The sequence below is a fragment of the Sinohyriopsis cumingii genome, chromosome 5, assembly GCF_028554795.1.
Source record: "Sinohyriopsis cumingii isolate HCF-2022 chromosome 5, ASM2855479v2, whole genome shotgun sequence".
NCBI lineage: Eukaryota > Metazoa > Mollusca > Bivalvia > Unionida > Unionidae > Sinohyriopsis > Sinohyriopsis cumingii.
In genome coordinates this window covers 72,245,067-72,317,155 of record NC_142965.1, presented here as the reverse complement: position 1 = coordinate 72,317,155, position 72,089 = coordinate 72,245,067, and the positions used below count along the sequence as shown (strand labels likewise).

The window sequence follows — 72,089 nt, the reverse complement described above, 5'->3', positions numbered from 1 at the left end:
TATCAGGAACAGGACGCTGTCGAACAGAAAACAAAGTGGATGGAGTATTACAGCGTGGTCGAAAAATATATTAAATCACGTAAGAAGGGAGAAAATGTTGAGTAAAGTATAGACACAAAACAAAACAAGTGGCTACTTCTATATGCGACAGAGGATTATATTGAGCAAACTTATCCTGTAGGCAATCACAAATATCACAATAGAAAGCGAATAATAACAACGTCATAATCGCTACTAGGATGACTATTTCCAATTTATTGCGCACATTGCTTCAATTATTTAGAACATCATCCGCACGTACGTCATGAAATCTGGGCTGTGTAATATGGCATAAAAAACAGAATAAAAAATCAAAGAAATCTATATTGACATTATATTTATTTATCTGGCAAGAGCGATAATGAAAATGATGAATGAACAAGTAAATTATATAGAAGTTAAAACATATTTTGACCTTGTTGTTAAATAATAATAATTAGGTTTGATATTTGGGGTAATGCCATATTTACACATGATAGACCATACATGCCGGCCATTGCATTTGACTGAGGAAAACGTCTGGAGGACATTGTTAAGAACTACCGCAACAAGGGAAACTGCTGGCAAGTTATTTTTCAAATATCAGCATTAATCGGTCCAGCACGCGAGTGATCAGTGAAGCCGAGTGCCTTAGACCACTCGCACGCCACGGGTCCCTATTTAATGTGACTATGAAACAATACTGCCATACAAATGAGATAACTTTTCACTCGCACTTTATAAAGTTTAGAACCTGTCTCCCTGGGATTAACACATCAATCAAACTACCAGAGCACATCCAACACATGTACTCTGTCTGCCTTTGCATGCATCACCTACAAATACGCTTGCATAGGAATTTGTGTTTATCATTATACGCTATGAACCCACAATACAAACGTATCACAGCTTGGAAGGCGGCATGGGATGGTCGACGTGACCTCTATACTGGTAGATATTCTTGGACGACATAGACAGTCATTCCCCACTAAAGTCCAATTAGTTGTGTGCCCATTATTTTTTCTTTTCTTGTCAAATAAATTTAATTTTTTAAAAATCTTATTTCAATTTAAAATTATTTTTTAACCAAAGACCAGTCTTTCATCAATTTTAAAATGAATTCAAGAAAATACCAATTCGAAGATAAGGTGTCGAGCTTGGTGTCATTTATAATTAGTTAGTACTAGTGGAATTAGGAAGATGAATTATATTTACTTGCATATATCATGTAGACACATATGATAAATACTATAAGCATGTGATACGAAGAAATACAATGACACTTGTGTGTTCTGAAAAACTCAACGGACGTAAATGTACCTAATAAAAACCCTATAATTTCGCAAGAATTTCAGGTTCAATATTTCAGCTTAACCAAATATTTAAATAATTATGCTTTCTCCGGTTGCTTTCGAATGGATAATTCTTTCTAACCCTAAGGAAATATTCCGTGCTAAAGACATATATGTCTTTTTCGTTTCTCATGTTTTCGTAAGAGTACTGTATGCGAGATGAAAAACTTGTCTAGATTCATACATACATAAATACATACATACATACCTTCGTGCGTGCGAGCTTGCGTGCGTGCGTACGTACGTACGTATGTATATATATATATGTATATATGTATGTATGCATGTATGTATGTAGTCATTTACAAATCTTTTAAGCGTTAATTTCATGGTAAAAAGTTCTCAGATCTTGACAATAATGCAACAATTCTTTATCAGATAATTCATCTCACAGTAATCCACATATGTTAACAAGTGTGCTGTCATACATGTCGCAATATTTATATTGCCAAAAGACCGGATAATTTATTTACAGTTGTTGAAAGGGCTTAGTATTTTTTCATTGTATAGCTAGACCCCTTTTGCTTGCTATTAATGATGCATTTAAACACGTGCATAACTTATCGTACACAGTTGTAATGTTACAAATGTAATACATACCTATATAATGACTGATTATCTTTTCTCTTTATAAATGTAATATTTGATACTCACGTCAATCCGTATTATTTTCCATTTGATAAAAAAGAGCACAGTGCTTTACATTTCTTAGTAGAAAACAATGCATTACACAGCTCCCTTCAAACACAGTAGCATTCACTAATCAATGATTTTTTAATTAAACGAAAGGGATCATTGATGTCTACATCACTATTACACATCTCCTGACACTTCCCATTATGAGAAACATGCACTTAATAATAGGTGACTAAATAAAGTTCAGGTAAAATATCAACTCACAGTTAAACAATATTTTGCCATACGTGTTCCTGTTTCGGACTTGGGACGAGTGCAAGTGGTTTTTTATTGTATTTTTGTTTCCAACATAAGGACGACTTAAAATGTTCGTAAAAACAGATGCATTACGCCAACGTATTACAACATATATGTTCATTTATCAAAAAGAATTTGAAAAATGGAATAACAAAAACGATATCAGTAGAGTTCGCCCTTAGCATTAAAAGGTAAAGGATTTTGGTCCATTTTATAACGAGTAATGATATATAAAAAAAAAGCTTTTGGTTCTCAAATACAATTTGGAAACAAACACCTACCAACATACGAACTTTTCAATATGCGCTCATGACATCATTAACAAGTCAATATATCCAACAGTAAACAATCTGCACAACTGACTACCTTGCCATCAATTCATAGACCAACGTATCCTCCACAACCTTCTAACTTGTTATCATTAACATATTAATCCATCCAACCTATATTAATGCACATATTTTATCAATCCATTTATACACGTTTCTATCAAACTGACAAAAGATTTCAATACATCTTACTGAATGTATATGTATGTTTACGCATATACATACCTATTAACATAACTAATTGCATCCATATACCTGCCCACCTTCATGCCTGCATCGATCACACATTTGCCTGCAAAGATGTTTGAGTCAGTTCGAAATTTAGTTTAGGGTAAACATTTCATATCGAATTTAAATCTTCCTGGTAAGCAAAATTTGGAAGTAATGTCTTCCCAAATTTGCTTATATCTTGAGTTGAGGGATCGAGCTCTAATCTACATGTTTGCTGTAATTAACGTCATTTTCAATATTGGTAAGATTTGGATCCGCCCTAGAATGTCTTGTAATTCTACTTTGGTATTGATTCTAAGTCTCTAAAAATTATTTTGCGAATGAATTTAATTTATTTTTGTTACGTATATAATATTTAAAGCTCAATTCCCAATCAGTCAATGTTGTAGATTTATGGGTTTGATAACACGTTTGCTTTAATATCTGTGTCTTTTTCTGACAAAAATTAAATTGCACAAAGTGGTATAGTTGTCTCTTAAAAATACATATACACTTAATACATATACACTTAAAAATACATATACAACATAGAGTTCATGTTGTACCAATGCTGTTGAAACAAAATAGAATGTTCGAGTATCGGTAGCGCATAATTATTCACGGTAAAGGAAGCGAACAAAACAATTGTATTTGCAACGGCAACATATTGTAACATTACAATCACCTGACCGCTATAATGTGGTATCACAAAGAAGTAAACATAAACGGGTCTTTAGGAGGGATGGGTGTCTATTTCAATCGCAAGGAGTTTGAATATGTAATGTGTTGCCTTTATGTTTAAATTGTTACATCAGTCACGACTAAACCATATTACGATTTAATGTCTTTGATTGACTTAAATCTAATCCAAAACATGCTATTGAATTTAAATTACCGTATTTTCGCTTTGACGCACTGTATATACTGGCATTGAAAAAATAGTAATTTAACACGCATATTGTGTGGGGATGCATTAACTTGTATTAAAGTCATTAGAGCCATACACACAGGCTATTTTGATCTTTTTTTAATGTAAATAACTCGATTTTGATAGCTTGATATATCATACTCTTGCATTGTTTAACATGTTTTAACTTGCATGCAGATTAGCCATAGATAATGATTTAGAAGATAGTCGTTTAATAAAACAAAATTGTATTTCTATTCTTAGTACTTATGCTTATCTTATTTGTGGAAATACCTTGAACTTGCCGATGATCTGTGACGAGTATTTACCTTTCTTTTATCAACTGTTCTGGATAGAAGAGGAAGTTTAAAAATGCTCCCAAGTTTAATATTTTTCACAGAAATGTCTACCAATCGGAGAATTGTATTAGTGTTTTAAATAGACTATCACTATGAGAGGCCACAGGTTGAATTCGTCTTCAGAAATGAAGAAGAACTACACCATTGTTTTACTAATTCCAACTAAAATGATACAAGTACGTTTATCATCATCATTATCGGCAACCGTAGCCGTTACATAATTTCAACATAGTCAAGATATTTATTTTCCCATCTATTTCAACTAAAGATTATAAATCGAAAATCTTGTCCTTTCTTTATTTCAATATTTAATTAATCCATTTGCTCTTGAAGATAGAGCAACATACCGCTGACATATTTCTGAAAATACTTATATCCATAATAATATAATTTTGTATCGCAGAAAGAAACTACCGTATACTCTTGCTTCTTTTAAGGAATGGCATTTTGTACTCTTTACGACAACGAGAATCATATGTATGTTGAATCCTCGTCGGATGCTCACTATTTTCGTAACTCTAAAGTACATACATTTTTATGAAAATCCACATGATCATTGTTCCTGGTTTTCTTTTACGATGTGCAGAGAAATGAAAACATGTAAAACAAAATACTACATTATGAAGACAGACGACAAAAGTAAGAAAATATCCAGGTTATTTGACAGACAAACATAGTTGTAAAGAAAACAATCTTCAGAGAAAGATTTTTCGTTATCCTTTAGTTATTTTTAATCGTTTAAAGCAAAGAGGACAATACTAAGTTGAAGGCCAACATAAGGTACCATGCTAATGATTCATAGTTTCCGATTTTGATCATTAATAAATAATTTGAGGCTACTGCTGACCCGTATCAAAGATACAACGTATCCTAACATATGATAATTATGTTGTAGAGCATTATATTTGCTTTGCATTTTGAATTTTTCCTGATTATGTGGTGCAAGTTCAGTTTCCTATTTCAGTGCTTCAGACTAAATTAGCCAAACAGTTTAGAAACATATAGTCACAAGATTAACATATTACATACTTATGTGTCAAGTATAGAGACTTAGTGGGGAAAACATTTTGTATATTTTTCTTTCCTACATTTCCCATCAGGCCATGTGACGCTTGATTTTGTGAAGGAACAAAAGATGTTCCCGCAGCAGATAAAAAGAGGACTTTGTGAGCTAAAACAAATGAAAAGAAACTGCCGTATCATTCAGGAAATAAATCTTTGATAAAGAAATTTGACCTGACCCGTTCTCTTATATCTGATGTTATTTACCCATACTTCCTTGATAACAAAGACAAATCGCTGAGATGCGTTAATGCATCGGACTCGCATTGTTTTTAGATATGTTCAAATAAATTAACAAATGACAAAATTGTAATTTAATGTTACATATTAGGTTGGCCAAAATTATACCGCTTTCTTAGGTTGCGTGTATATGATCATCTTACGAAAAGTGAGGTGATTTACGAAATATAATGGTGGTGTGCGGCGTGTGCCAAAGGGTGAGTTAAATTTTCTGACTTCGATTCTGGAGGAAGTTTAGAATACGTTACAAAGAAAATATTCTTTCCCTACGTTAAAACCGGATATATTTTATCGTTTAGTACCCAAAAGGAAATATTTCAAATCGTGGTCTCGCCACTCGCTAGAATATCACATAGTTCGTACCTTACGATGAAATATAACCGGTATTAAAGTAGGAAAAGAAATTATCCTCTATGTAGTGCATAGTTATTAAAAATACATCATGCATGAATGGATGTTTTATGACCAAAATTTTTTTCCAAAAGCGATTAAAATTCAATTCTCTCTGAATAGCATGCTGATAAATGTTTAGCCTCACGTTTGTTAACTTGAATCCTAGCCTCTCTGACACACGATGAATAGATATAGTTTTATAGGCAATTTCGCAGCTAGAACCACATCTACACACTAAAGTGCATAGCACTACGAGTAGTCATTAACACCCCGAAAAAAGAAAACTCTTATTCTGAGAGTACCGTATTGCCTGTTATGTATTTAGAAGACCAGCACTCTTATCCAGACAGGAATTTCAACCGACATCTGAGCGAAATTGACTCTTTGGTCGTGGAATTTCCCATCAAGGTTTCAAATATTGGATAGTTTGAGAGCCAAAAGGAACTATTGCATGGTTGTGCTACTGGTGTCTAAGCTAAAGATCGACCAGAGTGAGGTTGAAACTCCACACATTGCCCTTCGAACGATGGACTTAGCCTTGCTCCGCCTAACTCATAAGCACTGCTTGACCAGCAGTTGCACAATAGTGCTTAACTCACAGCCGCGGTCACCCTGGAGACGGTTATGCCATTTTGGCGGGCCCTGCTTATGGGCACTTTCGGCGACTTGAAAATCTTCCTTGTTGCGGAAGATTAGGCCTCCTTTTAAATACTGGCGCAATCAAAAGCATTCGGGCATTCTTGTACATGTAACGTCAACCAATATATTGCTGCAGAAGCAAAATAAGGTGGTTGGAATATCAAACTGATCGCTTCGAGTTAGCATGATTCCGATAGTACATTTCCACTGAAAAACCATGGTTAGATCGTAAGAAAGCCGTCCTTACTTCCCCGTCCCTTACTTTCCTTGAGGAGGAATGTTAATAACACATAATTAGGAGGACGTACCCCTTACACTCTAAAGATTAATAAACGGAGCGCATAGTTAGATGGTTACGACGCATGGCAGACAAGTTTAGACGACAATTCTAAAAACTCTAATTGTCACATTTTTAGTGAAGGGCAAGGAATACTATATTTTAAATGCTTAGTATGTGCAGTATTTAGTGGTGTTTGCATATTTTAGAATTACACAGTGCACTTCGAGTGTCTCTCATTTGTAACTCACAGAAGCTACCCATAACACTGCTAACTAGTGCAAGCACCGGGGTGCTTGTCCTTGGATAAATTAATTTTGGCTAAATACTTAAGAAAAGTTTGTTTCTTGAAATTTGAATTCCCCATGCTCTTGAAAAAAACCCATTAAATCACAGGTATTATTTTACAATTTTGAAATTTTAAGGGCCACAGGAGCTTCTCAGACATTTTTCTTGTCAGGTATTTTGCCATTTTCTGGGAAGTCTTTTTCTAATGATAATGTTCATGTACAGGGAGCAAAGTGCGGCTTTGTTAATGTTTCTCTCGATTGTGTAAATTTGGCATTAGACTTAGTCTCAGGACACGTGACAGTTTTAACAGTGTTTGCTTAGCCGTTGAGGGCATTCATTTATTACTAGGCACAACACAGCTTGAGACAAGGTTGTGGTTAATCGACTTGAAACTGACAAGCCTTGTTCGGTTCACAAAGTCGATCCAATGGAAAAAGAATTCCATGGTTTATACCCAGCTTGTGCAGTTACCAGAGCCATGGCAAAGAAAGCTCTTGAGAATGATGTTGATAAGGAATGTATTCCCTTAGCTGGTACACGTATTTATCAGGCTTTTGATGAGGTCACTTTTACTCCTTATTTGGATCAGTCAAGAGGTATTGATCACAATGATCCTCTTTTAACTACTCATTATCTTTATTCTAATCAGGTTGACAAACGAAAATCATTTGTCGTTGAGTAGGAAAAAGATCCTGTGATCTCCTGTTTGTTTCAAAGGGCCATTAGTGAAGCTGAAGCTACCATAATTAAGGTAGATTATGTTGGTCCCTTACCTAAGACGAAGTCAGCTAACCAATACTTGTTGACCATTATGTGGTCGTCAACAAGGCTTCCATAGGCCATTCATTTGAGGAATGTTGAATCCAAAACAATAGTAAAAGCTTTGATATAGTATTTTACTCAATTTGGCCTTTACAAATCTATCCAATCTGATAAACGGTCAAATTTCATGTCTGGAATCACCCTGAGAGCCAAAGGGCATTTGAAACATTCGTCAGACTTTTGAAAATGTGATTTGATCATATTGTTTTGATACCGGTAAAGACTGGGATGAAGGCATTCATTTACTATTGTTTTCCATTAAGGAATCAGTTTAAGAATAGTTAGGCTTCGGTCCTATTTAACTGGTTTAAGGACACACTGTGCGTGGACCATTGAACTTGTTAAAAGAGAACCTTTTTTGTAATGAAGATGCTGAAATTAATCTTGTCGATTATGTTTCCAATTTTAATTATAAGTTGTCTAATGCTTGTGAGGTTGCTAGAGCGAATATGCACTCTATTCAGTCAAAAATTAAATTAAGATATGATCAAAACTCAAAGGAAATGAGGTTTTAGCCCTATGATAGAGTTCTTGATCTCTATCCACAAAATCCCATTTAGGCCAAGTGGTATTGTCCTTACACAGTCGACAGGAAAGTAAATGATTTATATTACATCACAAATACTCCTGGGAGGCGTAATCAATAACAACTTTGGCACATAATCATGTTAAAGGAGTAACTGAAAGAGATAGCCAGGTTAAACATGCAGTTAATTTAGTTGTGCCTGTCACGCTATGTGAAGATTTTAGCGAAGGAACAACATCGGATTCTACTGAGATACGAGTGAAAAATCTTCGGAATTGAGAAATTGTGAAATATCTCCACCAGCATCTTTCATTTTTGCAACAACAAAAAAGAAATGGACTTAAACAGTTATTAGTTGAATGTGAGCACCTATTTCCAGATGTTTCTATAACAACAATATTTTTGCCATGACTTTGAAATTGCAAATTCGTAACCTATGAAACAACACCCGTATAGGATGAACCCAATCACACAGGAGTACTTGATAAAAGAAATGCACTATTTGTTGAAGAATGATTTTATAGAGCCCCTTAAAAGTGATTGGAGTTAACCATGTATACCTTTTCCGAAATTAGATAAAACTTTCCGTATGTGCACTGATTATAGAATGGTGAACAGTGTGACAAAAACAAATGTATTTCCATTACCATAAATTTGTATAATTCATAAGAGTTCTTTTTGTGTTTTTATGAACCTCAGGTAAAATTAATCTATGCTAAGAATAAAGCTTTTATATATACGTTCTGCTTTTTCTACATGAGGGACGTGTTATGTATATTTGATTTAATTTATATTTGATTTAATTTAAATGTTTATTTGTTGGCTTTAATATTTTTATATTCCATAACATGTTATAGTAATGTATTTTTGTTTTCTCGCATTAGAAATTTTCCAAATATATGTTTGACCTGATTGTTTTTTCACAAACACCTAATATTAGAACTTTATATCTTAAAACTTCATTCTTAGTGTGTGATTTATAGAGTGTAATCGAGGCCGTATTGGGATTACGTGATGTAAAGCTTGTATCCGGCTCTAGAAAGTGATCACGTGACCTCGAATCATTTTTGCGTCCTAAATTAGTGTGTAACCTTTTCATAGAGAATTAAGTCAATCGGGCTTTTAAACACTTGGAAGTAAGGTTGTTTTTTGTTGTGACTAGTTTGAGTTGAAATTCTGTTTTATGGAATTATCAATTCTTTTCCCAGGGAATATTTAAGTGTTCATACATAATTATTGGACAAAGACATTTATTGAAACTATTTTGAATTCAAACACCGGAATATTTTATCCGTGGTCCAACAAGGAACTGTAGATACATCAGTAAGATACTGGCTATTAGCATAGGTCATTGCCCTCCATTTCGAATTTTCGTCGGCACTCGAACTGAAATTCATTAGAACATTTTATTACTAGGACTTCTAATTTGTAATTCTTGGATTATTCTTTGATTAATTTTGGATTTGATTCTTAAAAGCGTAACTTTTTCTCTTTTACCTTGCTTTTCTAGGGAAATAAATTATTTGTTAAACTATACAAAGCTTCTTGTCACTTTTTTATTGTTACTGTTTATGAGAGCCTAAACATGTAATAAATGTATCTCTCGTATTTGATTTCTGATGGGATATGCACATGTTCATTACTGGAGCAAAATCAACAATCGTGCTTTTACGTAAGAAACGCCGACGATCACGCCGTGTATTGCTGTTAGATACCTTTAGCTACACCGTCGGTCGTGGTGGGTAACAACTTGTTATACTTCATGCACATGGACATTATCAGCCAATCCTTATATGTCATGACCAAAGACTTCCAGATTATCGCTGGTCTTTCTAGTATGTGTGCGCCTAGCACATAGTCTATGCTTTGCAAGGTGTGACGAGGTTAGATAACCAACATTACAATGTGACGGTATTATACAAGCTCGGGTATTTCTTTCATGAATCTGCGATTATATTGCCAAAAGAAGCTTTTAAAGTAAATAACCCTATGCCATAAGATCACCAAAATGACTCGAGCTACATCCAAATCGTTGTTATCTTAGGGTGAGACTTTAACCATCAGCTAAAACAAAATGACTTGACTGGCCTTTATGTTGATGTATGTTTTCATGGACTTGATCATACATGTATTTTCTGGACGGGTTATCCTCTGAAAACGAAAAGCTACTTATTTTGACGGTACTGCTGAATGTACAACGACTCCTGTAAGAAGCATTATCATCGATCACGGAACGATAGATAAAGAACCTACATAAGCGCAATACCGACCAACAAAGACTGTTATCTCGCTCCAAACGACTGCTTAACGAAGTAGCTAACAACTAAAAACCATCTGCGAATTCCCTCGGCGTCTCTACTAATGAAAGCGTCCTAATGATAGCGACGCTCATCCAGATCAAGATCACAAAGACAACCGTGAGGCAAAGTACGGCATTTGACTCGAACTGTGGACACAAACATTAAAAACGATGCACAAATGCGGACGTATGATGCCGTTGTTCGCTGTTTGTACTCCGGTTTTTGTAACATCCGGTAAGGCAACAGTTCTCGTCGTGGTTGAAACAAGCAGTTTTCTTGCCAGGAAATGAGTCGTTAACACCGCTACCATAAGTAACACTGACGGCGATGTGGCTAAAACGTTTGGGTTTATTCATATAGGAGTACTGGTAAATGCTTTCTTCAATCTTGACCAACAGCATATTTGAACTGCCTGTCGTTTCGACGACACTTCTCTGGCGTCTACATGCGTGATGAATGATATATTCATCCTCGATCGATCATAATGGGTGTAGTTAAAGACAACGCAATAACACCTCATCTAAATCATATATGCGCTCCCGCATGACCTATATTTTATACCTTCGCAGACGACGAAATGGCTCCCATCAGACACTATGGGTGAATTACGTAACGATTCCTTACGATAAACGACAGATGACTCCACTGGTGGCCACTTGTTCTTCGCGTGTGAAAGCGTTTTATCCAATGCCAAATACATTGTATGATTAAACGTTAGTCTCCTTTTAGCGAACATAATTAGTGAATTAAGGAGTCTCTCATTTTGGAATGCTTTGTTGCTAACACTCGTCTCGACGCATGTCTTTCTCCACCCCGTCAACTATTCAGCTGAAATCGAACATGCGTTTGTTTTTCCTGTGCAATCCAAGCAGATCCTTAATGACTGGTTGTTTTTTCCTGGAAATCTCGAACGTAGATGCTCCTCACGAAACCCGGCAATGTCTTTAATATCGAATTCTCTCTGCACAGTGATACTGGTCACTTGATCAGTCTCAGGCTATTGAGATAACCCAATTTTCGGCCGTAATGCCTCCAATCCACCCATTCACAAAATGCCGCCGTGACTGAATTAGCAGCTTTAATAGTTGTGATAGTAATAATGTTTTTGTTAAAACGGTGGGAACTTATTTGTTTAAAGTTAAACAAGTTAAATAATTAATAGCAGAAGTAGTAGGATTATCAGCTATGGCAGCAATAATTGTAGTAATAGATGTAGGTCTATAGAGAACATATTATGTTTGTAGTTTATTTAATATTTTTTTTACGTTGGCGATGTTATCACATTCGATTATCATAGTATCACAAAAAGCAAGTGGATGTGAATTTGCAAAGCAAAATGTTCTCAACTGTTTTGTTTTCAGACTGGACATCGACGATCATAGAATGTATTATTTATTTTCCAGAAATTACAACTGAAAGTAGCATGAACCGTGAACTGCTCATATTTGTGTGGCTCATTCTTGACGTGACTAAAGGTATGATATGTAGGTGTGACCAGAGATTAGTATGCTGTTATTCCAATGTAAAAGACACAGTCGACATGTATTTTGTAACAAGAGAAAAGAGAACAAACAAATAGTGAATTAAATGTTTTTATAAACTTCATTGTATCGCAGTTCAATGAATAGAAAATAATTGAGAACTCCATTGTGAATACAATAAAGAGAACGTCAATTCATGCACACAATGAGATTATTTGGAGCTTCGCAGGGCAAACTGTTTCATTGTTCAAACAAATAGTTTATCAAAAGACACTTTAAGATCACTATTGACACAGTGTACTGCATCTTGCTCATTGATTTCGAGAAATTGAAAAATATAAATAAGCTTCTAAATAAATATGTTATCGAAGTAATCAAAACAATATCTGGTTTGTTTGTTTCTTTATATTTGTACATTATCGTGCTTTATTTTACTTGAACATTAGCTCTTTACTTGTATACTTAGTCTGCATCGCTACATAAGGCGTGCCATTCTGGTACTACTCTTAAGAGTAACAACTATTACAAATAAATACATAACTCGGCAAAACATTGAACTCACTTTGTAAGCATGAAACTCTTATTCATAAAAATATGTAAATCTACATATGACAAAATATTTCGATGGAAACACAATCATGACAAACGCTCCACTAAATGTTTGCTCTTAATATTCTGAAATTTTACTCTATTGTATATTAAACACTTTGATGATACGCAAATTTTAATCCTTATAATCCAGCAAAAGTTTAATTGAAAGTAGACATCAATAACGCATTTTTACGTGTGTACATTTAAATAATTAACTAATACACACAGGGGAAAATTGCGATGGAAGTCACATGACCCTGCACGATATAGAACAAAGAGTCTCAAATAATACCGATCAGTGCCAATATTCAGGAGCAAACTGTATAACAGATGCGTATCTCGCTATTGGCTGGTATGACGTTGGAAGCAGAAACATGCCAACTGACCCAAGTGGCTTGCGTACTTATAGTTCATGTGGTACTCATTGGCCAATATGGTTAAATGGTGAGTATATTAAAATTATTGCTTTAACCTACGAAAGTACAAGTTTGGTTGAAATGCTCATATAATTGATATTTCCTTCATCAGATATTTGATGAAGCCTTGCGTTCAAGTACTAATATTCGTTAGACTGGCATTGTCACTAAGTATGTTTTTATTTTGCCTATCAAACACGGTGGTGAATATGTATTCATACTCGGGCATATGACACAAAATATCAATAGAATGTAGAGCGTTTTACAAATGGCTGTCCTACGGATTTACATTATTAGAGCTCCGCTCAATTGGGCGAACTGGGCCTGATAATGATAAAGCTGACAGACAGATTCACCATCGATGTATCAGTCAACAATATGGTTTATAGTGGATATGTAGATTTACTGGGAATAAATGAAATTTAACTAAATTTGATACGCAGATACTTCCGAGAAAAGCTTTGTTCCTGGACACGGTTTGTAGTTTGCTTGCTACATACTTTTATATGCACCTATTTGGTTCCATACAATGTATATAGTTACGGCTATTTGTGATTTATTCATTGCAAATTACGTATATTATGAAGCTGAATCTTATTTTCTTCTTTCTTTCTTTTATATGTAATTTTAATTAATGTGTGTTGTTCTTGTTGTTCTAGGGTTTAACGCCATTTTTCAGCACAAGATAGGCTATACATGGCGGCCAGTATTAATGGTGGAGGAAGAACCCTGGAAAACCCAGGGAAGAACCACCGACCAACGAGAAGCTACTGGCAGGCTTTCCCAAGTACCCACGCTAATGTGTGCATGTTAAACGAAGCTTGAAAGAAGCAGAAATACACTAGACTTATTCAAACATATTTTAGATTTTCAGAGTATTCATAATTTGCATATGCAATGTGTGTAGTTTACAATTAATATAATGGATCTGCAATATTTAATAGCACGTGGCTCTATGTGTACATATGGATTATACGACTGAGAATAATTTTGAAACAAGTAACATGCATATTTTCAGCTTCTAATAATATACCAAGGTTCTCGCATTCTGTTTCCAGAAAATGGTTCTTTCGGAAGGTGATAAATTTGATAAAATGTGTTGATGAAAATTCTAGACAATTTTTACCACTTAGTAACGATACGTTGGAAAGAAAAGGCCAGTGTATACATGAAAATAGTTCTCCTTGAAATCTTTAAATTATGTCATGCATTTGTAAAACGTCTTGAAACTTAAAAAAGTGTGTACCATTATTTAACATTAAATTTTGGCTAAAAAATAATTGCTGTCCAACCCAATATGGCAAAGTATTTATATTTAGACGAATAATTCTCGTTACATATATATTTGTATACGCTGAATTCTTAATGATATTATCTTATATTCGATATGTATGTTGCAATCGCCCTCTTTTTAAGAATTCAAACACGTCCTTCTGCTTGAGGCAACAAACTAGAAATTTATGAAATCAAACGTGAACATATTTCTGCTTAACACAAACTATTTTATTCCTTAAAAGGTCGGGATGATTCCATTGAGTTTATTAAATATTTCCCATCAGAATATTAATCAGTGCAACATAGTCAAGCCCATTCGATGATATTTTCTTGGATTACATTTAAGATTATCGATTCGATTTTATAACTTTACTGTGTCGATATACTTTTAATTTACTTAATTATTAAGTCAAAAAGTAGATCGTATTTGTTCCACATAATCACGCATGATACATAATAAATACAAACTTTTAATTATTTGATGACCTTCGACTCGTTCCGATTTATCAGTATGTGTAATATAGGTATATATAATACGTACAATGATGCAAATACTATTTATGGTATTTTTCATCTTAATTTGATAAGGAAATTGATCTATATTTTTTCACACATGCTTGGATTTCACGGATCTTTGCACAACAGTGTAATACAACAAAACTTTTGTGAATCACTTAAAATATTTTTCATCTATATTCAGTTGTATAACTTGGTGAGTATCTCTCCAACAACATGAATACTATCTTTGTAGAATTATTTAAGTCCGTCTGGTCCTGGAGACATGAAACATAAGAACATTATACTCTTCATAGGGTAATTGAGGTAAATCTTTCAATAAATGTGAATTGCCGTGAATATGTTTATTAATGTATATCTGGGGATACAACTGTTTGAAGCCTCAAAATTTCAAATTTGTATACCACGTTAGTAACTTTTATTTTCATTATACATTTTTGTGTTTGTTGTCCATTTGAAACAATAATGGATTTTGCATTGTTATCTAGCAAACAAAATGTGTATTATCAATGATAACTGAAAAGGAAATTCAGTGTTCCATGATACTTCTCATTTTAAATTTCTTTAATTCAAATTGATAATTTGTACAGTTTTCTAAGGCATCGATTTATTTGTGTCATGTTTATATATGACAAATATATTCTTTTATCACAAAGTTTAAGTCTGAGTATGTATTTTAGACATTTCTCTTGAACATCTAATGCTCTCATTTCGAATATCAACATTTAACTATTCCATAAATTAGGCAGAATAGGAATCAAGATAACGACATTCTCCCATACACAAAATAATGGTGATGGTTTGTTGTACAGTACTCTTATAAAGTAAATTATTACATGTCCAATATCCTTATCGGAAATATATAGAGGAAGTAAAATGTAAAGATATAAATACCTCGTAATGATCTGAGTGAGAAAACTTGCTTATTTGCGTATCCAATGTAAAATATGTACAATGCTGTTCTCTTCCTGCAATAGTCGTATACAGTGTGTATATTTGTGGAAGGATTTGATTTAAGAAAGTGTTGAATGAGATTAGAATCTTAAATGTCAGGTTACAAACTTCTATCCGCCCATTGGTTGTATAGATGTAGACATATTCTGCCTAATTTTTAAAGAAGAACGCATTTGATATTTCCAGCTCGAATAATATTGAATGTTGATGTATATACCATCCTTTTCAAATCGTTTTGCTTCAGTCTGAATTAGTAGAAACGATACTACTACGACTATATAAAATGTTGCATAATACAAAATCGCAACAAATTAATCTACTGAAAACACTGAGCAGCTGCCATATATTTCGGGTGAAAAACATTGCATTGAGGACACTTATAAATCCCTAATCACCTCTCTCTAGTATATATTATCAGACATTCACATATATACTGCACAGTATATAGATTAAAGCTTTTGATAAAGCACACGAGAGTCATAATGCAAACTAACCTACAGATCGAGCCACAGCAGGAAGGTGAATATTAAAAATTTACAAGGGTTTTGAAGAATACCCAAGTTCCGTAGGCGCGCACAAGGTTTCCTACAGGCAAATTAAAAAACACCTTTTAGGAACAAAACCCGATGTCAAATTTATTTAGAATACTAGAGAGTCTTGATCTGAAAAATTTAGGTTTATGAGATGCTCGAATTGTACTGTAAATTTAGCCTAGAGCAACGTTGTGCATTTTCCAAATCACATAAATCATTTTAAATTATTGATATACTTATACCGTCTTATTCTTAAAATGCTGACATCTGTAAATGAAGAGCGTGATTCTTTATCTTTCTAACGCTTTGCAAGACATATTTGTGATTAAAGAAATCGACAAATTAAAATTCTAATTCTCTTGAATATTACTTTTTTGACACAAGTGGTTTTGTCAATCCTTTTGTCTCATCCAAATAGTTGGCACAAATACATATTATCTCGTAAAGTCAAAATTGTTCAGGTTTTGAATTTCATAAAATATTTATTTGATAGTCGGTTGTCTGAAACACTGGTAAAGTGGCCTGCCCATCTCAGCTGTGAATATGTCAGCGACGTGGGATGCTTGGAATGTCTGCAAACGTGACAACCTCAGTGCCTGGGACGCTGTCCTGCCATCTTTGCGTTATCAGTTTCCTTGAGCAGAACATTTAAAATGGCTCAGCTTCTTGGCATATTAGGCTCACAGCACCATCAGAAATGCAATGACTTTTCATAACTTCAATCCTATATAACATATCGATTACACTTCACTCCCACATAGTTGCACTTGGCTTGCAAACGACAACAACTGCTTTGGATATTCGGGCGTTGATGTCCTCATTGCTGTGGACTGTACGTGACAATTTCCAGTCGAGGTAGGTGAACTTCTCCACTGCAGGAGGGTTTGGCCATTCACTATGGTGGCATGTTGCAAGTACAAATTGTTGCATCACCTATATTTTCCACCTAATGGCTGTCACATCGAAACTATCACAAGCTGTGGTGAAATAGAACACGCATATTCATATTAGGCATTCGGAGAGGAGTCGTCAGAGAATATGATTATGAAAAGAGAAATTTCTGCATTTTGTTCCGATGGAAAGCTTGGGTTAGTTATGTAAAGAGTTTATTAGCATGGCAGAGCATCATGTTGAAGAGCAGGGGAACCAAAATGAAGTCTTTCGGTACACCATTGGTAATCGAATTCGCTCAGGTGGCTCATATGTGTCCTTTCCGTTAGCCACAATGACCCCCTGCTCGCTGTGATGACCCAGTCGTTTTGGTAGCAATGTGACGAAGGTTTTATCAGTTACTGAGTGCAAGGAGATGCTCCAATGGATTCTGTAGTATGGAATGTTGCTTTCTGCATGAACAAGTAGCCCATGATTTTCTTTGAGTCCACATTGCCTGGAAGAGTTCTGTCCGTTTATATGCCCTGTTCAGGCTTTTTAGACATCCGATGGTATACAATCTCTTTGAGACGCTTTGCAATGGACAGTACGTACATTTCTTTTCTAACTAGTTGTGGCAGAGGACGCTAAGCGAAATGTGCTGATTTCCACTCGAAGCACAAGTTTACCTGCGCCTTCACTGAATGTTGGTGAAGTGCTCTGTTCTTCTTTAGTGTAACGTTTTGCTTTTTGCTCAGTGGTCAGTGTAATATTATCAGCACACTATTTGAGATGTATTAGCTAGGTATGATGTCATCGAAGCATCATACTTCTTCATGTCATTGAATATTGTCTTGTTGCTCGCCCATGAGTTTTGCAATTCTCTGAATTTGAATTGGACAGCCATATTAATGTTGTTGAAAACCACTTTCGTAGATTATACAGTTTTCTTAGATTATAAAGTTATGTCCCCCTGCCCGAAAGATCTTTATGTTTACTTACAAACAGATATAACGTTTGTTTGGGTGCAGCCATGTACACAAAGTTTCTGAAGCATACCGTAGTTTTCATCAATTCTTTATAGTTGCCTGCTCAGTGTTTGATAAAAAAAAGTTTTAACAAGAATTTTTACTTTGAAAACATTGATATTTTGTTCCTTCGTTTGCCTTGTTAGTCGTCCGCTTTGTCTGAGTCCGGATATCGTGCTTGGAAACCATGCGCCTCTGGTTAGTTCAGCATTAAGTATTTCATATAGTTCTTTACATAAACTTGCTGCTTACCACTTTATGTATTGTATGGTAGACAGACTTGGTGATTAGGAGATCGTCTTCAGTGCATTTCCTCAGTAGGATTGATCCGATGTTGTTTCGTTTTGGAAGCCATACTTGCCTATAACGCATGGATACGTCTTTTGATTTGTGGAAACTTTAGCACTGTCATTGCCAAATGAAACGGCTTAATCTGCCTTCGGCATTTCTGCGATAAGGCAATCCAGAACTTCATATCATTATTCCTCATCTGGATTGGTCATAAGCACTAATTAGAGTTGCATGGTTCGTTTCAAAACCACACCAGTCTCACCGTTATTAGTTTGTCATTCTCGTTTTGGTAGAAAACACCGGTTTCTTGTCGACGTTTCTTTTCTTGTGCCACATCATAGTAAGCCAGAACCTGCTCCTTCTCCTGTGAGTTGCCATTCCTAAGATAGATTCCCACATGACATATATATGGATATTGAGTTTCGCAGGTTTTCTGCTTGCCGCGTACTGTCCATTAGTGTTAGCGCAATCCTGATGCAGATATTGGGTTGCATCTCCTTTATTCACCTATCGGTTATTCAGCTGGCGATGTTTGATCCATATCAATTCGTGTATGATTGCCACGTTTCCAGCCAATCAGTCAATGTATAGGATACCTTTTCTAGCATCTTTGTTGTAATAAAATGGACAGCACTGTGATCCCGAAAAGGAATGCTCAGTCACACAGGGAGCTGTCATGTTCCATTGCAGTTTTGTTCCAGAGAAAAACGACCTCATGCTCTGAAACACTTGTTTGTCAGTCTGCAGCTGCATTTCACGGTGCATCCACAGCTGTTGATTTTCTAAAATCTCATCGTCACAGGATATAAAAGTATATGGTGATCTGAGGGGATACTTTCATAAATAGCGTTTTGAGTTTAATTTAAATGAATTTGGATTTAAATACAGGATTGTTACAGTTACAATCATTCAGTTATCTCTTCCCGACCGAACCCAGTTTTACGAAAATGTCCAGACGTCTGGAGATAAATCTGGATCAGGCGGCTGGCAATCAGGTCCTACTGCACCTGAACTGGTGACCTGGACTATCGACAGCTATTAGCCATCTGCCTACATAGCGGAGTGGTCTAAAGCGCTCTGCGTTACGGATCACTGCCATCTCACCTCTGTCTGCGTGGATTCGAGTCTAGGATTCGGCCAGTGTGGGTATGTGTAAAAGCTTGCCAGCAGCTTCTCGTGCGTCGGTGGTTCTTCCCAGGGTTTTCCAGAGTTCTTCCTCCACCATTAATACTGGCCGCCAGGCATAGCATATCGTGTGGTGAAAAATGGCGTTAAACCCCACAACAACAACATAGAGGAGAGGATTCGTATATCTGATCGACCGTCTGATATACAGGATAAGTCTTTCCAGATGGAGCCAGATGTAGCTGCTCATTCTGGGTAAATGGATTGTTTCTTAACAGATCAGTCTTAGTCTGCATTGACAACATCCCTAAATGGGTAAACTTATTCACAATACCGTTTTCTAACTGTAATTGTACTACAACAAATACATTTTAAAACATTGTGTTTGTTGTGCTAACACTACTTCGAGTGAGAAAAAACCCTACAAATTAAACTTTACAAATGTTCAAGCTAATCTTTCAAATTTTGGGCCCATTGATTCCCTCGACTCATTCATAAAGGTATAAAAGTAATATCCGAGTTGTTTTTATCTTTTATTTTATTTTATTTTGTGAAATCAATAATCTTGACTGTCAACTCCATAACTGCACAAGGAATGTTTTTATTTCGATATACGTTTTCATGCCTGAAAGTGTGTTTTTGTGCGACAATAGTTATTGTGCTTAATCACAACATGTGTGAAAATAGGTACCATATTGAAAGATGGACAGTGAATTTATCATTTTATCATTAATTTTACTTTAGTTTCTTATTTATTTAAACTGCAAGGAAAGCAAATGAATAAAGTCCCAAAGCGAAACAACAGCAACAAAAAAGGAACAGCACTAATTAAACACCTAATATATCATGTGGCGGTAATTTTCATAAATATAAATAATGTCCGAATGTCTTGGCAAAGTATTCTAGATTCTCCCGAATATTCATGGTACATAATTTGATAGTTAATACGTGGCATTATGTAAATTTCCTACATAAAATAAGTTTTATCCTGACAGAGTTAAGTTCGTAAAACCGAATCTTCTCTGTTTTGGTACGCGTATATATAAACATTCAATTACCCGACAAAGCTATTAATCATCTAAACATAAAAAGTTTATTTGTTACTAAATTGTGTAAGGAAACCAAATGTATGGCATTTTGAAACTATGCATGTATCAGGAATATTACATTCGTGCAAACAGTTGAAGCCTTTTGCCATTTGAAACATTTTGCCATATACTCTTTACATTGATGATTTTGTTATTAAGGCACCATACCCAAGGTCAGTGACGGAAGAGTGAAACGAAAGGCTTGCTTGAAAACTCCATCGACTATATGCGATCATTTGTATTCATTTGACGATGAAATTGAAGTTATAAATTGTGGAACGCACATGCTCTACAAACTCTCTCCTGCGCCCTTTTCTTGGATTGCCTTTTGCTTTGGTGAGTAGGATAGCAAATCGAGAAGGAACATAGAAAAAACATCTGTCTTTCTTTATATATATATATATATATATATATATATATATATATATATATATATATATATATATATATATATATATATATATATATATATATATATATATATATATATATATATATATATATATATATATATATATATATATATATATATATATATATATATACATATATATATATATATATATATATATATATATATTCATTAAAACACTACTATCATACGGGTTAAAGAATTTTTAATTCGTACTCTAAGAAGATTTGAACACAGGACCGTTGTTAAATGGCATCCATCGCCTTGCCCCTACACTCACGAGCCCATACTCCCTCACGACTAAGCACGCATCACCAAAAATAATGTTACTCAATCGGTGTTATATGCACTCATGTGTACCAGACACACTCGTATGACAAACTAATAATTAATTATCATGTGTCCACACAGTCATTCCGGATTCCAATGAAAGAAAATTAATTATAGAGAAGTATAAATATACACCAGGCAGAACGGAACTTAATCTCCCTGGATTCCTATTGAAGAATGCTTGATAATAGCAGGCATAAGTAATATTTTAATACAAATATTACTATCATACAGGTTAGAGCAGATTTCATTTGTGCTCTATGGAGATTCGAACCCAGGTGCGCAGGAAAACGGCATCCATCGCATTGCCTGCACACACAAGCACATATTCCCTCATGACCAAGCACACATAACAAAATGATGTTACTCTATCGGTGTTATATGATAGTATTATTTGTATTAAACTATTAACTCTGCCTACTATTATCAAGCATTATTCTATAGGAATCCAGGAACAATAGTTTCCGTTCTGTGTGGTGTATATTTATAATTCTCTCTCTCTCTCTCTCTCTCTCTCTCTCTCTCTCTCTCTTGAATTTATTTGTCATGACAAAGGTTTTCAGAAGAATATATAATATTTCTGACTGTAATATATTATACATGTGCTAGTATTTGTAGAAACATAAGAGATACGTTTTCATCACTGAGTTCATGAATATGAAGAAATCCCCATAACAGTCTAGACTTGTCTCGATTTTCTGTCTTCACATAAAAAAGAACTATCTTTTGTTTATACAGACAAAGAAAGGCCAGGATGACTGCACTATCTTCAAATTTTCAAATATTTCGATCATCATTGTTGTTTTACGTTTCAATGACACCAGAAATTTATATAGTGCCGTCGCATTTAGAGTTAAGTGTCTTTTCCTAGCACACATCACAGTAACTGACAAGGTTTGATCTGAAGAGAGCATTCAAAATCGCACCATTTAGGAAATGAATCTCCGAGTATGACCACTGAGTCACCCTGGCTACCGTCTCCTTCACTTCCATATTATGACCCGTGGCTGCATTGAACCTAATCAACTTCCCTTTACCAAGCTTGGGGATCATTATATAGAAATCAAGCAAACTCAAAACACATATCGTTTCTTCAAACCAAACCCATGTTTTGTCATCTATGTTTAGAAGATTGTCACTGTCGGTAAATTGATGTTCTCTATACTAATTATCAAATGGGTGAAAGGTCACAATGGGATGGGACCATTATATCTCTTCTTTCGTTATAACTTATGGGCGTTTTCACATTAGTTAAACTACTGTGCTCCAAACCTGATTTCCTATTTTTAGATTGTTCCAGGTAGTTTTCGTTTTCTGCAGTTCAGTATTCCTGGCATTGAGCAATTGACCCGTAGATCACATAAAGTGTATATCCTGTTCACGCTTTTCGCCTTAAGTGTGTGTATATATATATATATATATATATATATATATATATATATATATATATATATATATATATATATATATATATATATATATATATATATATATATATATATATATATATATACATACATACATACATACATACATACATACATACATATTTCATAATTGATAATGTGCTAAATTTTGTCGTTGCACGAAAGTGGTCGGTAAGGTGCACATTTATGGCATGGGTCCACGCCATTTTTTTCTTTACCAGTTATTTTAATAAATCGTCAAAGGTGTGATGCAGTTCATTTTGGTAACAAGTAAGTTATCTAGCAGTGTGTTAATGATTGGTATTTGATGTGCACACTTGTTTAGTTCAACATTAATTAAAATTTTGGAGAAAAGGTAATAAAAAAGAACGAGAACTGGCTGATATAAGAAAATGAGTTGGACACTTTTTCATTTTGATTTTATTTTATGATCTTATTTCACTATTTGAGTAAACTCTCTCTGTACAATATTATCAATTCAATAAGCTATGTTAGAAATCAAGTATCCGTATCGTTCTAGATCCGACGGAGCCCTCAACCTACCGTGCTACAGTTGAGCCGGGGCTATCCTTCAGAGATCAGAAAGACGTAGCTGGGCGAACCTTCAAAAAACCACAATTGTATTTGCGTTGTCAGTTTAATGGAAACGAGACTGATGAATTGTTCTACTATGTGTCTTGGTAAACATTAAATTATCATGACATTAGTTTGTAGGTATTAATACGTATGCGTAATACAACCATCTTTTTGTCTGTAGAACTCTTTGCTGATGATTCTTTTGAAGACATGTACAATGTCAGCTTTAACGCATGTGCCCCAATCTATATTTATCATTACCCGCATAATTGATATTGAAGTTCGGTATGGATGGAACATAAACTATAAATATATGTATATATGACGGGTGTCAATTTTGTTTCGGTTCAGTTTGCATGAATTATAAAACCCTTGGACAAAAGGACAAAAACGTAAGTATGATCCGCTGTGATGCAGCTTGCATCGAAAACTTAGTTGTTTTCCTAGGGAATTGGAAGTGCACCGATTGGCTGAGTGGTCTAAAGCGCTCACCGTTCTGGATCAATGGAAATATCACTTTACGCACAATGGAGGCAGTACTTTAATAAATGAATACCAGTTAAATAACTTCTGTATCATTTGAAATGTGTGTTCTAGTTTTATCTTTTATTTCCTTTCAAGTGTAATAAACATAAATGCAATGTGTCCCTTTTAATTTCCATCTCACTCTTTCTGTGTGTGTTCTAGTCTCAGGCTCTTCTAACGTGGGTACGCGAGAAAGCTTGCCAGTAGCTTCTTGTGGGTCGGTGGTTCTTCCCGGGGTTTTTCAGGGTTCTTCCTCCACCAGTTATACTGGCCGCCATGTATACCCTATTTTGTGCTGAAACATTGTGTTAAACCGTACAAAAACAACAACAACAATATGTATTTGTGTGTGTGCATCTAACTTAAAATAGAGAGATTCATATTTATATTGATATTATCTATGAGCTCTTACTTTTGGCTTCATGTCAGGTATGTGAATGACCTGTTCCTTGTAAGAAAAGGGCCTGTTAAACTTTCTGCTATAAATGAGACCGATTTGTATGAGACTGAATTAATCCAGAGTGGCTACAAACTGGATATTAACGTGAGTATTAGCAAGTAATCATACTGTTAAAACATTAACATCAACATTTTTAGAACTTAAAGAGTCACGTTTCTTTGTTCATCTACAATAAGAAGAAAATGTCGAACATAAACTTGTGTATAGACATTTTTGTAAATATTCGCATGAAGTATATAGTCTTAAATCACTCAAACGATGCCACTATAGTTATAGTTGTACGTTTTTAATTGTGTTTAAATGCAGTTTTGCCCACTGTTGCTATCAGCAGTCACGACTGCACTTTGAATATATCTCTCCGTATTGTTTTCATTGGAAGTAGAACTAAATTGAGGACTTGTAACAAATGTTTCTGCATAATACCTATCATGATCCTTACAATACCACCACCACCATCACCATCAGCATCATCATTATCATGATCAACATCTAATGTATGGATCAATATAACTCAAGTAGATACTACAATATCAAAAGTACATGTAGACATAAGTTATGTTCGTCATAAATTGGATTTTGGGCCAGCAACTCGTGATGGTTTTTAAATTATTAAAAACATGTCTTGACGACATTATACAAGATGCGACGTGCGAATGTAATCTCTGATGAACCATCTATAATTAATCATCGCACTACATTTCCGTTAATTACAAATGTATTTGGTGCTCGTTTCCAGGTATAAAAGGGACGTTTGGTTCTATAGCAAAGCTGGCCTTAGCATATTAAATGAGATTATCTTAAAACAAAATTGGGGAAGTGTATTTCAAAAGTTGTTGCAACTGAAATGAAGACTCAGAAAGATTTACCTTCCTATTTACAGATCTTGTTAACAAATGTGCTCATTCATAAATATAATTATAATGTAAAGCAATAAATGTTGGTGTGTCCGTAAATTGCGCTGAATCATACGAAGGTGAGGTTAGATAGAGGGGAAATTGTTAAACAAAATAATAGTAATCCAACCTATGAGCATAATTGGAAAGCTCATAAATTAGGCAAACAACATATAATACAACAGTGAGGGAGTATGGGTTCGTGTGTGGAGGCTAGGCGATTGGTGACATTTATCCGTGGACTAGGGTTCGAATCTCCGCAGAGTAAGAATTAAAAATTATCTAACCTGTATAATAGTATTATTTGTATTAAAATAATAATTCCGCTTACTATTATCAAGCAAACTTCTATAGGAATCCAGTGAAGCACGTTCCGTTCCGTCTGGTGTATATTTATATTTGTCTATAATTAAGTTTGTATACCTTGATTTATTTCATAGGAATTGGGAATGACTGTGTAGACACATGCAAATTAATTACTAGGTCGTCATGCGAGTCTGTCTGTTACACAGGAGTACATGTAGCACCGACTGAGTAAAATCACATTTAGTGAAGTGTTCTTAGTCGTGAGGGAATATTCATATGTGTGCAGGCAAGGCGATTGGTGCCGTTTACTCCCGGAGTACGAATTGCAAATTATCTAACCTGTTTGATAGTATTATGTGTTTTCAAATATTAATTATGCCTACTGTTATCAAGCATTCTTCTATAGGAATCAAGGGATAGCACATACCGTTCTGTCTGGTGTAAATTTATAGTTCTACCAAGTGCAGAGTATCAATTCAAAAGTATGCTTCATGGTATAGCAGTGTTAGGGACCAGCTTCGCACTGCTAAAAGAGACCGCCGTAAAACTGAGAGGCTTTGGCTTTCCACCAGACTGATTATCCATAAGCAAATATATGAAGCCGCTAGAAAGAATGTCACAAATATAGTCCATGCAGCGAAATCAGCCCACTACACTACTAAGATCATGGAGAGTTCCAGCTGCAAAGAGCTCTTCGAGATTACTAACAAGCTAATCTCAAGGACAAAATCTACAACACTTCCAACTACCTTCTCTCCAGTCGACCTTATGGACATGTTTGCAAATATATTCTGTGACAAAGTACAAACCATTAGAGATAGGCTTGACACCACAATTTCAGTTGAATCATCTTCACCATACAGTTGAGATACAGAATTTGAGCGACAACCATTATCACCATTTGAACCTCTCTCTATGGATGTCCTACGTACAATCCTGATGAAGAGTGCACCAAAGTCATGTGAACTTGATTCAATTCCAACATCACAGCTGACTGAGTGCTTGGATCCAGTTTTGCCTTCACTAACTGATGTTATTAATACCTCTCTCTCATCGGGAGAATTCCCATCATTTTTCAAAACTGTCATTGTAAAGCCTTTGCTGCCGAAACCAACACTAGACCATAACGGTTTAAAGAACTACCGCCCAGTTTCTAATATCCCATTCATATAAAACTCTTAGAAAAGGGTGTTCTATCCCAGCTTGCATCTCATCTAAATTCAAACATTCTTTTTAGCAATGTACAATCTGCATATCGCCCTTGCCACAGTACTGAAACTACTCTTCTAAAAGTAGTTAATGACATTCTCTCTGCGTTGGATAGTGGAAAGATTACAGTCCTCGCCCTCCTTGATTTGTCTGCAGCATTTGACACAATAAACCATGATATATTACTTCACCGTCTCCAACATGTATTTCGCATTCATGATACGGCCTTGCTGTGGTTCAAGTCCTACTTGGCCAACACGACACATATTGTATCTGCAAATGGAATACACTCCAACCCAGTTTATCTATGTTGTGGTGTTGCAGAGGGGTCTGTTCTTGGACCTATTCTCTTCACTCTGTACACTCAGTCGCTCTCAAGTGTCATAGATCATCATCTAGTGTCTCACCAATTGTACGCTGATGACACCCAAATATACAAATCTAGCCACCCAAATTAAGTCGATGCTACCATCCAAAGTGTAGAGAGGTGCATTTATGATGTGAAATCATGGATGACATGTAATAAGCTGCAGATGAATGATTCTTATCACAACACAAAGACTTTCTCATTCACATCCTTTACTCTCAAAAAATTAATACCAGCAACACCAACATTAAATTCATACAATCAGTACGAAACCTAGGTGTTACTCTATACAGTACTCTCACATTGCACCAACATGTCATGAACGTATGCAAGGATGCATATCTTGAGCTGTGACGCATCAGCTCAATTCGCAAATATCGTTCAGTTGATGTCACTAAAACACTTGTGTGTTCATTAGTACTTTCAAGACTGGACTATTGTAACTCAATTCTGTCTGGTTCATCTCACTATCTGCTCCAGAAACTTCAAATAGTTCAAAACACAACTGCTCGGATCATACTTACAGTACCACGATTAGAGCACACCTCCCCGCTGATCTGTACCCTACACTGGCTATTCATTCGATCCCGAATCAAACACAAACATTTGTTTTCTGTGCTACGTTTCACTGTCGGACTCTAGTCCAACATTCCTATCTGACCTCACCCGTGTGTACACACCAGCAATATACTTACGCTCCTCTTCTGACAATCGTATACTCATTATTCCTACGATGAAAACAAAGTCATATGGAAAGCGTTCTTTTGCATACCAGGCCCAGCCACGTGGAATGAACTGCGCACTGAGCTTAGACAAAAGGAGACAATGATCACATTCAAGAGGGCTCTCAAACTCACTTATTTCGACTGCAATTATAAACTTAAAGACTGAATAATGTTTCCTACCTAAAATATTCTCAGCATGTTTTTTTAACGTTTTCTAATTTCATGGTGTTTGTTTTTGTAATCATAACATTAGATGTATTAATCTTATATGTGTTGTCTAATGTTGTAAAGCGCTTAGAGCTTCTAAGGATTAGGCGCTATACAAAGTCCTCATTATTATTAATATTATTATTCCAAACTAAATCCAAAAACATAGATCCATCATTGCACAACAACAACATTATTACTGCGCATATACCTTCACCCAGATAAATTAGACCTTAATAGCGCGCTCGACCTAATAAAATCAAAAGTGCTGGCGTCTGCGTCCATTGTTTGTTTACAATAGAAATTAATTTCTTTATACACGTTAATGCAATATGTGTATTTGCACGCTCTGTAAAGTCAAAAGAGAAATAAAATGAGCATATATATATATATATATTTGAGAATATAAAATGAGGAATGGGAACTAAATAAAATATTATTTTGAGATATCACAGTATATACATTGCTTTAGACAATGCTAACTGTTTTGAGGTCCAATAAATACAATCGTAGTATGAAAACATTAGATTTAGATTATTTTTATTATTATTTGTCTTATTATTATTATTATTAGTAGCAGTAGTAGTAGTAATAGTAGTAGTAGTAGTAGTAGTAGTAGTAGTAGTATAATGAAATATCAAAGCGTAACCGAAAGATCGTGAATCTCTTGCACGGATAACTAATGCAGCCTATATTTGGCATTGCTGTCATAAAACTATTAGTGTAGGGCAGGTGTGTCACTCGTAAATATATAATTACAATTATCTTCTAATCACGTGCTATACCTGAATAATGCTTTAAGCTACTTGCATTAATAATATATATTTTGAGATATTCTTTCCTTGAAGATTAACTGCATTATCAACTCAAGCAAGAATAGAGAAGACACTACCGGTAACTCAACGACAAGTCTCCAGTTTTGGCTTGGAATAAGGGTAGTTATCCAGTTTAAATAGTTCGCCCTATTTTGTACAATATATGTTAATGAACTGTAAAAAGAGAACATTCACAAATGAGTGCAATCTCAATAAGGAAGAAGAAAGTAATTAGTTGATGATCTAATTCGTCATGACTAGAAATATTCAGGATAAAGAACAGTATTTTCCTTATAAAAAACATAGACTGGATTGTATTATAATGCCTTTAGGGTTTGTGTTTGTGCGTGTGAGTGTGTGTATGTGTATGTGTGTATTCGAACTCAGAGCAACCAAACATTTAACAAATTACGAACCAATAGTAATAGTGTCTTCATCGAACGTTTGATAAAATCAGAATTTCTATCGTTGCTTTCAAATCAATATCATGCACATAGGTCCATAAAAATATCATAATTTTTTAAATTAAAATATAGGAGGTATTGTATTTTAACACAGACAAAATCAATGAATGTCTCATATTTGCAATATTCCTCGATGCTGGTTCACTATAGTATTCTCGAATAGATTCTTATAAGTATTGATCGCTAATTTTATATAAATTATCACATATCTTGAAACTAGATGTTTAATGACATTAATTCTTCAAACAGTTTGTTTCAGTAATATACAAAATAAATTATTGTCACAATCTAATAAAATGTTCGTATCTTTGCAAATTAGTTTTGACTTTAACTACGATGTGCAAATACATGATTTAGTATATGCATGTATGTTAATCATTTTTAGATATTATCGAATAGATTTTAATCTTACTAGTGTTATTTGCATTGCAATAATTATATATAAGATGTATTATTTTTTAGTGTGAAATACTGTATCTCTAAACTTATTTGTTTTACCAATGCATCTATAGAACCGAATACTTTTTATATACAGTATGTTCCATAATGTTAATACTTTACATTAATTTATAAAGTAAATGCAAAATAGCAACACTATAAAATGTTATCTTGCGATGTCCCAATTATGACTGGGCAATCACAACATAATGCTTTAATTGCATAGGTTCTGAATCCAACCGTGAACATGATACAAGGATCGACAACTACTATACAACTGCAGCCAACCTTTCCATTCGGATGTTCATCCAAGTCTAACGATCGAAACCCACAAGCCAAGTGCTTGTTGTCAGTCCATGTGTTTGATCCGGACGATTCCAATGACTGTAAAGGTAGCAGCATTTCTGTCCAGGAAGGTCAGAGATGTGGAGTTCAAATCTCCGGATTTTATCATCATCAATGGACACCTGGAGTTATTTACAACAATGTGACGGAACTGAAAATTACTACTAGAGATTCTAACGATTATCAACTGGGACGAAACAGATTCGTGTTGAAACTCTTAACAAAAGGCATTGGATTGAACGATATTTTACAGGGGACCTATATCAATAATATAATCGTATGTATGGCTAAAAATGATGGAAAAGATATAATGAAAACAGCAAACTGCAAACTCCCGTATAAGCATACATACATACATACATACATACATACATACATACATACATGCATACATACATACATACATACATACATACATACATACATACATACATACATACATACATACATACATGCATACATACATACATACATGCAAGCTATTTACAGATATAAGTGATTTTTGAGTGGCTCAGGACGAATCAGTGTCTATAAATAAATAGCTTTTGAGAATCCTGCGTGCATTACAAGTAACTGTAGAAGTGTTAAACTAATTTAAAAATTGCGTTCTCCTGTTTATTGTTTTTATTTTACTTTTGCTTTTGAAATTAAAATGTACGATTCAATGATTCTGAATTAGCGCCATGTCGGCCTATTCTGCGCGTCGTGTAATTCTGCGCAACGATACGTCATTTGTGTAAACATTTTATCACGTGCTATTTTGGGTCAAAAATCCATTTTGTATCCAAAAAGAAGAATCGTACATTAAATAAGAAAAGTAATATTCATCTAGGCGTACAAAAATACCCCACATTTGGACTCGAAATGCACATAAAAATGTGATTTCGAAATGGCAACGTGAAGACCTACTATATGATGTTTTTGAACGTGTAACCCAGAAATTTTGATTTACTATGAATCTTTTAGAATCATACAAATAAATACATTATATAAAATATGCAAATGTGTACCTTAAAACAAAACTGTATTTTTATCCAAGTTTCCAATTTCGCAAGACGTTGTCCCACACGTACAAAATCGTCGACTACCCTACGTGTCTACCTGCCGCTAAAACTTAAATTCTCAACAAATTCAGAGGTGTATAGTCTGTTTCTAAATTCTGTAGTAATTTTCCCCATCAGTAATACGTAAACACATTACATTCCATTCATTGTTGGTTCTCTTCCACGTAACAGCTTATTTTTCATAAAAAAATTGAACTTTACTAACATTTTTACAAGAACAGCTTAGTTTGCTTGATATCTCTTACCATTAATTGGCATTGTTATGTTTAATTTTGTAAAACAAGCTATGAACCTGACCTAAATACTCGACTGAACTGCTAACAGAAACAGTCCAAAGTAATATATTTCCTTTCTATAGCAAGATGGATAAACATTACATCTTTTCAAAGCTATGCGCAGAATAGGCCGATATATCGCGAGTCAGGAAAACAGGGTGGTGGTATCGCCTGTGTCAAAAATTAATATTATTTTGAATATAATATTCTGGTAACAATTGCATATTTTCAAATGGTAAGCATTGCTGTATTTTATTTTTGTCAATCGTTCGAACTCGGTATGCGTTTTGCTTCAATATTGGAAACGAAAACCTTAGGTGCGCACAAATGCCCAACAGCAATATATATATATATATATCGAATTTTGTTTCAGGTCACAACGTCCACTGTGTCATCATGGCAAGCAAAGACGTGCTACTCATATGTAGACCCACACATGAGATCATTTGATGGAAGGTTTGTAAACTGTTTGGCCTAAAGATTTATCCAAAGAATATTAGCTGGTCACTCTTTTGTTGATGTGTCCGTACACGGCTCGGACAGTTATTTGGGGAGTTTACTTCACTACATCGAGGCCTTTGTGTGTGGAAAATGAAAACGAGATTTCAGTGTGAAATGTAATGCTTGTTTAAGCTTGTTTTTAGTATACATTAGAGGCCTATTATCTAACTTGATTATGCTTATGATACCGGAGTATGATCGTCTGAATGATGCTTATTAGTGTGTATACAAATGTTTGTTGTTTTCATATTTTCTTTTCACTATCTGGGATGCATTTTAAATATGCTCATTATCAGACATGCTATGGTATACAGTGCACTGATGGTCAAGGCATAACAAAAAGACTTTTCAAATTATAACGCATTCATCTTTAATAATAAGAAACACTGTTTCATAGTAAATTATCACAACATCCAATCCACACACTTTCTAATGCAAGACAAGCAAAAGGCGAAAACAAATATAAATATAATCGTGAAGGGGATATAAATTAGCCATCTCCTATCGTTACGTATGATTTCACTGTAAAGTGTAAACGATGAAGAAAGTATTATAGGTTACAGGTGCAAAGAATGGTATATCATCAAATCTAGACAAACTGAAACATAATGGTACTTAGAAATTATAATGATGCATGAGTTGGGGAAAAGTGGTATAAAGAATCACCGAAATTTATCTTGAAAAGTTACATGTTTGATGCATTGAAAGTTAAAACTATAAGAATATGGTTCAATTGCTTTATCCAGAATGACAAAACTTAAACTATGCTACGTATTCGTCTTGAAACAAATGTCAATAGATATGGGAAGATATGAAGACATAAGATGTGATCTGTAAATGTCCAACCTTTGCATTGTCCACGGGATTAATGAGGATGCTATTTTATGTCCTATTTATGAAGCTGACAATTGGATTCGTTTAGTTCATACATGACTATAGCCGTATATTTATACAAACCTCTTATATATCAATATATATTTTCGAACTAAAGACTAAAATGGGTTTTAATGCTGTTTCCTTTTTCAAAGTTGATAGCTACATAATGTTACACTTTTTCAGATATTATGAAAACCAAAATATTGGTGTATTTGTCCTCTACCGTCATAGATCAAGCAAACAAGAGGTAACACACAAGGCTGAAGTATATAGTTTTACATAAGATGTTTCAGTGTATCAATCTTTCAATAAAATGCAGTTGGAAAATACAAGCACAAAGACAAGAAAACAGAAACAATTGTTCTGTACTACCTGGTATTATACAGTTTATTTACGTTTGGGCTTTCTTGTGTTAGTTTCGATTGTTTATTTTATTTTAATGAAGCATGTTCTCAATAGGGAAATGTACAGATATTAAATCATATGCTTGTTAGGATAATAAAGCCGTGTACTGCCTTCGCCAATGTAATACATTTTCGAATTTATAATTTGGTATTCATTTTGTACAAGGTAACGATTAACATCCCAACTTCTGCAGCAAACATGAACATGTTAGTTTACATCACACTCCAGTTTACTCGTTTCAAGTATATATTTGCTCTTGTTTTTCCTTGGCATCTGCAGGAATCTACATTTTGAAATATCCGAAAATTTACAAACTGTCTTTTGGTTGTCATTTGTTCTACAATTATACTAAAGATGTGCACTAAATAGGACATGGGAACTAGATGTAATTGTCTCTTGTGAGTAATCATTATATGGTGTGTGTTAGGTTTTGAAAAGCTAGTTTGCTTACCAAGCGAATCACATACCGATATAAACATTTACAGCATGTCCGGTAGTTTCCTTAGATGTTCATGTTGACTCTGTAGCATTAACGGTGTTTATTTGGTATTTCTATTCAAACATCACAGCAGTATTTTGTCTCGCAAACCAATACTTTCCTCATTACAGGTTCAGATGAAAACAAAACAATGCAATAATGTTGCAACTTGTGCATGTGCAGTGGCTGTGCGAGCAGGAGGAGATATATTTTTAATTGACCTCTGCAGAAGTCCAGCTCTCATAAAACATGTTTCCTGCAAGGATAATATTCTTGACGTCAGACAAGAAAATGCATATTCTTATAAGGTGACTTTATTTTTAAGCGTTTATGCTGCAAATGAGAGCTATAACGTACGTCATAAAAATCCCCATACTGAAAATACGAACACACACACACACACACACACACACACCACGCGAATGTTAATATATCATCAGTCGTCAGCTTCGGTTGTGAGAGTCCGGATTAGGTAATATAATTTATGTTTGTTATTTATAACTCTGAATAGAAATATAACGGTTTTAATCACCGAACTGAAGAAATAAAAAAGTATCAAAATGATGCTAGTTAAATTGCACGTGAAGTTTATTTTATATTTTTGAATGAAGGAATACAACGTTCGTAATCTACATACATTGATGCGAAATACGAGGTGTAGATCAAAGGGTGATCAGCAATATATCCAATCTTATATTTCCTAGGATAGTTATACATGCAATCGTTACTTAGTATGTGATGCTTGACTAAACATAACTGGTAACTAACATATTTTGCTATGGCACGTATATGACATTGCTTGAACAATTTAGAATCCAAATAATCGGGCTCGATGCATGTTACGTATATTGTATATTCATTGGTACAATCGGGATTACAAGTGATTTCCAATTGAATTACCAAATCATTTTCTGTAGAATCTAATTATTCCTACGAAGTACTTTCGATGATCTTTAAAATTAATTAACTCCACTGTGATGGCGGATGTTTTGAATGGCGTTTGAAAACTTCATATAATTAAAGTTTCTAATATAACTGACACGTAACAGCTCAAATCACAAGTGATACAAAATATTAATATACTGGAAACGTTGATCCTCCAGAAATGTTCCTACACTATTTGATTTTTACATGTTCTGGACAAATATATGTATTCTGGTTGAGTGTCATTTTTATTAGGAAATTAATATTCTACCATTATCACACGAAAATAAAGAACCCACGCAAAGATGAATGCTTATTTAAGATACAACACAAAGTAAACTCTCATAATACACTAAATATTGTGTTGTAGTCTAATGTTCCAACAATACTGCAGTTTTATCAACATCAGCCTCTCCAAACGAATTAATGTTACCATGTCCTTTTCAGTATAAAATGTGTGTATATAATTAAATTACCTACGGTGTACAGTAACCAACAAATTATCAGTATAATATATTTTTATTAAAGATCTATATGCCCCTTGGGACCATGGTGTCAGTTGCAATAAATAACTGGTGGGGATACGAATCAACCTTAAATTTGAATATCTACCCGTCTGTGAAGGATGTGCAAGAAACACAAGGACTATGTGGTGTGCTGAATGATAATCAAGACGATGATTTTATGACGTCAGATGGATCCTTAGTATATGATAATAACGTTTTCTCTGTGTCTTGGAGGTAATTAAATATGTTACTGTAAAATGTTATTTAAAAATCCAAGTAAGTCAAGTGACCTTATGATGTTTTGAGGTCTTTAATTCAGTTTCTACACACACACACACACACACACACACACACATTGAAACAGAACACAAATGCTTACGCTATGGTGGGGCATAATTTAACATTCCGCTATAGGCCGCAAAACATAATCTATAATCGATAATGCAAGGTATGTACATCTATGGATTTCAATTTATAAATTAACCTTCTGATACCAAGAATATGAGAATATATATGGACTTTTGGTTATGTAGAATGAAACCTGAAGATTAAACCATCATGAAAAATTGTAACATGTCTCCAGCAGGATATTAAATACACATTCCTTCATTCACGTTTCGTTATATGTACCATGAGCGTATATATTTACTATACTGTTAAAAAATATAGTTACACCAGCAATGTTGCTCATGTATTGAAATAAATGAACCAAAATCAAGTCGTGCCATGGAGAAAGGCAATTTAAGACAACATATTACAAACAATTGCACTATTTCTTTCTTACTTTCATGCATCTTACAATATATCCGGTTTGTTTTGCCATGATGATATAAATGTAATACATTAAACATGCTTAGGTGGTCACTTTATCTACTGAGCAAATACCATAAAGACGATTATACATATTTTGGGCGTTCTCATACTCACAAAAACACTTCTATACAACGGACAACAGTCAATAATGAACAGCATTTCGTGAAAGCTTGAGAATAATGTAAAGAGAGAGGTACAATATATATCATCATGTAAGTAAAAGAAACAAAAATGATATAATCTGTTAATGTTTATTCGTGTTTTCTAATGCAAGTTGTCATATTATCATTCTTTATATTATTATTATTATTATCATTATTATTATTATTATTATTATTATTATTACTGAAGGATAAATCAGGTGCAGTCTTTCTTCGATCCAGAAAATCACAATCCTGACGAATGGGACGAACAATCTCTCTTTTGTGTTTGTCCTGCTGCTTTGATAATGGCAACACTCGAGAGTAATTCATCAGAAAGTGAGTTCGTTCCTCTGTGCTCAGCAAGCCTTTCTCTGTCCTGTAATAAAAAATCAGAAGTAAAAGGTGAAAAATACCAGTCTTGCAAAATCAAAACAAAAAGGTCCAAACAGTCAATGACCAAAGAGATCGAAAGGATTTTAAGAACAGAAGTCGTGCACGGTGACATAAAGAGTCATAATGTACAAAAGGTAGGTGAACAAAAACAAACATCTAAAGAAGAGTGTCTCTTTCATGACTAATAAATGTGTAGACTTGTTCGCTGTACATTTATACTATGTCTCACATATCCTTCCTTACACAAATATAATTGTAATACTATGAAGAATTGCTTTCTTTGCTACATTTAACACAATTAAATGACTGTAAATGTTCAGTAAAATTGAATAACGTGAGTTACTAATTAAACTAAGAAAAGGAAAAATTAGATGTATCATTTATTACTTGCAAATGTTTTATTTTATTCAATCTTAATAAAATATATATAGATCAAAAACCTTTCCTTGATTTCGACCGATCGTCCAACAACAATAATAATAATAATAATAATAATAATAATAAGGAGTAGTAGTAATAATAATAATAACATTAGTAGTATTTAAAGTGTTCTAACGATTATTGCAACATGTATTAATGCATTTTCTTAAATCACTTTGAAATTACTTCCTGTCGTAACATAAATAATAAACAACCTGTACAACGTGTAATAAACCTTAACCACTCCACTATATTTTATGTTGACTAAATTGTCTTTGTAGTATCAATACTTTAATAAAATAAAGAAATATCACTTGTTGCTTCTAAACTCATACCAAGCGGGAAATATTTGATTCCACTTATATCATTGTCTGAACAATTACTTACATATTATGTCGAGATAAAACTAAGTCTAAATACCGTGGATAGGAAATCAAGATTCGATCATTATTCTAAATTGAACTAATTTGTATCATAATACGAAAGTGGCCCCGATGCATATACACGAGTCTAGCCATTGTCGTCTCATTTTTTGTAATAATATCTCCCCAAGTAATTACATTTGTATGATATTTTTGGATTATTATTATTATTTTTATTATTATTTTTATTATTATTATTATTATTATTATTATTATTATTAAATTTGTGACCGCTCCGGTGGCCTAGCGGTTAGAGCGTCAGCTTCGGATGCGGGAGGTCGTGGGTTCGATCCCCGGCCGAGCCATACCAAAGACTTACAAAAACGGTATTAACAGCTGCCTCGCTTGGCGCTCAGCATTAAGAGATTAGTGTTAGGACTGGTTGGCCTGGTGTCAGGATAATGTGACTGGGTGGGACATCATGCTACATGTCTGCGGCATGATGCCCCAGTGCTAGACATCACTATAAACTGCCACATTAATGAAGTTCTTTTCTATTCTCCCAACACACAATTACCTTAATATCTTTCATTCAAAACTTCCTTGCTTAACTCTACTATGATATAGTTTATTAACCAAATCATGATGGTGATGATCTTTTTCCGTCTTTCTCTCTCACAGGATAGAATCAGATCAAACATAAATGATCGCTGTGAGATATACACAAGAACCCGCTTGATTGTTATTTTTACAAAGATTTTTGATCACATTTCTTGTTCAAGAGCGAACCTAGTTATTGAAACATGTAGGAATCCATAAGTATTTTGCGTTAAATATTTGTTATTGTATATGGAATTTTAGTCTCCCTTGACAAAGACTTAATTTAGCGTGAATGTCTGGGAAACCGTTTTGCATTTGCATCCGTATCAATTTTTGTATACACACACACAAACACACACAAATACACACACACACACACAAAACTCACACGTATATATCTATATATATATATATATATATATATATATATATATATATATATATATATATATATATATATATATATATATATATATATATCATCGACCCCAATTTTAGTTTCAATGCTGTATTAAAGGTAGAGCATTTAATGTAACCGAAACGTTAGATAATGTCAGATTCATCCTTTGCAACTGTATTGCATATAGCCGATTCAATTTTCCTATGGTATGTGCAGTTTAATATTTTTCAATATTATAACATGTGCACATATCACTTCATGTGATTTTGGTTGGTCAAAAAAGTTAATGAAATTATTGTGTATTATTTTATTTTGCTGATTGGCTAAGATGAGGAGAAAAACCTTTTCAACCCCACCTTCTGGGACTTTTCATTTTGAATGAACATTTAGACGGCCATTTTTCAACTCGACTCGCAATAAGGAAGTTGAGGAAAATATATCGGCTGTCTGAATTCGGACAAGTTACCACCACACGGGTTTGTTATGTCACGTATTACAACATCATTCCGAGAAAAATGGCGTAGAAATATAAGACAATGTCAAAAGTAAGAAGAACGTGTATTGTTTATGTGATAGCTAGGTGCGGAGTGGGGGAGGGTGGCGGCATATATTTGTCATAGATATAGAATCTACCCTATATGTAAGCGTGGTTGAAATGTTACTTACGGAAGTAAACAATCTGACCTCTGTTCACAGAAGAATGTGGACGTAAATTGGACTCCTAAATGACAGAACATATCCAGCTTATTCACACAGTATATATGGAATGTAAATCCGACTCAAAAAGAAATCTGATTACTTCTTATGTACAGTCAATTGTTCCAAATAATATACAGCAAATATCCGGGTTACAAATCCGTTACAGTCAATATGGTAATTTTTGCCTCTAGGAATCCTATTTAACATGAAACGCTGAAGAAAATTGACGTACATATTTTGTTGCCGTGCGTTCTTTTGGACGCAAAGAATTCACATGATGTGATCAGGATTTATATAATATACAATGCATTGGACGAGGGGTGGCATCGTGTATACTTCCATCATATGCATTGACTAGTTCTCCGCTTTGTTTACTCCCTGTGTTGCGCTCCTCTATTAATATAGCGGATTGCAACGCCGGGAAGAAACGAAATAAGGAACCAGACTAGTATACGCAATGTGATGACGGAGTAGATTCCCCTAATCTCGCGAGCACTCACGCGATTCCCATCGAGCTCAGCAAGATGTCATCTTGATGTTTAACATCAATGCTTGTTGCACTAGAAAGTGATCTCCAGATTAAAAGGTCCTGCACTAAGAATCATTGGCGAAGAAAGTGAAAGAAGCAGAACACAAAAGAGTAACTGTGGATCTAACTTAATGAACAATGGAGAAACTAATTCCCTTGATTGGAATACGGCACATCCATTAGGATTATCGGTGAGACTTCTAATCGCGAAGATGCAAAAGTGAATTATCCTTTCGTGACAGGGTTTAAAAAATCTAAAAAATCTGCCCTCGTTCGCCACAAGATATCTGGAGAATACATTATAACCCAAGACATTCTTTCACAACAAATAAATCAGTAAACTTGCCGAGACAAATGCGTTTATTTGGAGATTACTCTGTTAGGGGGTCATTGCAGAATTTGTTGGTTTTTAACTTTGCTGCAGTAAAAGAAAGATCTTAATGTTTAAATGAAACTTATTAGAAACAAGATGAATCATTAGCCGCCTTGATTTTTGGAAAAAATTATTCTAGGACGAAGTACAATGAAACTGATGATAGTACACATTTAATGACAAGCAGCAAATTAACTGCCGTTTGGTTAAAATGATTTATTAGGCTTTTTATTTTGGCTTGTATGTAATGTGTTGGTCTATACTATTGCTTCAAAAAGATTATAAGGAGACTGTTAAAGGTACGACCTTAAAAGAATAATGAAGCAATCAAATTATTCTATGAATGGACATGCATTTGTTTGTTAATTGTGCATGATGGTTTATGTGTATGTTTAGAGAGAAAGAGAAAGAGAGCGAGATTATGTTGTGCAAGTTGCAATATCCTATTTCAAGCTGAAAAAGTACGAGTGAGATGAAAATTTGTCAGTACATTTTTGACCCCCACATTTTTTTTTGACCCCCAGTTCTGACATTAAGGTCTTTTTTACCCTCAGTTTTACCTGCCTGGTGGATACACTGTCTCTAGGTCTACTGTATACCGTATCAAACACTGTGACATACCATCGTATTGATCATCCTGTTTTAAAAAATGATTTTGTCGTTAAAAATGTTCTGTTCATTCATATGGAAGCCTTTTTTGTATTTGTTTAACTTAAAATTCATTATTCGTTCCATCTAAATAATTTCCGCTGAAAAACACTTTCTTATACAAATAATCTCAAATTGATAATGATTTAATATTTAATGTATAACACTCGTTAAACAATATCCAGCTTTTGTTCTCCGTGACTCGCAAAAGCTGGGCATTATTCCATTCGTTTCCATAATTCACTATTAAATCATTACCTATTTGAGATCCTCTATTTATACTTTTTCCGGCAATATCATGCAATTCGACACTATAGCGTAGATCAGGTTACAATTATAAATCATTTTGTTAAAATGAAATTGATATGCGCATTTAAAGTAAACTTGTTGAAGTTAGTAATGTATCAATTACAACGCATAGTTTATTTTAAGTTTTAGTTTCAGTAATGTACTATTTAGTTCTGTCTTAATTATTCCAGGATCATGTATTTGTCATGACTTGTATATCGAGGAGGATTGTTCCGTGTCCTTAAGCAAATACCCTGAGGTGGAAGACACGTACTCTGGCGGACTGTGTCAGAAAGATACGGATGAGTGCTGCGGAGAAATTTCAATATATGGATCTCGATTTGTTATGGGAATTACCAAACAAAGACTAGAGATATTTGATGCAAGCATCAAGGTTCAATATTCATCATTTGCTTCTTAATGAATAATAATCTTAATTCTAAACAAAGAGTTCCGTCCATTGTTTGGACCTCCGAAGACACCTTTTTCATGGTCTTATCTTAGAAGATATTATTCCAATATATTGCTTTAGTTATATTTAGAAACTATAATCCACTCCATCTTTACAATTATTTGTATTATGGCCTCTCAATTGTTATACATTAAAAGCCAGTTAAGAAAACAACGGACAATCGAAGGTTAGCACATAATAGATTATCATACGTGAATTTCTGCCATTTTAACCTATAGACACTATATTGCATACCTTACCAATATTGCTTTGTTAGTCATACAATGCTTGATATGTGCATGTAACTTATGTTCACCTTCGTAATGCATTCAATCAAATGCAATCAGTTACCAATATAACCTACAGTGACTGACTGGTCTTATACCTTTGTCAATAATAATTGTATAACAAAACGAATGCATAAATTAAAACCAAAACTTTGGAATATGCTTATATATACAGGGTAAAGTAACGGAACAGAGTTCAATAAAAATAATTAATCTGTCTTTACAACACATGGCTGGTCAGTCCTTCTTTATGATTGTATTGTACGGGCAGTGATTTACTAATGGTCAAGCCAAAGGCTTTAAATATCACATCAAAATAATCAAGTGTAACCATCAATGCTCCTTTTAAAACATCTACGTGTTTTAGCTCTGTATATTGTCTTAGTTATATTTAATGACTTCCTTATTGTGATAGCAATGATTATGATCAGATATGTATGATTTGTGAAACATTTGTTCCAGATATATCTCAATGGAACCACAGTTGTCGAGGAACCAAGCGAACAAGCCATTTTTATTATAAACCCTTATGAAGGGCAGATAAACGTTCCTTGCCAAAATAGACTTCGACGCTCAACGGACTCAGACAACAGTTCGATACCATTTGTCACAGGAGCACGTGTATCCTTGACAAATGATGGTACAAACTACGGCTCCACCAAATCTTATTACATTTTTGACATCAAATGCCAGGGGATTTTGAATGATACGAATGGATACATATTTTATCTTCTGGTACATTAACCAATTGTATCTTATCAATCATGGCAATAACAAATATACAACTAAAAATAACAAAGGAAACCAAAACATTCGGACTTAAAGAAATATTAATAGCTTGGTATAATTTTCATACAAACAGGTCTTTTACTGAAAACCATGCATGCATTGCGTTTTGAGTAATAATTATTCATGACCTTAAAGACTTAAATGTACTAAAATGGTACAAATTTAAAAGAAACACAAGTTATCTTCTGATAAGTGAAAAAGGTTAAAGGAAATGTGATTCCATATTCACCGCTTCAGTGTATACCTTCTGAAAAACGCTTTCCAACTAAGTAATATTTAAAAAACACCGCTAATATCAAGATAAAAAGTGGATGATATTTCGTTCGTACGTTTGTAAATTAATATGAAAGACTATTAAAACATGTATGTGGTATTATTAATATGAATGTTTGTTATATTTCTTGAAAGGATGGAACGTGTTTTATAAGTGGTACGTGCTACAGTGCAGGAGAACAAGACTCGCTTGATACATGTATGCAATGTCAGCCAACTAGCAATCAATTCTCTTGGACTTACAGTAAGTAATAGTACTTATTCGGAAACTGTCAAATATTTACAATCAGAGCAGGTACGGCCAGTGTTTTGACCTTATTCAAATAAGACATTTGAATACAAGTAAAAAACATATTATTGGTGCTATCAGATATTGCAAAGCAATTTTTGATTGGACGCCTTATGCCGAACATGTTTTCTTCTCGTGTTCTTTTTACAAATGCAAAGCATATCTGAATTTACTTTATAAATTCTAAGCTTTTAATTGATTGTCAAAAGAGCCAGCAATAGTATTAAATTAGCAGACGATGCACTTTATTTAGAACTTGACATATGAAGTAGAAACGTAAGATATTCTGCATATGGTCCTTAAATCCATACGTGAGTAGGAATAATCACGTCTATAAAACGATAAAGAACTGCATAACTCGACTTGTCACCAAGAATTGTTCATATTAATAACTATGGATAACGTATGTTGTAGCAAACCGCCTTGCACACTCGTGTTATGTTTCACGTGTGGGAATGGCATGTTTCCTGTACGCTTTACAAGTGAGAATATATTTATAGCAGATCCTTGAGCTGCGTAATTTGCAACGGTGGTAACGGCACATGTACTCACAGTTTGCTCCAAGTCTCCTTATTCCATAACAACAAACTTCTCTTTATACGTCGAACGTGATAATAACGTCTGATGCTCATTTGAAGCAATTGCTTTCAAAAATGTGAACAATTTTTTTCTCTTGTTCCTGTCATCATATTATCAAACGTCTCTTCTTAAGTTTCTGACCACATTTCTGTGAAGTAATGTTCATTGACTTTTATTCTGCGTCAAAACTCCTAAAGGTACATACACAACTCTCAACTGTCATAAAAACCATCGTATATTACCAAAGCAACATCAATATATTTTTAGTTCTAAAACAAAATTAAAGTTAAGAATACGAAAATGAAAACAAAACGTCATGACGCTAAACGTGTCTTACTTAGAATATATGTGCATGATACATACGTTTTAATTAAATGATATTAAGAATTATAATATTTAATGAACATATTTGGTCGTTCGGTTTGTAGCCATTTACATCATTGTAAGTGAATTTGTTCATCCATTGTATTATCTTTTCTTACATTTATTTACTTAGACGATGTTAAGTACATAACCTATCTAACTGTAAAACAAAAGACAAGTAATATAGTCCGCATAAGATGGATTTCGTTGACAGCATAAATATACACAACATATATTTACTGAAATATAGAATCTTTCCAAGCCGAATATTCATCGTAAATCGTCAGTAATGCATTAGTATATCAACAACATACATCTCGATGTACTGATTTCGGTTGCTAAAGCGATGACTATTGGTATCAAACTAATCAGTAAGAATAACTCGCATGAGAAAGCATCCGAAATGTATAATCAAGAATAACTTTATCCCTGAAAACAACGACAGTAGACAGAAACAGTTGTACGTGGTCTTGAAATATAAATTATTATCGTTTTGGATGCTACTAAATGTTATTATATAGATTGTCGGAGAAGTGTAAACATAAGCACTTTCACTGAATTTAGGCAAGACTATCCAAGAGTGTTTTATTTTAAATATAACCTCCTAATCCTGCTGACCTTAATACCATATCTTTAGTAATATTATTCCTTCTATGCGATTTGATTATATTCAAATAGTAATTTATGCATTCTGCATAGACATAACATTGTATTCTGATACATATTTTGTTTCAGCCATCATTGCCTGAACGGAATACCTTTTCTTCTAGGAGATGGTACATCTCATAATTTTGCATTAAGTCCCTGTATATAGCTCATGTATAGTAAGAACGAGCATTTTGTGTTTAGTGAATATACAATAGTCAATTAGCGACCATGCTAGTAACACGAATAGTACTGACTGCTGACTTCTATGCAATACATTACAAATAAAAATAAATATCAGTGGACTTATACATAGTTAACAAATTCATTCTAACAATTCTACTGCAAACTTAAAAATGTTTCTTCTTGTAGAGTGTGTAGGCAGCAAGACTGATCTACCAGTCTCAATGGCAATTACGACTATAATAGTTTCTGTTAGTGTGGTGTCCTTCGTCATTGCGTTGGTGATTGTTGGAATAATTATCATGAAGTGCTGCTTCCAAAAGGAGAAACGGTAAGTATGAATACAATATATATATATATATATATATATATATATATATATATATATATATATATATATATATATATATATATATATATATATATATATATATATATATATATATATATATATATATATATTTGAAATAGCTATAACGTCCCACGTTAATTATTGAATTAAATACAAATATCTTGACGTTATTTGCATAGTTTTGGCTTCAAAGATGTTTCGAATATTAATTAGTGTCCAGTTACATTGTCGAGCTAATCTAAACTGTAGTACGAATCGTAAATTCTAATATTACATATTTAATTAAGAGAATATGATTTTAAACGTTTCAGAATCGCTGCAAATTGTGAAAATTACGTAACAGTACAGACACCTGGCCGAAGGAAATTCGACGTTGCTATGTTTCAGTCTGCAGAGCTAGTGCGAAAGTGAAACAGAAACAGATCGAAACAACGTTGGTTCCATAACTCTGCTAAGAACAATAGATCACGAACTCTATGATCATAGTAATAATAATAATAATAACAATAATGAGGACTTTGTATAGCGCCTAATCTTTAGAAGCTCTAAGCGCTTTACAACATTAGACAATACCTATACTACAAAATACATATATAATGATATGATTACAAAAAAAAAACAGCATGAAATGAGAAAATATAAAAAACATGCTGAAAATATTTAAGGTAGGAATCGATATTAGGTCTTTAAGTTTGTTGATTGATATTTCAAACAAACGAATTGCACGGACCTTTAACTTTAATGTATATATTGGCACTTCTTAGCAGTCATAATATTTTATTTTAAACAAAGGTTTTTATGTGACACAACTATCATAAAATCTTCATAGCTGTATTGTTCTACTAACATACAGAATAGCAAATAAACTAATGAAAAAGACAACAATATTAAACCAAATGGATAGCACGGATTTGGGTAAAGGACTATCAATTTATTAATATTTGTATGTTGTCACATCTGGTTTTTATATTACATTTTAGTACATTGTTTCCTTTACAAATGCGCTTCAGTACTTATCCATGAAGTTAAGGAACATTTAGGAGAGTAATATTGCTATATATGCTATCATAAATGCGACGGATTCAAAGAAACTGCAATCATCTGGTTCTTTTAGATTAAGATGCTGATCATCATACTGACTTATTTATCCTCTGACATCTAATTACTTAAGTATTTTAACGTTAATGCAATTAGATTTTACCTTTCACGTTATTGAGTTGATATAAAAAGGCGTTTTGATAGAAAGTATAAATAACTCAGAATCGAATGTCGGTGATTTGATGCGATATCACCCTTTTGTATATAGACTGTCTCCTTTTTATCATTTTTTCTAAAATTATGGTGTGCTTTTATATTGCTGTTAGGTTGGTTCATTATACTGCTTTGGATTTATATATGTTTTTGTGTGGAACTTTATCATACACTTTTCGTTAAGCAAATTTTATTTTCTTGTTATCTCTTAGATTTCTTCATTGACATTTACGTTATCATATTTTATTCTTATGTCCTTTAATATAATCCAGTGATGGAATAAATGAGGAATTATCCCAATTCGCATTGATTTACTGACACAAACCTTCTTCTTCTGATTAATATTTTTAAGTTCAATCCATCTCGTTGTGCTCGTCTCACTTACATCACTGGAAACATTTAAGAAACATTCATAAGCACCCGGTATGTCTCAAAATCCACTAATTATGATAACTATAGAGTATCGGATCTATTTTACATTCATGATTTGATATGCAGTCAGCAAGCTTATGAAACAGAAACGATAAGGATTAATTAATGATTCTTCAAGATGGCAACATGTACATTTCATACGAAGATTCGATATGTCAACAAAACCCATTTAGTAACAGAAAACAGTTCAAATTCTTTTGTCTTTATGACAATCATGTCATCACCATTTATTTATCCACTTGATGAAACCTTTGTCCCCTCTTGTAACTTTGTAGTTTTATATTTCAGAAATGAATGTGTTATTCTTTTCAAATTTGCGAATCACCTATATAAAGTCTTTTGTGGCATTTTTGTGTTTTCCTTTACACATTATATATATATATATATATATATATATATATATATATATATATATATATATATATATATATATATATATATATATATATATATATATATATATATATATATAGTATGTCTACGTGTTAAATGTGTTGACAATAACATCTGATCCATGTGTAGAAGAACACTTTGGCTCTGAAAGGTAACTCATTTATTTACGGTTGTTTTTAAATTGTTTGAACATAGCTATTGCTTTCTGTTGGAGAACATCAAAACTTTGCAATGTTTCGCAAAACATGGAAAGGATATGGGTGCATGGTGTCAATTTGAATTATGTTTTCCGTATATGATTTCCCAAACAAATGTCATTATCGACCGAAAACACATGCGATGTTAAATCTTTGGCTCTCGCCAAATAATTAACAAAGGTGTCATTTCTATGACAATTCTTGTTCCAACTAGGAAATATATTTTTAGTCAGGGTCTACGTTACAAAAATTGGTAAGTTGTGCAGCCAACTAGATCTTGGTTCAATTTTAAAAGCATGGTTTCATTGACTTTGTATTAAAATTTGGCACGGGTGCTCTGACTGCCAACTTTTTTGATATTTTTGTTTCTTCAATTAACATATTCTTTCCTTTATGGTGTATTTCTGATGTAATCTTTGATATGAAAACTATAAAAACAGAATAAATATCCCATAATTATCCATATGTTTAATATCCCAAACTTATCGGTTGTCCTATAATTCAGTAGCAGACATGCAACTAAACCAATTTCACTTCATAAAATAATGTAGAAGTAACAGCAGGTATTATAACTTGAGAAAGGTTACTATATTATTACAGAAATATAAAACATCAAATGTTTGGCGGTCATAATATTTACTATCAAAAATTGGTACATGCATTTTGCACTGAAAGTCTGAAAAGATGTTTTTAAAATACTATATCCGACCCTTTGTAAATATAAATATATTATTTACACACAACCGTAAACCCCACTGTGCTAATCTTTCTTATGGACATGACAACATAAAGAAACTTCGGTGATTGAACTTTGAATTACTTTGAAAGAAATTAAACGTTTCTAAACAATGAGGTACCTTTAAACAGGATCTTTCTAAAAGTATTGAGAAAAGACCAAACAGCTCTTAAAATATCGGTACCAACGTGCAGGTCTAAAATAGGAATATTTTAATTGTAATAATATTAGTTGGTAACGACTGTATTAATCAATGTCATTTTAAACTGTAATTACTTTTCAGTTTGACTAAACTAATATCTGTATCTGTCCCCGTTTTATTACATTTTTGAATAAATATAATATTATATGAACTTGTTCGTGTTCTCTATTCTTTCTTTCAAACTATGTAACTAAGTATATGTAGGTGGGAGCATATTACATGTATCTTTCAGGAGCCACCACTTTTTATATAATTTGCTGGACTACAAGGTTATATAACTCATATATTCTCTTCTTTGTAGGGTTATGTTGAATGAAAGAAATCAAACCGAAATATCGAATGTTCAAAGATGTTAGAGTGACAACATATTGTGTTATATCTCCTCATCTAACTGATGTTTACATGGAACGAAGAGATACGGCATTTCAGTTTTCTATGTAATATTCGTTTACTTTTAGCTCAGATCTCTTCTCAATAGACGATGAAGATAGCGCAGAGAATGTGAGGATATTTTTAAAATGTCTTTGCAACTAAAGCAAATTATCGTATGTATTTTCCAGAGACAACTTCTACAATGCATGATTACTTTTATATGTGCATTTATGATGACCGTAATGAAGCCATAATATTAGGTATGAACCCTATAATAATTCAACAAAACAGTGTCCAGCAAATAAAGTGTGACGATCAGTGTCAAAGTAGGCACATATCAAGATTGTATCTATGGTATTTCGAATTTAATCATATTGACATATTTAGAAAGTAACAATATGTTTAAAAGAGCATCAACAGCTAAAAATCAAACAAAACAAACCGCAACAAAATATCAAACATCATATCTGTAAAATAAATAAAAGAGAAATCTTGATTAAGGGATATCTGATTTAAGAGTAATCTAGATAATAATAAAGTAGTTGGTGAAATTATTACGCATTGAAATGATCACGCACCACAAGCATGGGTATAATAGAGGGAGGTGTGCTTTGACGGTAAGGGGATGCTTGCTATTTTGTTTGTGGCAGATCTAATATCCAAACAAAGGATAACGTCAGTAGTCTGCTTTGTTGAGGCATCAACGTCGATTTCATTATCGATTATCAAACTCGAGGACCTATCAAGGAAATTATCATCGACGTCAGACGAAATAGGGGTTGGGCTACGAAACAATCCCTTTATACAAGTCTTCTGCGGTTTATATTTTATATTTTACACAAAATGTTACTGTATCTAATATACACCCAAAGCGTACTGTAATAATCAATCTAAAAATTCCACTTTGCTAAAGTGAACGTCACTGACCCATCAGAACAATATCACTTATCACACAGACCATATTTTATAATAACATCAGTCTCAATTTATGACGATGTAATCTTATTGCCATCATCTCAACAAAACCCGAAAATCAGTCTAGCGCATCTATATAATTATCAAAACCTATTATCTTTCCTACTGGATTTCTTTTGATGCTTTTCGCTCGTTTTTTTTTTTCAACTTTATTATCTGCCATTTATAAGCAATACATCTTACTTAGCAATCCGATAAACTCGACGATAGGAACAAAACATGTCTCATCTTTAAATTTTCATAAAACGTTTTGTTATTGTCACAGTGAGATCTGCTGTTTCTTGGATAATATAAAAGATCAAATAGTTCTAGGCTATTGTAACACGCTTGATAAATATCATCAGATAATATCTTGCACATTAGAGAGTCAGTGTCTGTAAATAACAGGTCTGCATCAGGCCCCTTAACCTTAAAAAAATCGTAGTGGAACCAGTACATTAACTTCTTTCGTATCTAAGTACTGCCATTCTGACATAAACTAGCTTGATCAACTTCAAGTTTGTCTTTCTTATATTAATTGTTGCTAGATTTTCATTACATATTTTCATACTAACAAAATCACCAGATGCAACAAGTTTATTATGACGTTCCACGTTATTAACAATCTCAATATTAACTCATATGCATACTTATCATTGCTGACACTATAAAGTATTAACGTCGATTTAATATTTCATCCAACTTGATTGAATACATTTTAGCACACTATTAACTTGTCTTAAAGCCGGACCATGATCTAGTGCCTGTTTCAGATTTTATAGTATAAAATGTGTCTCTCCCTGTCAAGCAGATTAGGAACTAGTGTTCGAACAACAGTGTTGTTTGCAACAGATTTACACTGCAAATAATTGTGTTGTTTTTCTATTAAACTATAGTCTATCAGAATTGAGTCTGGATAAAATGGATAATCATTATGCTTATCATGAAGGTCAACATGATAGTCAAGATCAACTTTAATAAATAACTAATATCAGGATGCTTGCAGGTGATCAGTTTCATCCGAAAACTGTTTTTCACTGATCCATCTGATATCACCAACAGTTATGGTCTCGGACATGCCACATTCATACATGTTGTTGCTATCGAGATAGGTTATAACACTTGATGGCACTTTATCACCATATTCGTGTAAATACTTGTTTTTGGTCTTTATATATTTTTGTTATGAATATTATCCTGCCTCTGATTCCCAGCTCGATGAAACAGAATATATCTGAGTCAATTAACAACTCCAGTTTTATTTTGCTATGTTTCAGTAATTCATCCCAGCTTAGTTCCGGTGCAGAACAGTACCAAGCTATGTCGAGTCTGTAGTTATCAGCGCTGCTATTTCTGACATTTTTAAATACATCTGCGAACGCACAACACATTTGTGATAAAATACATGTCATGATAATCACCGACGTTTTTGTAGTCGAACGTGTCCCATATTGATTTAGCATAGGCATAATTATCATCGCTGACACTCTAAAGATCTGTCCGAGAAATGAAACTTATCCTTGTCAGGTAAAATGGTTTCATAACATTTATTTCAATTATCAAGACACTCATAAGTGAAAATTCATGTTCGTGTTAGCAAGCCTGACTTGTCACCGAAATGCTCAATCAAATTATCAAAATTACAAGTTCTACCAATGATGCAGCCATAAACTGCAAACTATCAATATATCTTATCTTACCTAGTGTCACAACCATGTATTTTTAATTGTGATTTGGGATGCACTTTATTATATTGTTGTTGTTAATTTGCAGACATTTTATTATATCCTTGTTGCCGAACGCTTCAACTTTAATATGAGAATCATATCCTCCGAAATGGTGAAAGACGACAGGAACTAAATCTGGTGCGATATATTTTAACTTAAGCTTGGCATGTGCTGGAACGCGATGCTTCCAGTTATGTGACAATGATCTTTTACTCTATTGTGATCAAGCGCCTACTCACAAACATAACATATGTTTGCTGCAACAAGATCCGCTCCATGATAAATTTTTATCGATTTCGATAAACGTTTATCAGTGGCACAGAAAACTTTGTATGCTACTCCATAAGGAATATGTTCTTGTATTTTTCTTGTCTAAGATATATCAGTGTTATTTTCTGGTCCTAGCACTGGCTGGAAGTAAAACAGACGCGAAATCTTCTTAAATAACAAAAGGCACTTTCATTTTATTATGTAGTCTGTAACTTGTAATCTTTTTTCATCCACGCCAGGCATAGCTATCCGATGTACGTCAGAGAAATACTCACGATGTCGATCGATAACCAGCTGCGACTTACAGCCTTGCAAGCATATCAAACATTAATATTTATTTTACTTATCTTTCTTGTACTGACCTCCGACTAGCCCGTTAAAGTTTTTTATCCACGCATAATGATTCGTATAAAATCCACGTATGATTGTTTGTACGGATATGGCGAGATCTGATGATGCTCGCTTGCTGATGTATCTGATATATATCTTTTGTGATTCACCATCGACTGAGAAGACATTAATACCCCCTGATAACGGGAGATAGATTTGTTTTTCAAATTTTGTGATTTGATTCTCAGCAACAGGAAAGTCAATCCCGCTAGAGTTTAGATTGTTAATATGACTATTATTTCTATACTCAATAAAGACGATCCCGTGTTGGGAATAACTTGGATAATATAGCCTATTGAAAAGACTGTATTATCGCCACTGTTCTTCACATTTTGATTTTGTATTTTAGTTGGCAGCTCGACATGTTTGATATATCGCAGTGGATTAAATGTAATAGTGCGAAATAATGTTTATGTTATTTTATCAAATCTCCAACCTGATCCTGATGCTGTGTACTCGTCGTTTTTCCCCATATTTCCTGAAATATAATATCTGCCAAATATATCAAATCTATCCCAGTTAAAATTCTACGAGATTTTGATGTGATATAAGAAATAAATTAGTTAGAACAAGCTTATTATCAAATCTCCAGATGTTATCGATCCCAGCAAATGCTATTGCAATTTTGTTAGACTGATAGCTTTCTATCGAGAATAAATTTTTCTTTGTAATATCTTTTAATTTCTATACCGCTACATCTGCTGTTTTGCAGTTCTCTAATAGTATGCTACGAAAATATCGATAAAAGGAACAAAATAGTCATTATTAAACCATGAGCAAAATTATGCTTAGTAGACTTAAACCAACGGTTTGTGAGCAGGATATATTCTACGTTCACCAGAAGTACAATTGTTATGCTTGAACTATGCTGGAAGTGGTGATTAATCTTAAAACTAAAGCCTCGATTGTAATTATAACTTCAACGGGTTATACAATTCGAGTAAAAAGTGAAGATGGTACCGAGCACACTGAAATGTTCTTACACGAATTTATTTAAACGTTGGTTTGTGATAAGATTCCAACGGGAATGCATGTTTATCAAGTGAATGGACATGTAACTGGCAACCATATCGCCAATTTATCATTCCAAGACGAGTTTCAACCACATTCGGTCTATGATTTTTACGAGTCGAACGATCGAGGCATTATTAGGAATATTAAAACAAAATACGTTGGTGGAAATAATAATAATCATGGTTATTTGAACGTGATGATTCGATGAACTAACGCTAATCACGTTTGTTATATATCTCACAGGTTCATGTTTGAGGAATTTTATGGCATTATTTCAATTGGCTTAGTTATTGATCATCTTAAAAATGCTAAAACCGGTAACCGTCTGGAGAATTTTGACCTTGTTACACAAAAAGAAAATACTAGGCAAGTTAGTGCTGGAAATTGTGACAACTTGAAATAATTTAGACCTGTAATGGCAAATAATTCTATCATAGCTGAAGAAATATAATTTTCATCAATCTCAGCAGTAGCGAAACATTTACTATTTGCTCAGCACCAATACAATATGTTTCTGATAGTACGACATAATCAGAATTATCAAACAGATTTAATTTCAGAATCTTCTTTCAATACAAATCACCTGCTATTTAATATTTGCCCAACGTCGTTGCTTGTCAAACAGAAATGGATATTTTTGCTTAAAGTTTCCGTATCTTATTCTACCAGGATATTGCCGTATTGACCTTAAAATTGCTCAACAAGATAAACAAAAATACTATGTTCTAATTCACAACATTGCTGCCTCCGCATAATATATTTCTTCTAGCTGATTAGGTTTTAACACATTATCTTAGTAATTATCACAGAAGAATGGTTTGCTCTCCGCTGCTAGCAGTTTATTCACCGATCAATTTTAAAATATTTTTTCCTTCTTTCCTTGTAAAACAACAGTGAGCCCACTTCATTACCGTTTCCTTTTCTAATGGAACACATGTTTGTTGGGATTTCTTAAGTTCCGTTACCTCTGAATATTTTAGTAGCACATTAAACGCCGAATAAGGATAATATTTAACTATAAAATTCACATATTGTTGGTCTGTTTTTCGTTGCTCATAAATAGCTTGACAGCGTCGAATGACAGTTGATATTTAAGATTTTACCTCTGATGAAGTTTATTATTTCAACGTACATTATCTGACTGTAATTATATTAAAGTGTTTTTCAATACGATGTCTCAAACAAGTTTGTTGTTGGCGAAAGTATTATCAGATCTTTAGTCCTATTCCGATCGTAATAGTGTAGAGTGCAAGCACTCCGAGTGAGTTACATCCCGATACAAAGCATGTCAATACAAAGCACTCCGGGTTTGATCTAGAAACGTATCTATTTCCGGTAGTCGATGATAATTTTACTGATAACCAGGTATAGTACCCGAAAACGAGCAAGTTTATGTCGCAGAAAATCACAGTGCAATTTAAAATATCATCTTGCTAAAAGGATTTTTAAAAGTTTAATTTTACTTTCTCTGAGCATCAGATATTTTGGGAAATATTAAAGCCGTTCATGAATCGTGGAGAGCTAGAAGTTAATGGTCGTCGAAAAATATAAAATTTGATTTTGTGTTTAAGATATTTTACCTGATGCGAGACTGCGAGCACTAATCACTAATAACAATGCAGAGACAACATTTGATATGAGTATGCAGGCCAGTGAAATGCAAGTCTGTCCTTTTGAAATACGAAAGATTTATTGTGACTGGATCGTGGGGTGTTCCCCACTCTGCGATTAAAATGTTTGATTTCACTAATTGGCATCCAACTATTAAAACGTTCACTATAACCGGAATTGGATTGGCGTTTTAATCAAGATGTATATCGAGCGGATTCCAATTAACTTGTGAATATCCATGCCGAATCCTATTACAGCTCGCTGATTACAACTCTGACAATAAGTTATTATTTTATCCAGCTCTATACACATATTGTAGTCAGCTTTACACTTTACATTGTGATTATAGTTTAATCGTCGACTAAAATAACATCATAAATTTTTTCATTCCTCCAGGCAGTGAACCACTCTGTTAGCTTTTTCTAGAAGCAAACTATTTCTACTGCCTCAGGTAGCAAATATACTTTTAAGCTTTAGTCTATTGTTTTAGTTGTCTCCGTAATTTCTTTTGTATGTTCCGTTTTACTTCTGCACTTGAAGCAATATGTAGCTATTTTTATATTTATTTATTAGACATTTGCAATTTTCTCGTTTTCCAAGCTTGATTTAGATACAAACTTCAATTCAAATTTCTGAAGAAAAAAATTAGTTTAATAAACATAATAACATGAACAAGCTGCAGTTCCTACTGGCTGAAGATGGTTAAAAGAGTAATAACGTTTGGTACTTTTTGGATGATAGCACGCACTATTTGACAACATCACTTGGTAGTAGACCAAAGGAACCAAAATAATCGTTTATATCATCAGATTCATCGTTACAAATTTGAATATTTATTGAACAACTTGCTGCAGCTGTTGTCTGAGAGCGAAGTGATAACTCATCTTGAGAAAATCCTCCGATAAAACCGTTGATATATTTTAGTTTATGACTAATGTCAAAGTTGTTAAACGGCGGGTACTATGTAGCAGGCATCCTGTCCCACGTCCTATCCCCAACATATTGGGAAGTAAACTTCCCGCAATTCCTGCAAGCAGTGGACCTATCAATCAACCTTGGGCGGCTTATCGGTTCGTTGTCGTTGAGGTTCTCTTTATTCTGGTTGTGTTTTTTGAGGTTTCGCTCCTGTTTTAGGATTCCCAAGCATTTTTATTTTATTTCATTAAATTCCTGATTGATACCGTTACCGGTAATTGCTTCCCAGGCTCATTTGAATTGTCATCTAGTTCTTGAGTTATATGTAGTTTTTTCCTCGGTCAGATCAATGTAATTTTTGATAGACAATATTTTGTAATTGTTTGCTAAAATCGCAAGCGTTGTACACTAAAACGAGACAACATCACCAAACCGAACCCCAGTCTGAGGTCGTGTTTAAATTACTAATTTTCTAAAAATATCTTCGCCTGGCAGAGATAACAGTGTTTTTGTCTTTTGTATCAACGCCGTAGCTGTTTGTGATGTTGGGGCAATATTAGATATGTTTTGTCCGAGAGCTGCACCTGCTGAAAAAGAGGCTGCTATGTCAAAAGAGTTTGGCGCGTCTAACGCAATAGCTGTTACATTATTTGACATTCCAGGTACATTCTCAATTATGTTAAATGATATATTTCCAAAAAATCTCTATAAATTGTCTGTCATAAATTGTTCGTTGTTTCATGTTCTTATATAAAATTCTCTGACATAATTGACTGTGATCAGTTAGCTCACTTACATCAAGGGCAGATAATATGTTACAAATTCGTTATTGAGATTTAGCTGTCAACCTGATTGGTCATTCAGCGTCATCATCACAGACAATATTTGACTTTCGACATTAGCAAAATGGTATATTATCAATCTTAGATTTACTGGTTTTACTGAACCAGTTGCAACCTGGGGACTAAAATAATAAATTGTTTGTACTTGCCTACTCCGTGCTGAATACGATAATGTGGCAATGGAACAATTTATCAAAATTGTAATTATTTATGTGCGTTGACAGCTGATTCGCTATCATACGGAATTGTTGCCACTGTTGCAGATCCATACTGTTGTTTATTGAATCCGAGTAATGATTCGATTGTATCTTGTTTACTGAGATGAACAACAGGTTGATTTTAGTGTTCATCTTGATCATAATGTGATATAGTTTGGAACGAGCTCAGAATCTCAAAATTATCTGATAAAATATGTGTTCACATTTCCGGCTTATTTTGATGAGATTAATAGCATCAATCAATCATCTATTCGAGAGTTATAGATTTTGATTCCACGACCAAAACAATTCATAGAGTTTTGCTATCAAAATCAGATCTTTTAAAGTATTGAGAATATTTCCATTTGCTAAAACTAGCCTCTCTAATTTTTCTTAAAAGTTTCGTCATCCTTTTTTTGTGAGCATCAGCTATAACAACGTTTCTTTTCAACCTGGTCATGATGGTCTATACATTTTCAAAGGAGCCTCATTAGTATTCTTTTTTTATATCATCAAATAAATTCATTAAAAATGCCCTATGATCTTCTTTCTAGATAATCATGTCATCGTAGTGTCCATAGCATGCGCTGAAATAGTTTTATTGTACAATTCATCATACTCTTTATCAACAATTGTTTGAAAGATATTGCCCAGACCATCATCAATAATATCATTAATATTTGCTTTTTAGTCAAATTCTTTGTTCTGCAACATTCGGCTCACTTATTCGCTCAATAATTTGCTGAGTTTTTTGTTGTCCTTCTTCAAGTCTACCAAGTAATTCTTCTTTTTAACTTTTCGATATCTTCAGGTGATGCCTCATAACTATCTGGTTGTTTGCCAAGTACAGCTTCATTGACTAGTTTTAACAGTTTAGCAGTTTCTTCTGCTCTCTGTTGTTGCCCTCGCCTTTCCTGTTCAACATTTGTCTTAAATGCAGCTCTCGTTGCAACAACTTTCTTTAGAACATCTATTTGTTTCGAATCCAGTTTTATAACTATCTGTTAGATTATTTTACACATTCCAAACAACGTGTCTATTCCATATCTGAACATGTTATTTCCATCTCGTCTTAGTTTATCAAATACAAAGACATTATAATTACCCTGAGCAGCAGACTGATTCGACACCAGTGAGTAGCATCATGATAATTCTCAGCAACATTATCTTTTAATAAACCTCCACACTGTTCTCGTGCAATAATTGTGTACGTCGATGTTGTCGAGTCCGGCGAATAATGCAAAAAAACTGAATTTCTCCTAATAAATCGAGATACGTATTAAAACCTTGTGCCAGATAGACAGCATTATATTTTCTGTTTGGCAACAGTGACAAATATGATTTTATCTTATCCGTCTCCTGTTGCTGACTGGGATGTCATCAAAGGTAATTACTTTATGCTCGTCAAAATCTAGCTCGGTAACATGAATGATATCTTCATGTTGTTTTATGATAAATATATCGTCACCAATGCATAGTTCATTCTTGAGTTTTTCGTTATACTCACTAAGCAGCTCTTATTTATTCATATTCATAAATTACATTAAAAAAGTTGGAGATACAATACAATGACAGGTAACTTAAATATGTCAGATCTGCAAGTGTTAGACCTTGAAAACACATATCCAACTATCAACACAGATAACATACAAACTTACATGCTCAAATTAGGTCGATCGATAACAGCAAGTTATCGCTAAAACGCGGAAAAATGACTGGAAATATCAATATGAACGGAAAAACAATAATACATCTTGAAACAAAATAAACTCCTTCTAACATAACTAACGCACAAATAATCATTTTTGCAGTACTTAGCGAGGACGATAAGAACTAATTGTCATTAATTGTTGGAAGAATGGCTGGAAATAAAGATACGTGTGGAAAATGAATATTTAATATTCAGCTCGATAATACATCGTTGACCGCTAACGATTTTATAACAAAAGTAAACTTTGTCAAGGACAATTTTGAAATAAATTCCGGTGATAGTATGGTGGGAAATCTAGACATCGGATAGAATAAGAAAACAACTATGGCAATTCCACCAGATTTAACAAATACAAAGATGTGAAGCATTTTCCTTTCGTCCACCCAGTAGATGCCATTTCACTCTCACGTGTAGGTGCTGTGATGACGTCAGTGGGGAGTGTGCCGTTTTGGATATACAGATGCTCTCCTATACCGTGGGTGTTGATATCTGACTGTGTTCGGCCGACGGTAGAGACAATAGCTGCGAAAATATGAAATGTTACTATAGTCATGGGTAATTTACATATAAGCAAATATGTCTTTTTCTGGCGTACTTCCTGATTTGTTATGTACTTTATATTTACTACAATAAAGAAATCTAGCCGATTTTTTAAAATTACCTTACTTAAATCATTATTTTTGTACAAGTCTGGTTGTCTCAGCAATGGTGTCCTCGCTCTATGAACGACTATTCGAAAGAACTAACCATATTGTTGTGTTTTTGTGTGATATAGATGGTATGCATGTTTCTAAGCAGCTTAAGGTCTCTATAACGTTGAAAACAGTGAGACACACATGCACACGGCGTCTAGCTATTTCATAGAGCTCAAACATGCAAGCATAACATAGACCACTAGTATACCACTCCCTCAAAAGCTACTGCAAAAATGGCAACAATCAGAACTGTATTGTTGTTAGACCTCCGTTCGTACAACATTTTCTGGGCCTCGGGTGGCGTAGTGGTCTAAAGCGCTCACCGCTACGGATCACTGTTGTCTAAGCTCTGTCTGAGTGGATTCGAGTCTCAAGGTCAGCCAATGTGGGTTCGAGTGAAATTTTGTCAGTAGCTTCCCGCTCGTCGGTAGCTCTTCCCAGTGTTTTTATCGGGTTGTCCCTCTACCAGTTATAGTGGCCTCATATATAGCCTATCATGTACTGAGAAATGGCGTTAATCACCACTACAGCAGCAGCATGGAACATTTGTGCAACACCACCTATCCTCCCTAATTGAATCAAATAAAATAATGCCATTGAAGTTAAATATCCGGCACTTATTGATTAATTTGGTTCATTCACTATTCCACAGGACGATTTCAATGTAGCGTATTGCCATGCTTCTATGACAAACAATGGATATTTCCAAGAAACTCGTGAATTAGAAATGTCCTCACAGACATTACACACTTGGAAGTTTTCTTCCCATTATTCATTTCACTAATGTTTATCATGTAACTTTCTCCGAATTGAAACCGGTGAAATTTAACAATTATCCTTGTAAAATATATTAATTAATTAATTCTTTGATTTATCTTTATATCACATCCATCGATTAAATGTGATAATACTGTAGAAATATACGTTATTGCATGTTTGCGTACGGTCGACAGGTCACCCCCACTGTCCTCGTGAACAAAAGCATATTAATGACTGTACTAACAAACAAATTCACGTTGATACAGATACAAATAAGTGGAATACTTCCAACACGTAACTTATGTTAATCTGTTTGTACAGCTATATCTACATAGGTAATTATTCAGATTTTCATATATTAGTATAGGACACTATGATCATTATATAAATCGAAAGACAATAACAGTATCTAGTTAACAATAAGTGCGCTGAATCTTCGAACTATATTACAGATGCGCGGAGTATTTTTTTAATCGAAGTGGACGAATATGGTGAGAAAATTAATCCATGTCAGTGTTTTGCGAAGACAATGAAATAACAAGCGCGTGGTAACATTAATAACGTCATCCCTTGACTGGGACTTCCTTGTCTCGATGCAAACCCTACCATAGACTCATTGAAATTTGAAACAAGTTCGTAAAAAGCTGATTCAATAATATGCGATTAAATAAGAAGATTTTATATTATGTTAGCTTCTGTGCATCTGTGTGTGTGAGTGTGTTTGTATATATGTGTGTGTAAGTGAAAGTGCGTAATATTTATGACATTGCTGCCGACAAAGCTCTGCAGTAAGCTTAACAATGCATACACTTTGGAGCTGCATATTGCAAATTTGATTACGAAAAAATCTATATTGTTAACTAATTTATGAGCCATAAAATAAAATCTGTGCAGAAAATCATTAGAATTAAGTTTTTCTGCATATACAAAGGTCTATGTTACAATATGTGGATTTTGAGTGGGATGGGTGAATATTTCAACATAAGGTAGAGATTAGAGAAATTACAAATATAAGCTGTTAGGATAGTGTTAAGTTTAGCAATGATTGCCCCCACACTTCGTATTATAAACAATGCGGCTGATGCCCGCTCTGAGAAAGGAAATAAAAAATAAAATCTCTTTATACATTATTGTTTATAACGCTTCGTTTGTTTTTAGGAAATTGTTCCTCCTTTGATGGGGAAGCGTAAAAAGGGCTGTAGAGAGCGATCACCGTCCCTGGGGTAAAACATACCTGGGCTTCTCTTAGATCTTTTAAATTAAAAGGTGTTGTTCGACCTGGGCCCCCTTACGAGACATTTCCCCGGTTGCCCCTCTCGTCTTGTCTGCCCCGACTGTACAATGAAATAAATCAAAACAAGTTATTTCCGTATCGCTCTTTTTTCTAATTTCGAATACACAAAAATGTCAAAGCTGAATGTAATTTCTCAACCTTAAAAAGATGATTCAACAAAATGAAAGCCTTTCCTTTTATCAGTCAAATGATTGCAAACACTTTGTTATTAATAGTATTAACAGTAATCAATATCAATGTCGTGACCTTAGAATAAAATCAGTAGGACAATCACCTGATAGATAACCTCTTACGTAACTTCGGGGCAGAGGAAGAAGATGAAACTCTAAATTTTGATTTGCAAATGTAACACTTAGTAGTAGGAAACTGTTCGCTCCTATCTGTATAAACACTCGCCTAATTTTGAATCCGGTTTTCTTTCAAACGCACATTAAGGAATAAAGGCGTTATAGTTAATCTGCCTAAGAAGCAGTTTTGTTTTGAGGACAGTACAAAGACGATAATAATAATTCAAATAGGTATGTAACGTGTTAAACGCATTCTTTGTATGCTGTATATCACCTGTATTTTCATGCATTGTTGCTAAATTACAAAAGCGCTCCACTTAAGCATACAGTTGAGAAAAGCTTCAGACAGAATTCTAAATAATAAATTGATTTTGTTCTTGATTGATCTAATACTTATGTGCAAAATCACTGCAATATAATAATAATAATAATAATAATAATAATAATGATAATAATAATAACAATAATAATAGTAATAATAATAATAATAATAAAAATAATAATAATGATAATAATAATGAGGACTTTGTATAGCGCCTAATCTTTAGAAGCTCTAAGCGCCTAACAACATTAGACAACACCTATAAGATAAAAAGCATATAATGATATGATTAAAAAAACAAACACCATGAAATAAGGAAACATTAAAAAAACATGCTGAGAATATTTAAGGTAGGAAACATTATTAGGTCTTTAAGTGTCTTCTTGCAGTCGAAATAAGTAAGTTTTCAGAGCCCTCGTGAGTGTGATAACTGTGTATTTCTATCTAAGTTCAGGGTGCAATTTATTCCACGTTGCTGGGCCCTGGTATGCAAAAGAACGCTGTCCATATGATTTTGTTTTCTTAGTGGGAATAATGAGTATACGATTGTCAGAAGAGGAGCGTAATTATCTTGCTGGTTTGTACACATGGGTGAGGTCGGATACGTATGTTGGACTACAGTCCAACAGTGAAACGTAGCACAGAGAACAATTTGGTGTTTGATTCTGGATCGAATGGATAGCCAGTGTAGGGTACAGAGCAGCGGGAAGGTGTGCTCTGGTAGTGGTACTCTAAGAATGATCCGAGCAGCTGTGCTTTGAACTTTTTGAAGTTTCTGGAGCAGATATTGAGATGAACCAGACATAATTGAGTTACAATAGTCCAGTCTTGAAAGTACTAATGAACACACAAGTGTTTTAGTGGCATCAACTGAAAGATATTTGCAAATGGAGCTGATGCGTCTCAGCTCAAGATATGCAGCCTTGCATATGTTCATGACATGTTGGTGCAATGTGAGAGTACTGTCCAGAGTAACACATAGGTTTTGTACTGATTGTGTGAATTGTAATTGCTATACTGAATATGAAAGTAATTACAATATATTGGTGATATCCTACATTTATTTTACTAAAATCAGTGCAATATCCTTTTTTAGATCCTGAATTTAGTTTAGCTGAATCATTGCAATATCCTGGTTAGGTTCTGAATTTATGTCAGCAGACTTAATGCGATGTTCATTTAAGATCCTGATTTTTTTCAGTATAGCAATTACAATATCCTGGTTAGATCCTTAATTTATTTCAGTCGAGTCATTGCAATATCCTTGGTTAATACTGGATTTGTTTCAGTAGAATCACGGCAATGTCCTGGTTATATCCTGAATTTATTTCATTAGAGTCATTGCAATTTCCTGGTTAGATCCTGACTTTATTTCAGTCGAATCATTGCAATATCCTTTTTAGATCCTGAATTTATTTGAGTAGAGAAATTACAATATCCTGGTTAGATCCTGAATTTATTTCAGTCTAGTCATTGCAATATCCTGATTAGATCCTGGATTTGTTTCAGAAGAGACTTTACAATATCTGCGTTATATCCTGGAATTGTTATAATATCTCCACATAAGTATGGTAAGATGGAAAATAATAAACGAAACGAATATTGATAATGATTAGTAGTAAAAGAAAAGAATACAATCGCTTAAATCAAATGATTATAAACATATGTATTACTTTCATATTCATGCATTATTACAATAAAACACAAAATGGCTGTTTACTATCCCTATAAAAAGTCCTACCCTTATAGAATTGTTCATAATCATTTGGATCAATTATGTTGAGACTGCTCTCAATTGGATATTTTAGATATTGAAAAGATATGAGTAAATCAGGTATAAAAGTCTTAGTGTACACCACTCTGGTACTTATCTAGTACCAACAACGAAGACAATACAATTTATAATTAAAACAAATAAATATAAGAGAATACGCTTACAAGTTTCCGTGATTGAAATAATTTATGATAGTTTGTGTATGGAACATCCGTTCGAAATGTTGCATAGGCGACCCTATTTTCATTTTCATTTTTGTTTCTGCACACTTGTAAATAGTAAAATATATTTCCGAACATATGTCGATATCTTCAATGTTAGAACTTTCTTCCAAATAATCATACCCTTACAATGTAATATATTTTCTTGTAAATGTTTGCTTCGTAGGACACTGCATTTTTAAAGATTAGACCGCATAAGTACTTACAACAATTTTTAGAAATGTAGGGATACATGTATCCAAATGACATTGCATTGGAAAAAGGTCACCTACCTGGCTCTGTAAAATAGGCTGTGATGAGATATAGAACACCGTCATCCACGAATGGAGCGTTGATTTGCTGTTGAAATAGGTAATCCTCACCACTCCAGGTTTTCACATCTTTTTTAATCTAAAGTAGATAATACTTTGACAACTTAGTGTTCAAGTCTGAATTTAATTATGTCTGCATATTTACCAATTATGTTGATCACGGTACAATATATTGCAGCCGTTCAAGAATAGGCGAAGTTCTCTTTAAGCGTGAAACACATTATATATGCAATATTTTTAAATGTGTCATGATACTAATTCTTTTTATGAATGACATTCCATCTGCAAAGTGATGTCATAGTATATTTACCATGTAACTAAAGTAATTTTCTGTATGTAGTAATTTTTCCATGCAATCTCTTCTAAAATTGGGATACTTCGCTGAATCAGCAAAAACGATATCCCTTTATCCCTAGTTTTCTTTTTTCCTTTTCTGTCTTTTTCATCCATCTGCTGTGCGATAGACCTGCATATACGGATCATAAATACATACCTTGGGATTATGACCAAACTTTGCTAAAATTATTATTGCTTTCTAAGATAGTATTTGCCAGATGTTTATAAGATAAGGACCGAAACTGACAATCATCGATAACAAATGTACATCATTGGTGTATAAAAGAGCTTAGAAAAAGTGTGTTATATTTTGTATTAGTTCAAGTTCCTGATAACGGCTGACATGTTCCTTTGCAAAATTATATAATTTATGAAAATTGAAAGAGAGTTTGTAAACAATCTACGAAATTTGAGTGATATCTGTAAACATATATCTTCACAACTGAAAACAACACTATTTAAAACCAAATGACACTGTATGTTTTATATGTAAATGACAAGTTGCTACTACAACTGAATCCAACATTTAGTTCTAATTTAATAAAAATCTATTACGAACTTAAGTGTATCAAGGAACAAAAATATTACCGTTAGGCGTTTAATTGACATATTTACTGAATTGTGAGGATCGAACTGGGAGGGGGATGTAAAATGTAGTGTTTACATTTAATACTTTCACAGATGATAGACGTTACACTTTCCATGAAAGCATGATGGAACAACTTTGTGACATTCTTCCAACCAATAGCATTTACGTTTGTTTGACAACAAGTTCTTTGCGATTAGGTGAATCGCTATGTAAACTATGATGAATAGAATAGAATATGGGTTATGGGGGTGGAGGATATATTAGAGAAGTGGACGAATCATTATCCATTGGGAAACCGATTAAATATCCATTTTATCAACCGATATAAGTAATATATACTTACGTGACAAGGATCTGAGTATGCCAAGGGTAAGAAATTCCACCACATGAGTATATAAGTGTTTTCGAACAAAGACATACACAAATCATTCTAGGATTTAATCAATATAAGCCAGTACAACAACAGTAGTTCCAGAAAAGTATATTCGTACTGGATATTTTTGGATGGGTTCTATGTCATGTGTCCAAGTGGTTAAACTATATTATTGCTTTCATATAATTATAAATACCACTAAAACCTCCTTCCTTTCGTTTGAACATTATACTATTCACTTAAGCGATGGAACTTACTATCATAAGATTCATTCAGACCAGTAGTCGTTACGACATTATGGTATTATACATGTCACAGAATTAGGCAAAGAAATAACTTGGTTTTGCCTTAGAACTATTTGACTATTTCTCCCTGTACATGCGTACAACGTTATCTAAGGTGAATACGTGTTTTTCCAGGTAAGCGACTGTATTAACATGTACCTCGCAAGACATTACTTGTGACGAAGGGACATTAAAAACATGATATGCACCGATATTTTACCCTGACTTTTGCTCACTCTCCTATAGATTTAAGTAAGATCAATTTCTAAAACCGACACTGGTCGTTTTGGATTACGTCAAGGAGTGTATGCTCTCTATTGTTCTCCAGCCATAGGGGTAAGTGTTAAATTTACATTTCATTTGATATGCGAGGCATATTCGGTTGTAATGTCTTATCGAGTAATAATGCATTTATTACAACGCAGATTTGAACGTTGAATTACAAGTCACTATTAGAGTTTAATGTATTGGCATATATATAGAGATTATATAGAAACTAGTATTATGACCAATTTAGTTTTATTGTAGCTGATTGTGACTGTCGCTGTGATTGTGACTGTGAGAGACTATAGCAGATTAGAGTTTACTAGAAATGTCTAGAGCTGTCTGAAGCTGCTTCAAGCTGTCTGAAGCTGTCTAAAGTTGTTTAGAGATGTCTAGAGTTTCCAGAGTATTAAAGGCTGCGTGCTGTCGATACGTATGTATGTATGTACGTATGTATGTTCCACGGACGTAGACGTAGCAAATTCAAAAGGGTGCTGCATGCTGTATGTACTTGTGTATACGTATGACTATACATGTGGTGGATCCATAAAGGGTGCGAGCGGCCGATAAGAGTGTGGGCCAACCCAAAGAATCGTGCGACTGTACAAGGGGTCTAGAAGCATACGTTTGGTTCAATTATTGTTCCAATTGTATTTTTATGCTCATAAGATTATTTTGAATCTTAGTTGTGTTAATAATATTATTTAGAATCTTAGTTGTGTTCATAAGATTATTTTGAATCTTATTCGGAGTTCATATTTGAGATTATGTGAATCTCTCTTGTTGGTATAATACTGTTTGAAGCGTATTTGCAGTCCATGAGGTTTCTTGGATTTGCACTTCATACTGATTTCATATTTTGGTCTATTTTCAATGTGTGAATGTTGTGAAAAGTGATTTGAGTCAATCGTATGTTGAGAGCGTGAGAGGATCATTGTATTTTTACATCATATATTTTTTTTTAATTCATTAATTTCATAAATTTCCATCTTTCTCACACTGTATTTGTCTTCATTTAGTCCAAAGACACACTTGGTTTCTATTCTGCGACAATACAAAGTTATATAAAATAGAGTAAAACCAAAAAGATTTTTAAAATTTAACAAGTAATATTTACTAGAACACAAAAATAAAATGTTTAAAAGAAATTCCAGCATTGAGAATTAAATTCCCAATAGGCTTGCAAGTTCTATCACCAGTAATGATGAAAAAGGTATATTTGCCTCCAAATGGTTTTTGAGATAACATTCACCGCTGAAGTTGTTGATGTCCCCGTGACGTCGAGATGAGTCCACACTCTTTCAATGAGTCACAATAATATAATACATGATGGTTTTGTTTAAATTCACTATTATTCCCAGTTAATGTCTCTGTTGAATAATACTTTATGACCACTTTGTATTTTCAGTGCATAATTAAGTTGAATAAATAATTTCACCCAAATCCAAATACTAAACACACAATACAAACGAATCTGCTTTCTATTCACAGAACAGGAATGAATAATATTTAAATAAACAAGATTATATTAAAAGCTAAGACACATACTAAGAGCCAGGATATATGAAAAACATTCATCTCAAGAATATATTGTTTCAAAAATGATAATAAAAATATGGTAAACATAGTCTCCTTGATAATGATCCTAATATTCAACATACACTCTGATAAACTATTAGCTATGTATTATTCAAAGTTATCGAAAAATCAGCATGCATTGGTCTAAAATACACTATCGTTAGCAGTTCTTAAAAAAGGGAAAATTAACTTTGTCAGACGTGACAAGATCAGCTTCTGAAAAAAAAGTCCAATGGATTAGTTACCAAATGCATAAAAAGAAATTTTAAAAGTAATCGGCTTAGTTTTCTTTTAAAAAATTACTTCTGAACTCCAGGTAATAACAATGGCCACGTTGTTTGTACCAAGACAAGGAAATCAAAATCGCGGAGGAACATTATTTGTCTCCCCACGTGGCATATCCTTATGGGGAGACAAATAATATATATTATCCCTAGGATTTCCTTGTCTCAATCCACCATAATTATATTACTTATTTACTAAATATATTAATAGTTTCTGCTGTAAATAATTTGGCAGTTGCCATATTATCTTTATTAATATAGCAATTTGTCAGATCAATGTATGAAAACATCAGACGTGATGCGTCTTTCCCATGTCACAAGCAATAAAAAACACCTCCACTTCGTATCACAGACCAGTTTCAAGATTGTTTAACATTAATTAACACTATATTTAAGATATATCTAATTGGAATGAAATTGAATATGGGGGTATACTTCCATTCACTCAGTACATTCGATATAGGATTGTTTTCATATATATATATATATATATATATATATATATATATATATATATATATATATATATATATATATAGGATTGTTTTCATGTAATATATATCCTAGTGGATTCCAGGCTCAGGCTTGGCCTATGCTGGTACGTGAGACAGTCGTTCTGGTGTATTGGTGGTTCTCACTGGGTTTTCCTGGGTTAACCTGAAATAGATCCACCATTGGCTGCCATATATAGCCTGTTGTGTGATGTGAAATGGCTATGACCAGTAGGTTCATAAGGGGGATGGAGGGTGATAAGTATTTTGCTCCGGGCGCCAGAGGTCTTGGGGCACCAATTCCACGGGCAGCAGAGATCGTGGCGCCAAAACCTTTTTAGGCCTTTATCTTCATTTAGCTTTCGTTCGCCACTGGCTTTAAACCCTAAAACAACCACCAACAACCCACCATTCCATAGCCATGTATCTTTTTATATCCGTAGCTATGTACAGAAATTTGTTGCATTCATGTTAGGCTATTTAGAAGTATCTATGATTATTCCGATTAAACTATTCCCAAAACATTGCAGCTGCTAAAGGTTATTGTTTTGAAAACGTGTTGAGAAAGGAATGAATTTCCTTTTGCTATGAGACTACTATCTTAAATATAAGAGAACTAAAATGACCTGTATCCTTTTCAAACAAATTACAAATTGTGTTGTTTGGCTCATAAATATTACAACATAAATAACTAGATGTGAATGGCTGATGATCTACACCTACCCCCATCTGTATCCCACCTATTTAGCCATTAACATCGTATAGCAACATCACGGAAGGGTAATCGTTTTTCCAATATCTCTTGCCAGCAAAATGTCTCCAAGCTGAAATTGCGAAGTATAAACATGTTCTAAGTAAGGTTTACGCTATACAAGTATCAACGTTCTGCCCAAACACAACAACCAACATGCTCAACTCAAATCGTATACATTGGTGTGACTAAATATAAAAGTTGAAGACGAGAGTACTACCCAAAGTTTCGCTCTCAGTTGAGCATTAAACGAAGTGCATGCTAAATTTACGTGTTTGTTATAACCAATATGGTGATTAATATTGTATAAAATTCTGCATAGTCAGTTAATAGTTGTTATTCACGACACAGTTTTGCCTCAGAAGCGTCTACTGGATTATGAATTGACAAATCAGAGTCACTAAAAATCATTAGTACGAGCTGGATGAAACTTTAAATTTCATATTAAAGTCGACAGAGAACTCTCGGAGGTATTGATCCTCTAAATATCTCACGTGTTGCATTGTCTTACGAAGCCAAAAATAATTCCTATAAATTACGAATAAATCTACATTTATCTGTAATGACTGTGTAAGAGTGTGTAAACGGAATTAGTTATATTAGGAATAAAGTTCGTCTACATGCATATCATCTAAACCAACCGAAAAGAGGATATAAAATCGTGAAATTGTTTGCATTTCCAGGATATGTATTCGTACTGTATTGCCTACCACTGCAATCCGACTTCATGACCCACCCTTCAGACATGGCGTCCTGCTCTGTTTTTGGCATGGAGGCGAAGTTATTCGGGTTGAATGAATCCATTCCCCACGTCACTAAATGATATAAATAAATAAATAACACTGAGGGTTAGGTTAATCCATGTTAGTAGCATACTAATGTGTCGCTAGAATACGCAAAAATAATAAAACCTGCTATCATACAGAAGATTTTGTATTTCGAGAATCTCGAATGTAAAGTACATAGTTTGTCCCTAATATCATGAATGTGTTAGATTTTCAATAATGGCGCTAATTTAAGGATTCCCAGCATAAAAATCAAAATGAATAAAACCTATGGCTTAATAATCAGTTTTAAGATTAATTAAAACATTAAGACCTGCCAACCAATATAAAGATAATTGTTATTTAGACCGTTTATTATTCAACATTCGAATATTTTATAGGATAGTTCTTACCTCTGAGATTGTCCCATTGTGTCCCTGAAAGATATGAAATTTGTAGAGAGGATGAATAAATTAATAATTAAGAATAAAATTATACCTGTGTTGAATTGAAACACTGGACGTGTGTAATAATGACTTCAGTGTACGACACTGCTTTCATAGATTAAAATATTGTTTGTTATTAAGGGTCACTTCATAAACAAATCGATTCAGTACCACCTATTCACTATAACTGTCAACGAGGAATAAGAAACCCTTAGCCTTTCTGTAAAGATCTGCAATCATTTCAAGTCTCTATTTTACCCAAGCAAAGTAACGCTTACTCAGATTTAACTTACCTTTGAGTACGACACCTCCGGCACTCAGAAGGAGAATAACAATAATCAGGACAACGATTGAATCCATTTTGCCTGCAGATTAGAGATAGGGTGTTCGTTATGCAGAATTCCTTCTTGTAAAGGCCAGCGGCTTGAATCCTCGATTATACCAGATCTGGGTGTCTGTTCTCGTTATAAATGAGAATATGGATGTTAACTTTAGATAAGGCAGAGACAAATACTATAATAAATCTGAAAATTAAATGGGAGTGTTAACGTTTGTAACCAGTTATCTCGTTAGGAAAGTATTTGCAAGAATAAAAGCAAAATAAACCAACAACAGCAAAAGGCATTCTTTAAAATGAATAAATGTAATGACAATCAATTAACGCAAAAATACTGTTTTGAAGTTAGATCTACCTAATTTAGTTGTGTTAGTAATTTCCAGTAAATAGCTATTTAATACACAAGTCGTACATCTTTAAGCGATCTTCCCAGAGAAAACAGAGACTCAACCGCAGGACCTCTCAGACTCCAGATATTCGTGATTTATACTCAAAGTACCAGTGCCTGCACAGGCGACTAATTCATGAAATATTTCCTTCACGTCGAGCTGTTCATATTCTTAACTTTATACTAAGATCAATCATGCTCCTAGCACAATCTGCACACACAGACTCAAACACGGACACAAATACACACCGATATAAATATATATATATATATATATATATATATATATATATATATATATATATATATATATATATATATATATATATATATATATATATATATATATATATATATATATATATATATATATATATATATATATATATATATATATATATATATATATAAGTAATCGATGTGTAACTATGTAGTTTACGTCATTACGGAAATTCCGGAGTAAGACGAGAAGATAAAAACAGGTGTATTTTTCACTAATGAATTTTGAATGTCACACATACATCTCTATGTATGATCCGGAATTGCATAGTCTGGCACGTCTCATTTATGCAGACATTGTGTTAAAATGGGATGTTGTAAAAACAGTAAGTGCCCAATTAAACGTTTTCAAAAACCTTTCGTACATTTTAATATTTTTAAATTTACTACCATGTGATTTTGTGATAAGGAAATGGAGCTATTGTAACACTGTGAAAATATAGTAAGATTTTCGCGAGAGTAATTGTGTTCCATTTTACTTTTATCTAATTTCTTAAGTCCACCATATATTTCATCGCCTGTTGATTATTGAGTGTATGTTATGTTTACTATAATCTCTGATAACTGGCATGCATATATCTTGAAATCGTACTGAAAGTTTCCCTCCTATAATATCAATATATATTTGCATACTGTATCAATGGAATAACTTGTAAATTGTTGCATTCATTACCAACACTTGTTTTATCAACAATCTCTCCAATGTCGGCAAAGTGTCTTTTATAGAATGTCAGCTAGAATAGTAGCTTAGTCATCTCACATTTATTACAGATCATACATTATAACTTACGCAACGATTTTATTTTATGTGAGCG

The 72,089-nt window shown here is 33.7% G+C and overlaps 2 protein-coding genes across 2 annotated transcripts; both read left to right on the top strand.

The window, feature by feature from the left end:
* The first annotated feature begins 21,026 nt into the window (after positions 1–21,026).
* LOC149799433 (von Willebrand factor D and EGF domain-containing protein-like) lies at positions 21,027–35,275 on the top strand. The gene is made up of 9 exons (XM_089958195.1): positions 21,027–21,162; positions 23,516–23,675; positions 24,526–24,640; positions 29,112–29,198; positions 30,207–30,602; positions 32,038–32,120; positions 33,225–33,288; positions 34,056–34,232; positions 35,219–35,275. Exons 1-9 carry the CDS (start codon positions 21,111–21,113, stop codon positions 35,273–35,275), a joined length of 1,191 nt encoding a protein of 396 aa, XP_089814321.1. The 5' UTR covers positions 21,027–21,110.
* Positions 35,276–39,021: 3,746 nt separating this feature from the next.
* On the top strand, positions 39,022–46,440 carry LOC149799432 (uncharacterized). The gene is made up of 5 exons (XM_089958194.1): positions 39,022–39,030; positions 42,223–42,495; positions 42,958–43,066; positions 45,071–45,212; positions 45,545–46,440. The coding sequence occupies exons 1-5, from the start codon at positions 39,022–39,024 to the stop codon at positions 45,642–45,644; spliced, it is 633 nt and encodes a 210-aa protein (XP_089814320.1). The 3' UTR covers positions 45,645–46,440.
* Positions 46,441–72,089: the final 25,649 nt, after the last annotated feature.

Coding starts and splice junctions, on each gene's coding strand:
- LOC149799433 (XM_089958195.1), top strand. CDS start 21,111: ATGCTCTACAAACTCTCTCCTGCGCCCTTTTCTTGGATTGCCTTTTGC. Junction 23,676..24,525: donor TTGTTCTACTATGTGTCTTG/GTAAACATTAAA, acceptor GCTTCATGTCAG/GTATGTGAATGACCTGTTCC. Junction 29,199..30,206: donor AGTTTTGGCTTGGAATAAGG/GTAGTTATCCAG, acceptor TTAATTGCATAG/GTTCTGAATCCAACCGTGAA.
- LOC149799432 (XM_089958194.1), top strand. Junction 42,496..42,957: donor GATACATATTTTATCTTCTG/GTACATTAACCA, acceptor ATTTCTTGAAAG/GATGGAACGTGTTTTATAAG. Junction 45,213..45,544: donor TGCTTCCAAAAGGAGAAACG/GTAAGTATGAAT, acceptor TAAACGTTTCAG/AATCGCTGCAAATTGTGAAA.